At 42.8% G+C, this 72,089-nt stretch overlaps 1 protein-coding gene across 1 annotated transcript; it reads left to right on the plus strand.

The window, feature by feature from the left end:
- Positions 1–20,778: 20,778 nt before the first annotated feature.
- LOC143975927 (vomeronasal type-2 receptor 26-like) lies at positions 20,779–47,390 on the plus strand. The gene is made up of 6 exons (XM_077478460.1): positions 20,779–20,876; positions 26,714–27,005; positions 34,483–35,313; positions 39,274–39,489; positions 42,739–42,862; positions 46,407–47,390. The coding sequence occupies exons 1-6, from the start codon at positions 20,779–20,781 to the stop codon at positions 47,306–47,308; spliced, it is 2,463 nt and encodes an 820-aa protein (XP_077334586.1). The 3' UTR covers positions 47,309–47,390.
- Positions 47,391–72,089: the final 24,699 nt, after the last annotated feature.

Consider the following 72,089-nt stretch of genomic DNA (forward strand, 5'->3'; position numbering starts at 1 on the left):
GTGAAGGGGCGCATGTTTCTGGTGCTTAGAACTGTCCCTGCACAAAGTGTCATTTGTGCAGGAAAAAAAGTCTTTTAAAATCACTTGCGGCTAAATTGTCGGCTCCCTGTAATACAGAGAACACTCAATGAGTGTTCTCTGTATTAGCCGACAATTCATTCATTCATTGATTAAAAAAAAAAAGTGTGGGGGTTCCCCTAAATTCAATTACCAGGCCCTTCAGGTCTGACATGGATATTAAGGGGAACCCCGTGTCAAATTAAAAAAAAAAATTGACGTGGGGGTCCCCCTAAATATCCATACCAGACCCTTCAGGTCTGATATGGATATTAAGGGGAACCCCGCATCAAATTAAAAAAAAAATTGGCGTGGGGTCCCCCTAAAAATCCATACCAGACCCTTTATCCGAGCACGCAACCTGGCAGGCCTCAGGAAAAGAGGGGGGGGATGAGAGAACTAAAAGAACCAAATTCCTTTCTGAATTTCATAAACACAAAGCCAACATAGTATGTATTCAAGAGACTCACTTCAAATCCAACAATGTTCCTAAATTCTCGGATAGACGATTCCCCACAGTCTTTCACTCCACCAACCCTGAGGGGAAGACGAAAGGGGTTTCCATCCTCATCTCGAAACACACTCCACTGCAGATACAAGACACAATGGTTGACCCGGAGGGAAGATTCGTCTTCCTCAAGGGAGTAGTGTCATCCCACCCGGTCACGATTGCCAACATTTACGCCCCCAACATGAAACAGGTAGCCTTTTTTCGCAAGATCAAGGACCTTTTAACAAATTTCGCTTCTGGCATTCTAATACTAGGAGGTGACTTCAACATCCCCCTTAACCCTATTGCCGACACCTCGAATGGCTCTTCGAGCATTCCTTTCAGGGCTCTGAAACAAATAAAATTACAGCTGCAGTCCCTAACGTTACACGACACGTGGAGAATTCTCATTCCAGAGATTATACTTACTTCTCAACAATCCATCAAAAATATTCCAGAATTGACTACTTTTACATCACGCAATCAGACCTACCACTCCTGACGAACACAACTATAGAGCCAATGACTTTATCTGACCATCACCCAATTACACTAACTTTGACTTTCCCGGAAAAAACTACTACAACTAAAGCCGCGTGCACACGGGTGGACTGTAAGGCCTACTGTAAGGCCTACTTAGTCCGTCATACAATCCGACAGACAGTCCGTCCTACTTTCGAATGAACGGACTTGACCACACACGGATGCACAAACAGTCCGTCGAAAGCTTGCGCGATGACGTGTACAGCACGTACGACGGGACTAGAAATAGGAAGTCCAATATACAGCAATGCAACCTTTCGCCGTGTAAATCCTTTCTGAGCATGCGCCATTCTTAGTCCGTTGAACTAGCCTACTGACGAGCGGATTGTCCGCTGAAACCAAAGTATGACGGACAGTATTTCGAAAAATCCAAAATACTTAGTACGCCAGACTGCACGCTGAAAAAGTCAGCTGAAGCCCACACACGAGCGGACTGTCCGCTGAAATGTGTTTCAACGGACTAAGTAGGCCATACAGTCCGCCCGTGTGTACGCGGCTTAAGACTTGGAGAATGAACACCACTGTACTGAAAGACCCTATAGATATTCTCCTCTTTAGGGACATACTCATCGATTATTTTACTCGTAATGACACTGATGATACCTCCAATATCATTCAATGGGAAGCCCACAAAAGTCTCATTAGAGGCGAATTTATAAGGAAGCTAACTCTACTCAAAAAGGAAAAACAAGCTAGAATCAAATCCCTAATAGAACATATACACAAACTCGAACTTCAGCATAAAAAAAAGTGGCTGTCTCCACATTTGAGGAGTTGACTAAAGCTAGAGATTCACTTACCGATGAATTGAATCTAAAAGCTAAAAGACAATATATACTACGACATAAAATATACTACGAACAAGGTAATAAAAGTGGAAGACTTCTTGCGAGAGCAGTCCAGAGTAAGAAAGCCGCTTCCACCATACATCAAATAAAAGATAACAAAGGAGCGCCATATTCCTCGAACGAGGAGATAGCCACCCAGTTTGAACAGTACTACCAATCACTATATAATATCCCTCCCAATCCCAAGTTTCCCCCTAACTCAGAGGCCAGAACAAAAATCATCCAAGAATATCTGGACAAACATAGCCCCCCAAAAATAGCACAAAATATTGCCCAGGAACTCGAATCTCCTATTAATGGAGAAGAATTTGACAGGGCCTTAAAGGATATGAAAATAGGCAAAGCCCCAGGTCCAGATGGTCTCCCATTACAATATTATAAAACTTTTCTTGACATTCTTAAACCCAAATTCTTGAAAACCTTCCAATCACTCCATTCCGAACGAAACCCCCCCAAACAGGTCCTGGAAGCGCACATAGCAGTCATTCCCAAAGAAGGAAAAGACCCAACCCCAACGAACTATCGCCCAATTTCTTTAATAAACGTAGACATTAAAATGTACGCCAAAATCCTTGCCAACAGATTATTACCCCTACTTCCATCTTTAATTTCCCTTGACCAAGTGGGATTCATCCCAGGCAGAGAGGGCCGGGACAATACCATTAAGGCTCTGAACATAAACAATTGGCTAACTTCCAAAAAGAAACAGGGATTTTTCCTCTCTCTCGATGCAGAAAAGGCATTCGACAGAGTGGCCTGGGACTTCATTGATGCAGTCCTTAAAAATATCGGCATATTACCTCGGATGAGAGCCTACATCGCCGCACTATACTCAAATCCAACTGCTCGCGTACGCACCAATGGCCACCTGTCGAATGCCTTCAACCTTAAAAATGGGACGCGACAAGGCTGTCCCTTGTCCCCGTTACTATTTGTCCTCACCTTGGAACCGCTTCTTAATAAAATCAGGTCCAATCCAGATATAAAAGGCATTGAAATAAATGATCATTCCTATAAAATTGCTGCTTTCGCAGATGATATGCTACTCTTTCTATCGCAACCCCTTGTCTCACTGCCTGATATAATTCAGGAACTTGAAACGTTCCAATTAATATCCAATTTAAAAATTAATCACTCCAAATCGGTAGCACTAAACATATCGTTGCCCTCCAAAGACGTTGAATTATGTAAGCAAAATTTCCCATTCACGTGGTCTCCTAAACAAATTACCTACCTGGGGATAGAAATACCCTCAAACCTAAACGACCTCTTCAAAATTAATTTTCTACCCTTATTAAAAGACTCACAGGAAGACCTTAAAAGATGGAACTCTTTCAATATTTCGTGGTTTGGTAGGGCTTCATTGATAAAAATGACTATTCTGCCCAGATTCCTTTACGCTATGCAAACAATTCCCATCAGATTACCATCTTCCTTCTTTGCCGCCTTCCGCAAAGCATGTACCACCTTTATATGGAGGAGTAAACCTCCCAGAATCAAATACACAAGACTAATTCTCCCAAAAAATAAAGGTGGAATAGCTCTCCCTGACCTGAAAAAATACCACCAAGCAACTATACTCACACGTATAGTGGACTGGAATTTACACCAACCTATCAAGGACTGGGTATCACTAGAAAAAGCCCAATTTCCCTACCCAATCAACCATCTTCCATGGATAAACCCCAAATACCACTCAAAAGAGATCAAGTCTCATCCTCTTATTGGTCCCACGCTAGCAATATTTTATGACACATACAAGAAAAGTGACCCCACCCCTTGGATCAGCCCCCTAACGCCTCTCAGAGACAATCCCGACTTCCTCCCAGGAAACAAACAAAAATCTTTCTTAGCAAGCTGGCCCCACAAAGCAGTACTGATTAAACATTTCCTCCGCAATGGGAAACCTTTACCCCTCGAGGAAATCAATAAGGACAATGACCCTAGACTAATCTCACACTGGACTTACTTCCAAATCAGACATTATCTCTCCACAGTAGTATTGGCAATTCTTAGTTCCAAATCTCCCAAGACCTTCGAGATCCTATGTTCAGGAACGCATCCTCAAAGACACAATATTTCAACTCTCTATAACTCATTATTCGAAGAGGGTTTAGAGTTCTCCTCCCCATCCTGTCTAGCTTGGGAAAACGACCTCAATCTATCATTCACCAATGAAAACTGGGAAACTATTTTCATGTACGCTCATAAAGGCTCACTCAACGTTGCTACTCAGGAGTGTGGGTTCAAGATTTTAACTAGATGGTATAGAACACCCAGCACCCTACAGAAATTTTACCCCCAGATCTCCAACAAATGTTGGAGGTGCAGTGGTGAAGTGGGATCATTATTTCACATATGGTGGTCATGCCCGCATATTCAACCATTTTGGAAAATGGTCCATGAAACCATCACATCCATAACCTCAGAAGCGTTAAACTTTGATCCAGCCCACTTTCTACTGCATCACAACACAATCCCCCCCAAAAAATATCTGAAATCCCTAACTATGATAATGACAAACGCTGCGAGACACTGCATCCCCTCCCATTGGAGGTCATCCTTAATCCCAACGAAAAAGGAATGGTTCAGAAGGATCAACTCTATTTAAAACCATTGAAGAGCTTATTAGTATTTCACAAGAAAGAATCTTACACTTTACCTCAACCTGGTCGAAATGGCTAGCATTCAAAGATACTCAGGAATACAAATCGTCCATATAGTATTGATTGTTGTCGAATCTCTGTCAGTGATTAATGTTGTCTTACTTAAGATGTTCAAACAGCGCAGGACCGCTGTTCATCCAACCTCATAGCCTACTCTTCCCTCCTCCTACTATATCTAACTAAAAAAAATGTTTTTTTTCTTTTTCCTTTCTTCTCCCCTCCCTCCCCCCTCCTTCACAACAACATTCTTATTTTATATCTACAGTGGTGTGAAAAAGTGTTTGCCCCCTTCCTCATTTCCTGTTCCTTTGCATGTTTGTCACACTTAAGTGTTTCGGAACATCAAACCAATTTAAACAATAGTCAAGGACAACATAAGTAAACACAAAATGCAATTTGTAAATGAAGGTGTTTATTATTAAAGGTGAAAAAAAATCCAAACCATCATGGCCCTGTGTGAAAAAGTGATTGCCCCCTAAACCTAATAACTGGTTGGGCCACCCTTAGCAGCAACAACTGCAACCAAGCGTTTGCGATAACGTGCAATGAGGCTTTTACAGCATCCTGGAGGAATTTTGGCCCACTCATCTTTGCAGAATTGTCCTAATTCAGTTACATTAGAGGGTTTTCGAGCATGAACGGCCTTTTTAAGGTCATACCACAACATCTCAATAGGATTCAGGTCAGGACTTTGGCTAGGCCACTCCAAAGTCTTCATTTTGTTTTTCTTCAGCCATTCGGTGGTGGACTTGCTGGTGTGTTTAGGATCATTGTCCTGCTGCAGAACCCAAGTTCGTTTCAGCTTGAGTACACGAACAGATGGTCGGACATTCTCCTTCAGGATCTCTTGGTAGACAGCAGAATTCATAGTTCCTTTTATCACGGCAAGTCTTCCAGGTCCTGAAGCAGCAAAACAGCCCCAGACCATCACACTACCACCACCATATTTTACTGTTGGTATAATGTTCTTTTTATGAAATGCAGTGTTCCTTCTACGCCAGATATACTTGGACACACACCTTCCAAAGAGTTCCACTTTTGTCTCATCGGTCCACAGAATGTTGTCCCAAAAGTCTTGGGGATCATCAAGATGTGTTGTGGAGAAATTGAGACGAGCTTTGATGTTCTTTTTGCTCAGCAGTGGTTTTCTCCTTGGAACTCTGCCATGCAGGCCATTTTTGCCCAGTCTTTTCCTGATGGTGGAGGCATGAACGCTGACCTTAACTGAGGCAAGTGAGGCCTGCAGTTCCTTGGACGTTGTTGTGGGGTCTTTTGTGACCTCTTGGATGAGTCGTCGCTGCGCTCTTGGGGTAATTTTGGGCGGCCGGCCACTCCTGGGAAGGTTCACCACTGTTCCATGTCTTCGCCATTTGTGGATAATGGCTCTCACTGTGGTTCGCTGGATTCCCAAAGCTTTGGAAATGGCTTTATAACCCTTTCCAGACTGATAGATCTCAATTACTTTCTTTCTCAATTGTTCCTGAATTTCTTTGGGTCTCGGCATTATGTGTAGCTTTTAAGGATCTTCTGGTGGACCTTACTGTGTCAAGCAGCTCCTATTTAAGTGATGCCTTGATTGTGAACAGGTGTGGCAATAATCAGGCCTGGGTGTGGCTAGAGAAATTGAACTCAGGTGTGGACAACCACAGTTATAGTATGTTTTAACAAGGGGGGCAATCACTTTTTCACACAGGGCCATGATGGTTTGGATTTTTTTTCACCTTTAATAATAAACACCTTCATTTACAAATTGCATTTTGTGTTTACTTGTGTTGTCCTTGACTATTGTTTAAATTGGTTTGATGTTCCGAAACACTTAAGTGTGACAAACATGCAAAGGAACAGGAAATGAGGAAGGGGGCAAACACTTTTTCACACCACTGTATATATCTGCTTTGATTCTCATTTTGCCTTAACTGATAAGTACAACTCTACATTTTGATTAAGACATTACAGGTCGTAGTTATCCATACCCTGTGAATTTTAGTATCATCTTCTGTATCCCTGCTTACATTTATGATAACATGTAAAAATGTAAACGTCACTGTGCGATCTATTTTTGATTGTAATGCTCTGTTATTTTTTCAATAAAAATTTGTGTAACAAAAAAAAAAAAGTATAATCCCCCTTTCCAACTCCCTCCCCCAACTCTTCACCTCCCTCACCCTCCCACCTTGACCCCCTTCCTATCCCTTTCTCCCCCCACCCATTCCCTTCTCACACAAACCCACACTTAATGTCTCATTTAATCATTCCCTACTTTCTACCATCCCTCCCCCTCCTCACACCTCTCCATTTTAATTACAATTGGCGTTATTCCACCTCTAACCATCATTTCCACACATTCTCATATTTCATAATGTTAACCCTCTTGCTATAGGTGAATTTTTCTTTCCAAATAGTGTCTTTCATTACCATTATTCATTCTTCTACTGCCAGAGGGGCCTTTGTCTGCCACTTCTGTGCAATCAACTTCCTTGCTTGAAACAGACATCTAATAATTGTGATCCGTGTATCTCCCAGCCAGCCATTCCCTTCCACCAATCCCAAGATGCATGTCTTAGCTTCCAAGACTAGAGATGTCCCAGATACAGAATTATTTTTTTCCACTATTTTACTCCAATATTTATGCAACTTGGGACATCTCCAGACCATATGCCCCAAGTGACCCATCCCGTCACCACACCTTGGGCACTTCACGTGTGGCCTTCTTCCAAACTTAAACATTTTCAAAAGGGTATGGTATGATCTATGTAACAAAAATAGGTGGGATACAATCTGTGAGGAGGGCAGTGAAACTTCCAGCCCTGATGCCAATATTCTGCTCCATTGTTCCTCAGTTATTCCCCCGATATCCTGCTCCAATTTGGGTCTAATATAGAGTACTATATCACCCTCGAGTTCAGCCCTGCTTATACAGCCGTACATATCGGAAACCAGTCACTTAGATGTCCCTGAATTAACCACCCTTTGGAGAGAGGGAATTTAACTCCACTCCACTGCCTACCCCCAAAACTGTGCTTCCAGGGAATGTCTTACCTGCAGGTACCTATAAAAAGACCAATTTGGGACTGCGTATTCCTCCCTTATCACCTTGAATGTTTTCAGCCTACTAGCACTATACATTTGGGCCAGGCAGTGAATGCCGCTTCTTTCCCATTCCTCGATTTTCCCCATTGCCATCAGCTCCTTTAAGTTCTTATTTTCCCACGGGGGGGGGGGGGAATTCAGAGAAACCACCAAAGCCCAATATGAACCTGACGGCTTCCCAGCTTTTTACCATTTGTACTCGGAGTCAATCCGTGGATAGTAAGGAAAGGAAAAAAGAGCAACAAAGAACATAGACCTGAAGTGTGCTGGGGTCACGTGGTCAGTATGCCTAAAAGGGGTCATACTCAAGTATGAAATGTAATGAATGAAATGAAAAGAAAAAGGGAATGGGTGGGTGGGACACGAAGCCAGCGTCCACTAGAGGAGGAGGCAGAGGAGGGCAGGCTTTATGCAGCCCGACTCCTGACTCCTCCTACAAACACAGACTGACATGCGGTCAGCCTTACACTTGTACTCAGAGCCAATCCGTGGATAGTAAGGAAAGGAACAAAGAGCAACAAAGAACATAGACCTGAAGTGTGCCGGGGTCACGTGGTCAGTATGTCTAAAAGGGGGAAAAAATAACACAGTAGGATGAAAACTTAACAACCAGATTACACAATGAATTAACGTCTAACCTGGGGTGGCGGCAATGAGGTATGTCTTTGCTGTAGAAAAGAAAGCGCTAGGAAAGGCAGTAGAGGACCATCCAAGGTTTGACAAATGTAACACTAACAAGCTGGTATAAAACCAACACCAAGCACCACACCAAGCCAGGCTCCAAGAACCTGATAACCGTGCCGCCCCCGAATGCTGCGCCCTGCGAACATGCAGATGTAACAGAATGAGACCCTGGGCCAGAAGCACCCCCCACCTGGCTTTAGAAACCACAAAGCCAGCTATGGCACCGCCTTGAGCCCCGAGCTGGTAACCAACGCAAAAGGAGACCTAAGAGTATGTCAAACGTCATGAAAAACAAGACCCACAATGGAAAATTAACTGAGCACAGCAGGGAGTCTACTCCACTGGAACCCTGGACGGCTTTAACGAAAGTGCAGAAAATAAAACAACCTGACAGGTCATTCAACATGAAATGCTGAGACTTAACTCGATACGTCCTGAAAGTGTTGAGGGCCGATACAAGCTGGAAGAGGCAAAAAAAAACAGAAAAGCCAAAATAGGAACTGGATGTTAACCAACAGGACTGGAAACCTAGACCGGAAAGCCTAGAAACCATGCCAAGCAGTGTCATGAGCCTCCCTGGTACTTAAAACAAAACCTAATGATCAAGGTTGCTACGACAGCCAAAAGGCAAAACAATCTACCACAAACTGGAACTGAAGAGAAAGTGCGACGCTGGTACCTGCTTCCGAGACCCGAGCCTACTGATACTGGCCCGGGCCCCGAGAGGGCCTTAGGATCCACCAAAGCCCCTGAGCCAGTAGAAGCTGCAGAGCAGCAATAGGCTGACTAACCAATCGCTCCATCGCAACTCCTGGCCGGACGCAGCTAGGAAATTAAAGATAGTGTGGACTGACCCCCAACTGGACAGGAACACAACTAGTGAGAGAACCATGAGCAGACAAAGAAAACCTGTGACAAGAAAGTAACCTGCGAGAAGGAAACAAGACTGGACGGGAAACATGAGTAGCGTGAGCTGATAACCGTTGAGCAGCATAAGAACCAAGGCTGCAAGAAAACACAACCTGTCTAGGAAACGCAGGTTGCATAAGAACGTGAAACGATAAACCACAACAGAAAACCCTGGGGGGGACACGAGAGAAGACCACGGGGGGGGGGCACGAGAGAAAACCCCGGGGGGAACACGAGAGAAACCTGGAAAAGGAGAGAAACCTGGAAAACGAGAGAAACCTGGAAAACAAGAGAAATGTAACATTGCATGAGAAACGTAACATTGCATGAGAAACATGACATTGCATGAGAAACGTGACATTGTATGAGAAAACGTAACATTGCATGAGAAACGTAAATTGCATGAGAAACGAAAATTGCCTGAGAAACGTAAATTGCCTACGAACAACCGTATGAGAAACGAACTGCATGAGAAACGAAGAGTTTATTTTTATTTTTTTTATTCTTTATTTAAATTTTTCATTTAAGTTGCGTACAAAACATAATCAAGTATTAAAAGAAAACCATAGGACCAAAATACATTCATGCCCTTCAATTTTTCACATTATCCTGGTTTTCTTTCTTTACTTCTCGAGTTCTTCTAAAATATCTCCCTCCCACCCCTACCGACCCATTACCTCGTTAAAAATCATAGATTGTATAAAGATTTTCCAGTATTTCCATTTCACATGGAATCTCTCTTTCTTTCTCTTTCTTCCTCCATTCCCAGCCCTTCAATACTATACATTTCCTCAACTTTTCCTAACCATTCCTTTACTTTGGGTGCTTCTATTTCTTTCCATTTTTTCGGAATCAGACTTTTTGCCACGTTTATTAATGAGCTTGTAAGGGAATTCCTATACTCCTTAATTGGGGTATCTACTGCATGGAATAGGCATAACCATGGGTTCTCAGGTAACTGTATTTTAGCTATTACTTCTATATATCTTATTATTTCTCTCCAATATTCTTTAATCTTGGGACAGTCCCACCATATATGGGCCAAACTTCCCGTTTGTCCACAATTCCTCCAACGTTTCCCAGATTGTCCCTCCTGGTACTTTGCCATTATATCTGGGGTCCTATACCATCTTACTAAAATTTTATAATTTGTTTTTATCATCTTACTATTTTCTGTGGATCTGTGCACCATCTTCAATATTTTTTCTATATTTTGGTTTTCACCCCGTGCTCCTATCTCTTCTTACCATTTTTTAATGAAAGTTGGTACCTCCGCTTCATATTCCCGTCTCAAGACCTTATAAAACTGGGCAATACCTGCCCTTGGGGATTTCCCCTCACATATCCGCTCCAAGGCAGTCAAATTTTCTCCATCTCTAAGCGGTTGTGGCAGTCTTGAGACAAAATGTCTAAGCTGCAGGTATCGCCACTCATTCAAATCCATCCAATCATTTTCTTTCTGTAATATTGCTAGTGTTTTCAATTTCCCCTCTTTAATTATGTGTCGTAATTGCATATTATCTTGTTTTATCCATTTCCCTCCTATTGTACTTTTACCAGGTGCAAAAAAATCATTATCTTTTAAATAAATTAAAGGGGAATTATATTTCCACTTGTTATGTTTGTGTATTCCCTCCCATACTCTAAACACATTTTTTGTGACCAAAGGTGTTGTCTTCCCTAGTGATCTATATTTTAAAGGAGTCCAGATTTCTCTACCTAGATTTGTGCCTGATAAACTGTGTTCTATTTTTCCCCATCTTTTTTTACTTTCTAATTTTGCCCATTCCACCACCCGTGTTAACACTGCTGCTTCGTAATATTTTCTAAAGTCTGGGACATTCAGACCCCCTTCATCTTTTCCCTTTTGCAAAGTCTTCAGTGGGGTTCTAGGTTTCTTGTTGTTCCAGATAAATTTAGAAATTAAAGAATTTATCATTTTAAAATATAGGGGGGGGGGGGATATATATTGGTAATAGCTGGAATTTATAAAGGATTTTAGGTTGAATAATCATTTTTAAGGCATTAATTCTTCCTAACCATGACAGGGGCTTTGTTCTCATTCTCCTTATTTCTTCTCTCAATTCTTCTAGAAGGGGGATATAGTTTATTTGGTATATTTTTTCTATTGATGCAGTCAGTTTAATCCCTAAATATTTAATTTCTTTTTGCCATAGAAATGGGAATTCTCTCTTAGGCCGCGTACACACGTGGCGGACTGTCTGGCCAACTAAGTCCGTCAGACAATCCGACAGACAGTCCGTCATACTTTCGAATGAACGGACTTGCCCACACACGGCACTTTTTGAGCGGACTAATAGGGCGGACTAAGTCTGCCATACAATCCGCCCTACTTTTGAAATGAACGGACTCGCCCACACACGCGGAGGAAAGTCCGCTCATTTCGAGCGCGTCTCCAGGTAGGCGGGGCCCGCGAAGCAGACGTCGCTGACCCCGCCGCCTGGAATGGACTTAAAGGGGAACCCAACGCCGGAAAAAATCGGCGTGGGGGTCCCCCCCAAGTCCACAACAGACCCTTGTCCGAGCACGCTACCCGGCCGGCCAGGAAAGGGGGGCGAGCGAGCGCCCCCCCTGCTGAGCCGTACCAGGCCGCGTGCCCTCAACATGGGGGGTGCCTTGGGGAAGGGGGGGCCGCGCGCCCCCCCCACCCTAAAGCACCTTGTCCCCATGTTGATGAGGACAAGGGCCTCTTCCGACAACCCTGGCCGTTGGTTGTCAGGGTCTGTGGGCGGGGGGCTTATCGGAATCCGGGAGCCCCCTTTAATAAGGGGGCCCCCGGATACCGGCCCCCCACCCTATGTGAATGAGTATGGGGTACAATGTACCCCTACCCATTCACCTGTAAAATAAAAGTGCCAAAAAAAAACACAACACACGAGATAAAATATTTTATTGCACAGCTCCGGGGTCTTCCGTCTTCGGGGGTCTTCTCGCCGGACTCCTCCGCTATCTTCTTGTAGCTCTTTTGCTAGCGGAGGAGTCCGGCTTTCTTCCTCCCCGCCGCCGGCCTCTTCTCCCGACTTCGGGGGTCTTGTCCCCCTCTTCAGTTCTTCTGCCGGGCCACCGCGCCTTCTTATAGCTCTTTTACAGGCGGTGGCCCGGTCTTCTGTCGCCGCCGTCGCCTTTCGTTCTTCTTCTTCTTCTTCTTCTTCTTCTTCTTCTCCAGGAGATGTTGCCTCGACGATCTCTCCGGCCGGAATGCCAGAGCCGCGCTGCGCGGCCACTTATATAGGGACAATGGGGCTGTGTCACATGGTATATGTCACATGGGCTTGTCACATGGGTTGATGTCACATGGGGACTATGACATCGTAAGGGGGCGGGGTCACCATGTGACACCAACCCATGTGACATAAAGCCATGTGACACTGCCCCATTGTCACTATATAAGTGGCCGCGCGGCTCTGGCATTCCGGCCGGAGAGATCGTCGAGGCAACATCTCCTGGAGAAGAAGAAGAAGAAGAAGAACGGAAGGCGGCGGCGACGGCGGCGACAGATGACCGGGCCACCGCCTGTAAAAGAGCTATAAGAAGGCGCGGTGGCCCGGCAGAAGAACCGAAGAGGGGGACAAGACCCCCGAAGTCGGGAGAAGAGGCCGGCGGCGGGGAAGAAAGCCGGGCTCCTCCGCTAGCAAAAGAGCTACAAGAAGATAGCGGAGGAGTCCGGCGAGAAGACCCCCGAAGACGGAAGACCCCCGGAGCTGTGCAATAAAATATTTTATCTCGTGTGTTGTGTTTTTTTTGGTACTTTTATTTTACAGGTGAATGGGTAGGGGTACATTGTACCCCATACTCAATCACATAGGGTGGGGGGCCGGATTCCGATAAGCCCCCCGCCCGCAGACCCCGACAACCAACGGCCAGGGTTGTCTGGAAGAGGCCCTTGTCCTCATCAACATGGGGACAAGGTGCTTTGGGGTGGGGGGGCCGCGCGGCCCCCCCTTCCCCAAGGCACCCCCCATGTTGAGGGCACGCGGCCTGGTACGGCTCAGGAGGGGGGGCGCTCGCTCGCCCCCCTTTCCTGGCCGGCCGGGTAGCGTGCTCGGACAAGGGTCTGTTGTGGACTTGGGGGGGACCCCCACGCCGATTTTTTTTGGCGTTGGGGTTCCCCTTTAAGTCCATACCAGGCGGCGGGGCCAGCGACGTCTCCGTCGCGGGCCCCGCCTACCTGGATACCCGCTCGAAATGAGCGGACTTTTCTCCGGGCGGGAAAAGTCCGCTCATTTCAAAAGTACGGCGGACTGGCACACACACGGGCGGACTGTCCGCTGAAATGCGAGTCCGACGGACAGTCTTTCCAACATTCCGAAAGACTTAGTCCGCCAGACTGTCCGCTGAAAAAGTCCGCTGAAGCCCACACACGAGCGGACTGTCCGCTGAAATGTGTTTTGGCGGACTAAGTTGGGCAGACAGTCCGCCCGTGTGTACGCGGCCTTAATGTCAAGTTCTTCTCTCGAATTTATATTTACGTTTAAGATTTCTGACTTGCTTGGGTTAATTTTAAAGTTAGATAATTCCCCGTATTCCTGTAAAGCCTTTAACAAGTTTGGCATGGAGATTCGTGGGCTAGATACATAAAACAGAATATCATCCGCGAATGCGGCTGTCTTATGTATTTCCCCCTCTATCTCAACCCCCTTTATATCTGGGTTTCTCCTTATCGTCTCCAGGAGTGGCTCCAATGCCAGAACGAACAATAGGGGGGACAGCGGACACCCCTGTCTAGTCCCTTTGTTCATTCTGAAGGCTGTTGATAGTACCCCATTAACTCTTACCACTGCCTTGGGGCTGTTATATAGTGCCTTTATCCACTTCAAAATTTTGGGTCCAAACCCCATTCTCCTTAGGGTACCCATCATGAATCCCCAGTCTACTCGATCAAAAGCTTTCTCAGCATCTATTGATAGGAGTAGACTGGGGATTCTACTCTCCTTCATCCTCTGAAGCAGTAATATTGACCTTACTCCATTATCTTTTCCTTCTCGCCCCTCAATGAATCCCACCTGATCTGCATGGACTAAGCTAGGCATTAACTTCTTTATTCTAGCGGCCAATATTTTTGCGAACAATTTAACGTCCGTATTGAGTAGTGAGATCGGTCTATAGTTTGAGCATATTGTATTCTCTTTTCCGTCTTTCAATATCGTGGAGATTGTCGCAGTGGAGGCCTCCTCGCTCAGTCCATATTTTGTACCTAGTTCATTATAATATGCACATAAAATTGGGGCTAGTATGTCTCCAAACTTTTTTAGATATTCTATTATATAGCCATCAGGCCCTGGACTCTTTCCTCCTTTGGTCTCTTTTATTGCCTGTATTACTTCTTGGACTGAGATTGGATTCTCCAATTCCTGTGCCAATTCCCCCGGTATTTTAGGGATATTTGCTTGAAATATATAGTCTTTGATTTTTCCCCTTCTCTTCATCTCTTGTTTTTCTGTCTCTTTTTTTCTCACGGAATATAACTGCCCATAATATTCTCTAAAAACGTCTGCTATTTCCTTAGTTTTATAGACCGACTCTCCCTCTTTATTTAATATTTTCTCTATATAATTCTTCGATCTTTTTTTCCTCAATATCTTTGCTAAGATCTTACTATTTTTAATGCCGCTATAATATCTCTCTTTAGTAATCCTATTATATATCGTCCTCATTTCCTGTTCCATTAATTCCCAGAGTTCCTCTCTTTTCATAGCCAGTTTATGTAATAGGTCCACTACCTGTCCACTTTCCCTGCCATTTGCTTTTTTATGTTCTTGCTCTAATCCATGGATTTCCTCCCTCAACTCCCTATTCTTTTTAATACCTTCTCTCTTCCTATTTGTACCTAGTGAAATATATATCCCTCTTATATAAGCTTTATGTGTCTCCCAAATAATATTTTCCATATTCTCTTCATTTAAATTAGTGGTAAAAAAAAACTCCAATTCCTTTCTAATTATTTCCTCTCCCTTCTCGTCCAACAGTTCCCTATTCAATTTCCAGGAAAAAGGAGATTTCTGAAATCCTGGGATTTTGATCTTCAGGCATATTGGAGAATGATCAGACAATGTTCTAATTCCTATATCTGTGGATATCACCTCGTCCAGAACCCTATGTTCCACTAACCAGTAGTCGATCCTTGTGTACGTCCCGTGTACAGGGGAATAGAACGAGTAGTCTCGTAACCTTGGGTGCATAGTTCTCCAAGCATCCATAAGCTGATACTGATATAGCCTGTGTTTTATTATTCTCCTCTGCTCCTTTCCAATCCCCTGCACACGGGACGAACTATCCATTTGCGGATTCATACAAAAGTTCATATCTCCAGCTATAATTACTCTTCCTCTTTTAAAATCCCATAATTTCTCCAATATTCCTTTTAGAAAAACCGTTGGACTTCTATTTGGGCAGTATATGTTAGCGAGGGTATAGTCTACTCCCCATAGTTTCCCCTTCAGAAAGAGGAATCTACCCTCCGGGTCGACTAATCTTTCTTCTATTTTATAGTATACCTCCCGTCCTATACCGATAGCTACCCCTTTTGAGTTCCTTGAGTAAGAATCTCCATAAAACCACACCGGGAACCTAGGGGAATATATTCTAATCTTGCTTTCGTATGATAGATGGGTTTCCTGTAAGAACACTATACCCGCTTCAAACGAAGAGTTTAGAACAAAATGTGAGTGGTGCAAAAACAGATGAGAAGACTTGCTACCGACCAAGCCAATTAAAAACGATCACCTCAATCTGTTAAACCCATAGGCGTGATGGGTAACCCGCGGTGGAAGAACATGGACAACCCAGCTGTGTGAGACGACCAGAAAACCTAATATCAACCCGCCCGTGACACAACAAACCCCCTGGTACCTGAAGTAAAGGACGTAGGACCTAAAGTGTAAGGTGGGTGCCGAAATGACAGGACCAACAGCGCATGAATGTGAACCTAATGATATCACCCTAATAAATGCTGAAGTGAGCCCGAGCAACCTGCAGTGCCAAGACAGGAAATTAAAAATGAACACTCAGGGCTAAGGTACCCACAGACCGTGGTGGGTAGTAGTAAAGGTGTAACGGTGAACGTGTACGTATGATGTGTGGGCTACAGGCGAGAAGATTGTAGGACGACAATCAATTAACAACGAAACCTCAGCCCGTATGGACCTGTAGACGTGACAGATCCTGGATGTAAAGTACCAGCTAACAAAAATTCCGCAAACGAAGGGAAACATGAAACATGTGACACATGGGAAAAACTTAAACATACGGAAAAAATGTAAACATAAGGGAAAAACGTAAACATACGGGAAAAAAACTTAAGAAACATGGGAAAAACGTAAGAAAACATAAAAGTCGACCTGAGACATGTAAAACACAACAGACACGTAGAATTGCATCAGACACGTAAAATTGCATCAAACACGCAAATTGCATCAGACACGCAAATTGCATGGGAAAATGTAAAACCTGAGAACCATAAATTCCTTGAAAACCCTATAAGAACCGTAAAACGTAAACCGCCTGAGAAACGCAAAAAGAATGAGCAACGCAAATTGCAAAAAACCCGTAAATTGCAGAAAACTGTAAATTGCATGAAACCATAAATCGCACAAAAAAAACGTAAATCGCATGACATGTCAACTGCATCAGACACAGAAATTGCATGATAAATTGTGTAAACCGTAAGTGCATAAAGCAGTAAATTAGCAAAAACTTAAAATTGCGTAAAAGACTCGTAAATTGCATGAGACAGCAAATTAGCAGGAGACCACAAATTAGCACAAGAAACCGTAAATTTGCAAGAGAAGACCATAACTGCATGAGAAGACCATAAACTGCATGAGAAGACCACAAACTGCATGAGAAGACCACAAACTGCATGAGAGACCGTAAACTGCATGAGAGACCGTAAACCGCATGCATGAGGTCCACCACCAGGCAGACGGACCCCCCCGGCAAACCAGGCGACCAAATCCTCCCCCCCAGCAGAACCACCAGGAGAAGGATGCGGGCAGGAGAAGCGGCTCCCCGGAGCCACCAGGTGGACGAACCCCCCCTCCCCCGGCAGAAGCAGGCGACCTGAACCTCCCCCCATAGCAACACTGGGAGAAGGAGGCGGAAGGGAGAAGCATCTCCCCCGCAACCACCAGGCGGACTAACCCCTCCCTACCCTCGGACAAGCCAGCGTCCACGAGAGGAGGAGGCAGAGGAGGGCAGGCTTTATGCAGCCCGACTCCTGACTCCTCCTACAAACACAGGCTGACCTGCGGACAGCCTTACACCAATTGAGCAGTAGGGCACCTAGAGCCGAAGGAATCCGCTTCAACTGCCTCTACCATCGTACAGCGTGTCGAGCAGACAGACGGCGGCCATTCTAACTTTCAAAAGCCGCGCCTCCGCCTCCGCCTCCGCCTGTGATAGGCGGAACACTCAATTTCCCAGCAGTCAGTGTTCCGCCTATCACGGACATCCGCTCATCCTCGTACTACGGACGAGGATGAGAGGATGTCCGTGATAGGCGGAACACAGACTGCTGGGAAATTGAGTGTTCCGCCTATCACAGGCGGAGGTGGAGGCGCGGCTTTTGAAAGGTGGAATGGCTGGAAGGACGGAGGCTCGGCTCGGCACGGGACGGAGGAGGCACGGGACGGAGGAGGCACGGGACGACGGAGGCACGGGACGACGGAGGCACGGGACGGAGGAGGCACGGGACGACGGAGGCACGGGACGACGGAGGCACGGGACGGAGGCTCGGGACACAGGTAGGCTGGACACACAAGGCTGCACGGACACACACACAGGGATAGATGGACACACACACAGGGATGGATGGATGGACACACACACAGGGATGGACAGGACACAGGGATGTCTCACCCTCGGCTTATACACGAGTCAATAAGTTTTCCAGTTTTTTTGGGGTAAATTGGGGGCCTCGGCTTATATTCGGGTCGGCCTATACTCGAGTATATACGGTACTCATTCCACCTAAAATAATAAATAATAAATATAAATAACAACTAGGGTTTACACCCGAAAAACCCTAAGACTTTCCTGCTCCTATTGCTATTGAGCCCAGGAAGAAATACAAAAAACACAGCTCCGCCCAGAAGATATTAAATCACACAGTTTGTATAGTATGTCTCCAAACCAACGCAAATTCTGTAAGAGAAGCTAAACATCAAGAAATAATAATGCTAACTGCGATTAATCGCAAAAACGCATCAGTGCTAAAGTTAGCCACCATACTCCCCACTAGAATATAATGTGACAACCTTAATTTCAAAAAGAAACCATCCAGTGAAAACCAGAGAGAATTATCATAAAGGTACCAAGTGTAACAAGCTTAGTATGTGACTCAATGCGATTATAACTTAAAATCGCATATATGCAAAAATATAATTGTGCCAGTAAATAATTTTACCTATTTACCTAAAATCACATAGGTGCAATATTATAATTGTGCCAGTAATTAAATATATATTTAGTGACAAAAATATAGCCCAGTAACTAAATGTGAAAAAAATGTGCAAATGCTATTATAACTAAAAAAAGCATAAACAATACCAGGTGAAAAAAATGTATATATATATGCGCAGAAGGTTGTATATAATAAGCAACCTGATCATATAGCACGACCCCTAGTGGTAAAAGTGCAAAAAATACTCTAAATGATAAAATTAATAACACTCGTGAGTATTTGAAAAAAAATAAAAAAAAAAAATAAAAATAAAATTAAAAATGAAATGATTTCCCTCCTCTTACCTTAGTGGCTGTCATTTACCTCTCCCCTCTTCATTGAACTAAAATAGTTATCCCAAAAACTTGTGTTCATGTGTCTTCTCTCACACTTGTTACTATGTGGTTCTCCACCTTCCTGCGTGAATTCTAATTGTGCATAAGTTCCTCTCATCCCTCCCCCCATCATACCCTCATTCATACATACATTCCATTAATTTCCCTTCCTATGCTTCTTCCACCATACACTCCATCCAATCCTTCCAATCTTCCCACCCAACCCCCCGTCCTTCCCTGCCCTTCTTTGGGCCTATCCCGTGGGCTTCTAAAGTGACCATGTTGAATTGCTAAGGTGATGTGTGCCACTTCTTTTGTGATCCATTTCTCTCATAAAAAAGAAAAACAAGTGTAACAATAAAGAAACTGAGTTCCCCCCAAAAATACACACTTGCCAATCCCTTTACCCTACTGCAACCCGCCCCCCCCGCTCGCTAATATAGCATTATATATAACGCTCAGAAGACATTACATTCTTGTAATGTTTCCTTTTTCGTTTATTGGTATCCAGCCACAGTGTCACATCTGCGGGTGTGTTAAAAAATGTAGTTTCCCCCAGGGCTGTTATCCGCAGCCATGCCGGGTATAGCATTACATATTTTATAGTAAGCTGTTGCAGTCTACGTTTGCCTTCTGTAAACCTGGCCCTTTGTTTCTGTAGCTCCAGGGAAAGGTCTGGGTATATGGAGATCCTTACACCGTTAAACAATATGTTTTCAATCTCTCTTGCTCTTTGGAGGATCGTAACTTTATCTGTGTAGGATAAGAGTTTAATAAGAAGGGGCCTCGGCTGACCTCCTGGAGGTGGTGATCTAAAAGGGACTCTGTGTGCTCGCTCGATTGAAAACATTTTTGACAGAGTTTCTTTACCAAAAATTCCTTTAAACCAGTCCTCTATATATTCTATGGGATTAATCCCCTCACTTTGCTCCGGGAGACCTAGGACCCTTAGATTTTTCCTGCGTAACCTATTTTCCATTTGTTCCATTTTATGTATACACAAATTCAATTGTTCCCTCATTAATTTTATCTCTTGTTTCATTGGATTCACATTATCTTCTAAGAGGCTAAGTTTCCCCTCTAAAACAGATGTACGTTCACATACCTCCTGCACATCATGTCTTAATAGTAAGAGCTCCTCTTTTATACCTTTAAGTTGGTCAGACATTTTAAACAAGGAGGACTTACAGTTGTTGATTACATAGAAAACATCTTTCGGGGGCGACTCTTCCACCCCTCCTGGGGTTTTCACCAAAGTTTCACCCTCTGCCATTTCACTTATTACTGGCGCGCTCTCCTGGGCTGTCCTGGGCTGTTGCTGCTGTTGCTGCTGGTGGTACTGGGCCCTGGCTCTTTCTTCCCATGGAAGAGCCGTTCTGGGAGCAAAGTTGTTGTGCCCCCCAGCCTGTCCACCTTTCGTCGGTGTCTGGCCAGGTATGTGGGTAAATCGCTCTGACTTTGTGGCAGACTGATTCCTCTTCTCCTTCGCTGTGCGATGTGCTTGTGCACCAGCACCATCATGTGTAGCCACCTCCTCCATCCCCTAGTCATAGCGGGGGGTGCGGTGGGTACTCCGATATTCTCCAATACCCTTTGCTGCTTTATCCCGGGCGTGCGCTGACTCCTCTCCTCTCACTGAGGAGCCACACCACTGGCATCACCACAGGAGAGCTCACCCCTGGTACTCGCCACAGAGATGGAACACCCTCCACCACCTGTCCAGCACACCAGCCAGCCGATTCAGCTCCCAAAGTCTCAGCGTTGCCTCAGCTCCCCCTCACGTTGCATCTCCAGGTATCCAGGGCAGGAGCGGGTATGAGGTCTAGGCTGCAACGACCTCTCACCTCAACATCTAGCCACGGCTCCTGTTGTTATATAATTTTGACAGTGTGACCCTTTTTTGCTATTTGATTCTGTTATTTATTGCTAGCACATACTTTGACTGTTAAATGCAGAAATTTCACTTTTGCTGCAGCATTCTCTATACATGCTACAGATGAAGCACTTTACTGGCAAACAAAGGGGACTCCCAGACACTATATTTAAAGGACTTTTTCTTTTGTATTGTTGCATTTTAAGGATCATTAAAATCACTGCTCCTGTAAAAATTATCTTTAAAAAAAAAATGTTTGCATTGATACATGTGCCCCAGGGCAATGGTTTATCCCTAATAACCCTCTAATGTTAGTAATAATTGGCTCTATAAATACCTATTATCAATATTATTATTATTATTATTATTATTATTATTATTATTATTATTATTGTTATTATTATATAATTGGTATATTGTATATATTATTTATATTTTATAGAGTTATTATATATATTATATATATTTCTATAAAAAAAATTGTATCAATTATGATTAATTAATCAATTCCTTATAATTGATCTTTTTTTCAAACAGCCCATTACATTTTAATAGCTCTCTTAGTAAATGTTTCTTAATAAGATTCTTAATAGATTTTTAACTTGTTTCACCAGGCTTCATTTAATGGTTTATATCTGCACTTGCATGTGTTTTTTATGTATGTTTATTGTCTTTCATTGCTTCTTTGTACGTTTCGGTTAGTGTTGTTCATCTTTTTTATAATTACTCCCCTCCAGAGTCCATTCCCTTTATAATGAGTTCATGTGGTTCCTCCTTCTAAGCCCTTGTACACACGGTCAGAGATTCTGTCAGGATGTGTCCGATCGGAGCGTTTTGTCGGATATTCCGACTGTGTGTGGTATGCATCGGACTTTTTCCGTCGGAATATCCGTCAGACCAAATATTCCAACTTTCCGGAAATATTTTCCGACAAACTGCTCCGATCGGACATACTCCGATCATGTGTAGAGAATTCCGATCGGACAAAGTGCCACGCATGCTCAGATCAAATTCCTACATCAAAGCTATTGGCTACTAGCCTGAACGTAGTCCCATCGTAACGAAATTACGTCATCACGTTCTGAAAGATCGGATTTTCCGACAACTTTGTCCGACCGTGTGTATGTAACAGTTTTGGACAAGATCCGTTGGACAAAATCCGACGGATTTGGTTGTCAGAATGTCCGACCGTGTGTACAAGGGCCAAGTCTGTTGAGAAAGGAGCACGGCTTGCCGTGCTATCGCAGTGCTCATGCTCACAAAACACATTAGTGGTGACATCATCCCCCTGCTGCCATCCCTGCTTTGCGTTCCACACCTCATTCTGACTTCCGAGTTCCTTCACAGCTGCTGGCATCCATCCGCAATGGAGTAACACTCTTAAGCCTCATACACATGATCGGACTTCCATCGGACTTTACCGTGGATTTGGGTCCGAAGGTACGTTGGCCGTGAACTTGATATGCAGACACACAGCAGAACATTTTCAGCCAACTTTCACCAAATCACGTGTTTTTTCAGCTCTTTACCGCCACCCTTTGGGCAACTTCTGCTATTGTTGTCTAATCTTTAGCATTGGTTCTGAGCATGGGTGTTTGTACTTTGGACTTTAGTCCTATGGGCTTGTGTACACATGATCGGATTATACTCCATCAGACATTTGTTGCTCGGAAAGTTTGAGATCATGCACAGCGAACATTTGTCCATTGAAAAACCGAAAACATTTGTTACGATGGAGCACACACAGGGTCAGATTATCTAATAAAACAGGTCTGTCGGACTGCTGTTGTCAAAAAGTTTGACCGTGTGTATGGGCCTTAACAGACAACTTTGGAGCGGTACAGATTGAGGGAGCAGCTAGTAGGAGTGGCACCTGGACTTATCCATGTTGGGACCAATATACATGTGATTCAACACCTAAATGTCAGTGCATAAACTGTATGCTCTAATAAAGTGTTACAAACGTCTACCCTTAGAGGCGCCTCTCTCCATGTGTTTTCTTCTGCAATTTTGGAACCGGGTTTCTGTTCACCTATGATGGTAGCCCTAAGTGTTTTGGACATTCTTTCATAATATCACTTTTCCACACGGATCATGGATGGATGTGTATTTTATTGACAGATCTTGTTGTTATCGGGGGATATATGAGCTTAAAATATTGCACCTTTACTTGTATCCTAGTTCTGTGTGCATTACTGCCAGTTTAACACCATATAGTTCTGTGCATCATTCTACTTTTGGCACATTATATTGCAGTATATTATAGTGTATCCGTGGAGTGTGTCTGTGTAGTGTGAGTACTCAAATTAAAGTGCACCAAAAACCTCTTTATATTGATTAAAGTGCATCTGTGTACAGATTTCAACTTCTTCTTTACATTTGCTTATAAGCACCCCCCTCCCTCCCAATAATCCAACCACATCATGAAGAGGAGGTGGTGGTGGACTGGCTTACTAAACCTTCCTCATCCTCCTCACCCTCTGTCACACAAGCAGAGACAAGTCTGCAGTCCCCTGCAATTGCCAGAGTGGATAAACCTGCCTCCTTGTCCACATCTATTCCTGCCATAGCCCCAACATAAGCCATTGAGGAGTCAGCTGAGTTATTCGTCCGCGTCAGCCACTTGCACCTTGATGATGCCCAGCCATTACTGGATTCAGATGTTGGTTCGGAGGTTGAGGATGACAGGAAGATGAGTCTAGAGAGAGGGAGGAACACTGGTAGACAAATTGGCATGCATGTTCCCCCAGCCACAGTTTATAGAGCAGAGGAGGAAACTGAAGGTGAGGCAGCACAACCCCAAGGAAGCTGGCATCAAGAAAAAGTAGAGTGTAGCCACCATATTCCATCACATTCTGCAGCTGTTATCTCCCAGCCAACTCCCCAAAGCTCCACTGTCTGGGCCTATTTTAGCACATCTGCAGCAGATCGCACTGTTGCTATCTGCAAACTGTGTCTCAGGCACATCAAACATGGCAAAAAGTACCAATCATTTGGGTACCACATGCTTAACAAGGAATTTAACATCCAACCTACTTCAGTCTGCCCCTGCTATATTGAGTCATTACCTCTCAGCAGCCTCCACTGACAGGGATTATTGTATAGCACAGGGTGTCCCAGGCCCTAGCAGCACATCGGCCAGCAGCACACCACCAGCTGTAGACTGTAGCTGGCAAATTTCTCTGCCCCCCCAAAAAAATACAGTCCCTGCCACCCACATGCCCAGCGTCTAAATGCAAGCTTGTCAAAGCTGTTGGCTCTCAAACTTCTGCCTTTCAGCTTGGTGGATTCTGCCCCCTTCCGTGAATTTGCACAATGTGCTGTACTACAATGGCAGGTTCCCAGTCACTACTACTTTTCACATACATAAGGTCGTTCCATCTCTCTACCATCATGTGGAAGGGAATGTTTTGGCATCGTTGGGCAAGGCATTCAGCCATAAAATCCACCTTACTGCTTACATGTGGTCCAGCAAGCATGGGCAGGGATGATATATTTTGTTCACAACACACTGGGTAACACTGCTTGCAACTCGAAAGGATGCAGGACAAGGCTCTGTGCTGCAGTTTGTTATGCACCCAATTCTGCATATAGCTGGTGGTGATGATGCCAGATCTGTGAGCTCTACCCCCTCCTCCTCCTCCACTACCTCCATGCCCTCCTCAGCAGAATTGTTCTATGAACATCAGCTATCAAAGGGCTATCCCATTAATCAGGCTAAAAGGTGCCATGCAGAGATTCTTGCAGCTCTGCAGGGACAGGCTCAGAGGTGGTTCACTCTATGCCGCCAGCTGGAGCCAGGAATGGTGATGTGCGATAATGGCTCAAACCCCCTGTCCGCCCTTAGACAGGGAAAGTTGACACATGTGCCAATTGGGTGATACAACGATTCCTAAATATGTACCCAGGGTTGCAAGATGTACTAAAGCTGGCCAGAAGAGTCTGTAGCCATTTCAGGCAGTCATAAACAGCCAGTGGTCGGTTGGCTGAAATTCAGCAGGAATTCCACCTGCAAGTAAACCACCTGATTTGTGACATGCCCACTAGGTGGAACTCGACGTTGGCCATGCTGCAGTGGCTATAATTGCAGCAGAGGGCCATCAACTAGTACCTCTGCAAGAACAGCACGATGACATGCTCAGGCTGCGTCATTTTGTTTTTACACACACCAATGGCTGATCATTAAGGATGCATGCACTATATTGTCACCATTTGAGTAGGCCACAAAGAAGGTAAGCTGTGACAGCGCATGCATCAGTGACACAATCCCTGTTGTGGAAGCAGAGCGGCAGGAGGAAGAGGATGACTTCCTTTCCTCTCAAGGCCCACTTTATCCAGCCAACATAATTTCTGTTGGTCAAGAGAGAAGCGTTGGAGAAGGTGTGCTGTCCAGGGTTGTCAGCTTCCATATCCCATTGGCAGCGTCTGCATCACATGTTGGACAATTACCTTGGGACCAAAACAGAGATGGAGAGCTTTTCAGCTGACGATCAACTGACTTAATGGGTCATGAGAATAGACCACTGGCCAGAACTTGCCCAGTATGCTATTGAGTTGTTGGGCTTCCCTGCATCCAGCATGCTTTCAGAACGGGCATTCAGTTTTGCAGGAGGTTTTGTTACTGATCATAGAGCCCGTCTGTTCACAGACTGCGTGGACCGTTTGACTTTTAGAAAAATGAATCAGTCCTGGATTGCTAGCTATGAAGCCCCTGATGCCGATGCCACTGATTAAGCCTTTTTGGGATTTGGAATCTCTGCAGGACTGCGAGGCTGCCTAGCTTTGAGGGTGTTCAATTCTTTCATCTGGAAGAATGTTTTTGGTATAGGTTTCATGGGCCCAATTAACACCCAAAGAAACAATTTTCAGCAGCTCTTTGACAGGTGCATATCATTGCAATTTTTTTGCCTTCATCGAGAGCGCCTCTATAGGGTTACGGTGGGAAGGTGCCACCGACACCCAAAGACCCATTTTTCTGCACCTGTTTGACAGGTGCATATTACTGAATTTTTTTACAGTAAGGCCAGTTCTTGCTTTCATCAAGAGTACCTTTATAGGGTTATGGTGAGAAGGCACCCCCGCCACCCAAAGACCAATTTTTACGCACCTGTTACTTCTATCCAAAGTTAAAGTGACACCAGAATGAATCCAAAAAATCTCTAATCTTGTTCCCAGTGTACTACATTGTATACCTCATCATACACACTGGCTTTCCAGCTGTTGCTGAGCCAAGTAAAGGCAGCTTACATGGAAAATCTTGGGCTTTATAAATGCAATTATTGCTGAAGCAGATTCTAGACATGGTACAGATTTTCTACTTTACAGGTAGACCAAGAGGTCCCCCCAGACACTATATTGGGGGAATGTTTCATTTTTATCATTTCACTTTAAAAATCAAAAAAATACTGCTCATTTAGTTTTCCACAAACTTTTTTTATTGATTTCTATCCCCATTGGGCAGGACTGCAATGGTTATAGGACCCCTATATCCATTGCATGCCCAATTACTTGTATATAAGCTTTCAAAATGCGCATTTTTGACATTCGGGTCCCATTGACTTTAATGTGGTTCGATATTCAGGTCCTAACTTTCATGGTGTTCGAAAGTTCTGTTTCGAACCGAACAAGGGTCCGTTCGGCCCATCCTTAACTACTATTACTACTATTACTACTACTACTACTACTACTACTAATATTAATAATAATAACAATAATATTGCTTGTCATATATAATTTCCTGTGTTATTTTATCTCTTAGACCTTTGCCCAATTACTATCGCTACATGTTGACTTTCATTTTTGCCATTGATGAAATAAACAAAAATTCTAATATTTTACCCAATGTGACTCTGGGTTACCATATGTATGATTCCTGTAATTGTGTGAGTAAGGCTGTAGAAAGTGTCCTACAAATCTTATCTGGGTCTGGTGAAACAGTTCCTAATTATTCCTGCCAAGATCATTACAAACTAGCTGGTGTTATAGGAGATCAGACTTCGGAAAGTTCTCTACATGTGTTTGATATACTAAATATATATGGATATACCCAGGTAATATTGTTTTTTTTTTTAAATATTCCTGTTCATCTAGCGAAATTGAATAGAAATAATTTCTGCACAAATTGGGCAAATCAAGTGTTCCCAGTCTCTGTACTCTGCAGATTCAATGTGCGAATAGAAAAATACCAAATTATAGACACTTTTCCCATTCACGCATATGATCTGCAGAAAATATAGCTCAAAAAGATTCAATTTGCCTCATGTGCTCAAAATAAATTTACACAAAGTTGTGATTAACAAACAGTTTTTTTTTTTTCTTAAATATACCCCAAATGTAATTTCATTTATAACTTGCTCACTAGATCTTGTAAAAAGTACTGATTACAAACATATCTGAAAAATTTGGTTTTGGTGCTTCTTTCCCGTTGTGTAGAGCAGTCTTTTTAAACCAGGGTTCTGTGGACCCTTAATAATCCTCCTGAGGTTGCTAGGGATTGATTTAGTAATGGGAGCCACATGTTAAAAAAAGGTAATTTTTAGGCTAAAAGGCACTAAAACGATTTTGAAACAAATGGCATAGGGGGCTGTTTACTGTCCTGAAAAAATATGTACTAAACCACCAAAAATTAAAAAAATGTATTAAAGTGAAACATTAAGAATGCAAAGCGTTATAACATAACACATCTGAGGATGCCGTGACCCTGCCTGTGAAGTGGCACACCTGTATAACTTGTTACAGCAAAACTAACATTTATAAAGAAAAAAATGTGTTTAAATTGTAAAAATTACAGCTCCCATTCATTATGGTATAGGGTCCTCCATATTCTATACCAGACCTGAAAGGTGTATTTTAAGGGGGAGATACAAAAATTGAGAAAAAATGGGAGGTTCTCCCCCCCCACAGATAAAACCAATCTCAGACCCTTAGCATTCATTCTAGCAGGCAAGGAAAGGGAAATGAGTTTGCACTCCACCATTTTGAACCATACCAACACACATACCCTGAACATGGGGCTCCCTTGCCAAATCCCCTTGTCCTTAATTTGATGATGACAAGGGCCTCTTCACCACAACCCTGGCAGTGGTTGTGGGGGTCTGTACATGGGGGGATATTGATATCTGGGTGATTCTAGAGTCTGATAAGCCCCCTACCCTCAAAAGCCCACAACTAATGAGCCATTGTTCTGCGGAAAAAGGTGATTATGTCATCAACATAGGGATAAGGTACATTTGGAGGGACCTCACACAATTTTTTGTTGTTGTTGTTCTCTGTGGACCTTTTAGAAACCATAAATCAGACTGAGACAAAAGTACAGTTAAATCACACTTGTTTAATAATAATAAAAAAGGTAAACAGAGTAAACGTAGTCAAAACATAGCCAGAGTTCAGGAAATTGAATGGATAGCCAAACAAGCCAAAATGTCAGGGATCCAGAAAACAGCAAGCAGGATCTGGAGCCAAGCAAGTCTTTAACAGGAACACAGGAGAGTGTCTCTAGAGATGTGACCAAGGCAAAGGCAGAGATCATTTGGAATGGATGGCTTAAGCAGGCAGGACTGACGAGCAGGATATCATCAACAATTGAGTCACTGTGGAGACATAGGAGCTGCAATTAGCCGACAGCTGATCAACCAGCTCAGAGAAGGAAGGGCTGAGCCCAGCCCTAACAGCACCCCCTCCTCAATGACCCCTCCCCCTCAGAGGATCACCATGCTTGAGGGGAAAATGTCTATGGAAATCACAGAGGACGTCTGAGGATGAGATCCAAGAAAATTCCTCTGGACCATACTCTTTCCAATGCAACAGATACTGTAAGTTCCCACTGAAACCTATGGGAATCAACAATGGACTATACTTCATACTCCTCATGGTTCTCAACCTGTACAGGGAGAGGACGAGGCACCGAGGTGGTAAAGAAGTTGCAGACCAAAGGTTTTAATAAGGAGATATGATATACATTTGAGATACGCATATTAGAAGGAAAGTCTAATGCATAAGCCACTGAGTTAATCCTGCAAAGAATGTGGAAAGGTGCGAACTTCAGAGAGGGAACACAAAGTTGGAAGTTGTGAGATAATAGCCCGACCCTGTCCCCAACCTGGTAGGAAGGCACAGACAGGTGTCTGCGGTCAGCAAGGAGTCTGTACCTATCATTAGCATATCGCGAAGCCTCCTGGACTTGTGCCCAAGTGAAACAAAGACCATGGAGATGCTCCTCTAATGCAGCAATACTCTTCAGATAAAATTAGTCAGGCAACATGGAAGGTTGGAAACCATAGTTCGTCATAAATGGGGATAATTGGGAAGCAGAATTCAAGGCACTATTGTGAGCGAACTCTGCCCACAGTAAGAGGTCTGACCAGTTGTTATGATGGTCAGAAATATAGCAAGGTAGGAATTGCTCCAATGACTGATTGGCTCGTTCTGCAGCCCCATTAGACTGTGGGTGATACGCAGAGGAGAAAGCAAGCTGAATTTCCAACTGTGCACAAAAGTCTCGCCAGAATCAGGACACAAACTGACTACCCTAACTAGCCTGTCTGAGACAATCTCTTTGGGTAACCCATGTAAGTGAAAGATCTCCTGAGCAAAAATGGAAGTGAGTTCCTTAGGAATGGGCAACTTCTTAAGTGGAAAACAATGAGACATTTTCAAGAACTGGTCAACCACCATAAGGATAACTGTATTGCCCTGGGAGTTGGGTAACTCCACAATGAAATCCATAGACAGGTGGGTCCAGGGCCTCTCTCCATTGGGTATGGGTTGTAGGAGGCCCACTGGAAGGTGTTGTGGAGTCTTACTCTGAGCACACACGGAACAGAAAGCTACGAAGGGGGTTACATCAGCACATAGACTAGGCCACCAGAATTGTTGGGAAATGGTCCAAAAGAGTTGATTGTTCTCAGGGTGCCTTGGGAGAATGGTAAGTCTGGAGCACAGAGACTCTCTGGGACAAAGCAGTGGTCACAAGGTTTCTCAAGAGGATCATGGACCTGAGCAGCAAGAATTTTGTCACCCAAAGGAGAAGTGAGACTGGTGCGAACCGTAGCCAGAATATGATCAGGAAGAATCACAGGAACCGGAACTGATTCCATCTTGGACGTGGAGGAAAATTGTCATGAAGCAAAGCTTCAGCCCTTACTTTCTTAGTACCGGGTAAGAATGAGACAATGTAATTGACAAAAAAAGAACCCATCGCTCCCTTCTGGGAGAGAGGTGTTTAGTCTCAGACAAGAATGTGAGATTCTTATGGTCAGTAAGAATGAGAACTGACACAGTGGTACCTTTGAGGAGATGTCTCCATTCTTTCAGGGCTAAAATGATCACTAACAACTCTCTGTCACCAACTCTCTGTCACCAATCTTGTAATTGCACTCCACAGGTGTCAGAAACCATGAATCAGACTAAGACAGAAATACAATTAAATCCCACTTGTTTATTAATAAAAAATAAAAAGGTAAATAGAGTAAACGTAGTCAAAGCATAGCCAGAGTCCAGTAACCGGATCGAGTAGTCAGCCAGTCCAGAGTTCAATAACCAGATTGGGTAATCATCAAGGCCAGAAGTCAGGGATCCAAGTGGAGCAACAGCAAGCAGGATAAGGAGCCAGAAGGGATGTCAACAAACCATTTTTTAAACAGAACCGCAGGACATGGTTTCTTGTGATATGACCAAGGCGAAGGCAGAGATGAAGTGAGCTGGATAGCTTTAAGTAGGCAGGTCAGGCGAGTAGGATCAGGAACAACTGGGTGGCTGTGGAGAGATATGAGAGCTGACAATTAGCCGACAGCTGAGCAGCCAGCCCAGAGAAGGAAGGGCTAAGCCAGCCCTGACAACAGGTTACAATTTCTTGGAAAAGTAGCCACAAGGATGCATAGCACTCTTAGAGGTAGGATGTTGAGACAGAAGGGTGCCAACTCCAGTCTCAGAAGCATCAACCTCAAGGATAAAAGGTAATGTAGAATCAGGAGCAGAAACTTTCACAAAGCATTAATGGACTCTGGAGACCAACTATGTGGGTTACAGCCCTTTCTGGTCATATCAGTCAGGGGCTTGACCAGAGACGAGATGTTATGAATAAACTTCTGATAATAGTTGGCAAAGCCAAGAAAATGCTGCAGAGGACATAAACCCACAGGACGAGGCCACTGTAGGACTGCTGAAAATTTCTCTGGGTCCATCAAAAAAACAGCAGTGTAAATGACATAATGCAGAAATTTAACCTGTTCAAGGTGGAATTCGCACTTCTCAAATTTACTATAGAGATTGTTCTCTCTTAGTTTGTGAAGCACACGACAGACATCTGTGGGGTGGCTCTCCGGGGACTTGGAAAATACCGTATGAAGATATCATTGAGATAAACCACCACTACAACAAATCTCAGAGGACATAGTTAATAAATTCCTGGAAAACTGCCGAGGTGTTACAAAGGCCAAAACGCATTACGAGGTACCCATAATGGCCTATTCTGGTATTAAATGCAGTTTTCCACTCGTCGCCCTCCTTAATCCTCACAAGATTATATTCCCCTCTCAAATCAAGCTTTGGAAAAACCGTTGCTCCTTTGAGGCAGTCAAATAACTCTGTAATCAATGGAATCAGATAGGCATTCTTAATTGTGAAATGATTGAGACCCCTATAATCAATACATGGTCTCAGTTTTGCCACTCTTCTTCTTCACAAAGAAGAAATCAACATCAGCAGGAGACGAGGATTTGCAAATGAAATCTTGAGAAAGGGCATCTGCAACATACTCCTCCATTGCCTTATCCTCCAAGACCGACAAAGGGTAAATCCAACTATGAGGTGCTATAGCACCAGGTTGAAGGTCAATTGTGCAATCATACGACCGGCTTCCCCTTTGTCAAAGACATTGCTAAAATCACACTACTCCTCGGCAGGGAGGAGATTGAAGAATGTCTTACTGCATTGTGGCGACCAGGAGAGAACCACAGCATGGAGCCAATCAAATGAGGGGTTGTGCCTCTGTAACCAAGGATAACCAATAACCAGCAGACATTTAGGTTAGGAAATAACTTGGAATTGGATTATCTCATGGTGAAGAGCCCCTATGGCCATGGACAATGGAACAGTTTCATGAGTCACATGTGCAGGCTGTAGAGGTCTCCCATCAAGAGCCTCAATGGCAAGTGGAGTGTCATGCAGCTGCAGCGGAATCAAGTGCTTTGATACAAATGCAGCATCAATGAACAGGCCTGCAGCCCCAGAGTAGTTTAAATCCTGTATCGCGATTGACTACTCAAGAAAGGGTATCCAAAACCAGAGGCTTAACCTTCAGGATAACTGGGGACGAAACAATGCCACCTAAGGTCTGCCTGTGACAGGACCTCAAGGTTTTGGCATTCCCTGGATGGGTAGGACAAGACTTCAAAAAGTGACCTGTCTAGCCACAATAAAGGCACAAGGGTTATCTCATCCACAGAAAGACACCTGAAGCCCAAGTGCATGGTTTCATATTCACTGACTGACTCGGTACCAGGAGGCATGGGAGGTGAGGGAGGCAAGGGTGGGACTGCAAAGCTCGGAAACAAATGTACAGGCGGCTTCCACAAGTGTTTCTTAAAAGAGAGTATTTCTCTGAGTCGGGAGTCAATGAGGATGGCAAACGTTATCACATTTCTTGCTCAGTAAGGATATCTCGGGCTGCTATCTCATCCTTGATAGTATCTGAGAGACCATGAGAAAAAGCAGCCACGAGGGCCTTATTGTTCCATGCAACCTCTGCTGCCAGAATACAGAATTCAGTGGCGTAATCGGCAAAAGTGCTCATACTCTGTTTTATGTGCATGAGGCACTTGGCAGCAGAAGCGGAGCATGCGAGGATGTCAAATATACTTTTAAAAGAAGCCACAAACTCAGAGAAACTCGAGACAACAGGTTTTTGCATCTCCCATAGAGGGTTTGCCCAGGCCAAGGCTCTCTCAGAAAGCAAAGATATCATGAAACCTACTTTGCTTCTATCTGTGATAAACACCTGGGGCAGCATCTCAAAGTATATTTCAACCTGGTTTGCATTGGACTGGATTGCCACCAAATTATTGGGGAAGTAGAGCGGACGCAGACATACCTCTTATAGAGGTAATACTTGAGGCGACTGCCTGCACATAGACTGGAGCAGCAGCAGGGATGGCCTGCAACACAGGTTGCACCGGAGCAGCCAGAGTGGGAGATTCCAGGTGAGCCGTGCGACCCAGGAGCATTTGTAATGCCATGGCAAACTGATCCAATGCGGTGATCCTGCTCATCCAATCTGGAAAAAATATTTCCAACAAGTGAATTGACTGCATCTTTTGAATTCATGGACTTCGCCTACTGTCACAAACCATGAATCAGACTGAGACAGAAGGAAATATAGTCAAAACATAGCCAGAGTTCAGGGAACGGATAGTCAGACAAGCCAAAATGTCAGGGAGCCAGAGAACAGCAAGCAGGATCTGGAGCCAGAAGGAATGTCAGCCAAGCAAGTCTTTAACAAGAACACAGGAGAGCGTCTCTAGAGACCAAGGCGAAGGCAGAGATCATCTTTATCACTGTGAAGAGATAGGAGCTGGCAATTAGCTGACAGCTGAGCGGCCAGCACAGAGAAGGAAGGGCTGAGCCCAGCCCTGACAGGACCCCCTTAAAATTCATACCAGACCTGAAGGGGCTGGTATAAATGATGGGTAACCCCTCCACACTGCCCCTGGCTCCCTAGCTGGGGATTCCATAGATCAGGTTATAAGAAAAATCTCCCCAAAGATTCACTTCTGCAAATGGAATAATTCAGATGCATAATCTATATGCACTTTTTTTAGGCTCTCGAATACCGAATCTCATTGCTTTAGGTGCTTCAGAGGGCACTGTAGCCATGCTTCTGCTAAATTTGTTTAAAGTTTATCCACAAGTATCCTCTGGGCAGGGGATTTTTTCCTATGCACATCAAGTGGCATCCCATTCAACAGTAGTAGATGGAGCACCAGTAGGGAAAGTGATACTGGCCCCAGGGCAACCTTGTGCATTGACACAGGTCATCCCAAATTCACATACATTTTGGGAATATGTCCCAGCATACCCTAATGAGAAGGGTCATTTTTTCAAGGAGAATGAGGTAGTTGTTTTGGAAAGAGAGGGCAGCTGATTGTGGGGGCCTTAAACATTATCTGTCATCCACATGAAAGCCTGTTTTTAACATTTTTACCCTTTCAATAAAACAATTCACACCTTTAGCCATGTACAGCAAAATATCACAAATATTTACTTCTATCATTATGTCTTTGGACATTTAAAATTTACTTTGGCCCATTTCATGGCGCCCTAGTGATTGAACCATGGTGATTGGGTGTGGTTATAAATGTCAGGGTATGTTCTTGACAACCATTTGAACCCAAGGAAGTCACTTGGATGAGCAGTCAAAGATCATTAACATTTCGGAGTCCAGTTGAATGTGAGTAACAACCACTGGCAATCATGAGTGTTACCTGCTTGCTGCAATAATAATTATGCTCTCTTTATTGTTTTAATGTTTAGATCAGTTATGGTGCAACAGATCCTCTCCTAACCAATAAGCACCTCTACCCATCCTTCTTGCAAACACTCCCCAGTGACCAGACTCAGTATCTAGTCATTGCTAAGTTGTTGAAACACTTTGGTTGGACATGGATTGGTGTTATAACATCCCGCAATGATCGTGGTGAAAAAAGTAGTCAAGAGTTAAAAAAAGCAGCTGCTGTTTATGATATATGTGTTGAGTACATTATTCGTATAGTTCCTGAGATAATTGAAGAAAGACCAGACAAAACACTTAAAGCAATAGATATCTTCAAGAAATCAACCTCGAAAGTTGTTGTACTTTGTTCTATTTCATTGATCATCATTAAGTTTATTGGACTGGCATGTGATGGTCATCACGATAAAACATTAATTGTGCCAGCAGGTCCAATACTTCATTTTTTTTTTGCTTCAAGATTCAGGTCATCATTCCATGGAAGTTTGGTGTTTTCACCTTCAGCGAAGAAAATCCCAAATCTGAAAATATTTCTAGATAACATCAGCACCTCAAATCATCCAAATGACCTCCTTCAAGAACATATCCTTGCTATTTATTTCAAATGTCGTACCTCAAATATGTTATTCAATTTTGAAATTGAGAATGAATACAAAATAAAATTGCAACCTTGCAACAGGAGTGTTAAGTTAAACCAGTTAGGTAACAATCTGTTTAACACTGAAAAGTTTGGAACAGCTTACCAAGTTTATAAAGCTGTCTATGCTATGGCACATGCTCTTCATGAAATGCAATTATATTTGTCCAAGTATCCTAGAAATAGTTACCCAAGAGGTCATACAAGCATTCAAAAGGTAACAGAACCTCTGTGTTTGCAACTTAATATTTAATGGGAACACATCAAATTGGGAGCCACCTTTGATGGTTTTCAAAGGAGTATTTTCTGGCCTATCATCGTTGGGTGTATGTGTATATTTTATGGTGTGGTGGGAACAATAGTAGAGGTTCTGGTGGATAGGCAGTGGAAATGTTGTAAAAATTAATTTGCTTGGTACAGCATCTTATTGAAGTGTCTGGAATGTAGCATGGCCTAACGCAGTTTAGATTTAAGTTGAATACAGCAATGTATACACTAAGAGCCTATATAACTCTTTTATATACCCCATATAAACATTAAACTAAAATCTCCTCAACTGTCCAAAAAAAGTAATGTGCCCATTCACTAACACAATACCTGTAATACACAACTTTAATAAAATGTGAGATCTTCTTTTTTAACTGGGAGCACCTCAATGTGTACACCTCCAATTAATCACACAATCAACAAGTGCTATCCTCCACCTCGCAATTAGACATACACTCACCAATCCAAATTGTTACACTTTGGGGATCAGCAGCCGGGATGGCCAAATCTGCATAGCTACACTAGGAAACTAAAGCAAGACTATATATAGTAAAGTAAATTTATTAACAGTAAAGCAAAAGACACTCAATCACCAGCAAAAAGGAAAAAAAAAGCAAACACAAAGATATAAGTGAATCAAAAACCAATAACAAAATACCTAACTAACAATCTAACTAAGTGAGAGAAAGCCTAACTAGCAAACTATATACAATATATGCAAAAAAGGGAGCACGGATCAACAGGGTGAACTGGAGATGCAGGGAACAGGTAGGAAGGGGGAACCAGGACTGGGACCAGAAACAAGGTGAGCAGATAAGAGGCAACAGAGTACAGGATGCAGGGTGGAGAAAGATCAGGATCTAGGCTCGGGATAAGTCAGCAAGCAAAATCAGGCTATCAGTCAAAACCCTAAAGCAAGAGGTAATAGTAGAGGAGGTACTAAATACCCTCCCAGTAGCCAGCATTACGTGGAGACTAATGGGATCTGCTGGCTTCTTGGAGACACCTGCTGGTGGACACCACAGCTCCAATCTTCCACTTTGAGAACCACAGTGCCACCAGCAGGTGATCAAGGTCCTGACACATTTTCTCAAGAATGGCCATCTTGCTTGAGACACATAAAGCTATGCATCCACCTCTCTGGCTAGTGATCTGGCTAGTGATCTTCTATCTGATGTTAAGGACTCTACTCTCCAACATTTTATAAAAATTAAACATCCAAAAGAATCAATGCAGTCTCCAGCTCTGAAACACAGAGTTCCACACACTGGCTGTGCTGTGAATGAGGGACACTTCCCAAATAGCTTTTGTGCCCCTTCCAACACACACATTGTATGTGTATTTATGAATATAAGCTAGGGACCTTAGCCCCTGTACACACGGTCGGACATTCTGCCAACCAAATCCATCGGATTTTGTCCGTCGGATTTTGCCTGTCGGAACTTGTCCGAAACTGTTGCATACACACAATCGGACTAAGTTGTCGAAAAATCCGATCATTCAGAACGTGATGACGTAATTTCGTTACGATGGGACTAGTAGCCAATAGCTTTGATGTAGGAATTTTATCTGAGCATGCGTGGCACTTGGTCCGATCAAAATTCTCTACACATGATCGGAGTATGTCCGATCAAACCAGTTGGTCGGAAAATATTTCTAACATGTTGCAAAATTGGGTCCGACGGATATTCCGACGGAATCAGTCCGATGCATACCACACACAGTCGGATTATCCGACAACACGGATAGGACACATTCCGACGGATTCTCCGACCGCGTGTACAAGGGCTTAGACTGTAAGCTCCTGGAGGGCAGGGACTGATGTTACTATACCATATATATTTATGTATATGAAAAGAGCTGTGTATATTTTTGGCACTATATAAGTACCTAAAATAAATAATAAATATTACTATGTTACTATGGAAACACTGTATTTCTTTAGTCACAGTGTGTTAAAAAAAAATCATAATAAAAGGAAGAAAATGCAATAAAAAATGTTTTTGTTTTATTTTTTACATACTGTCACCAGTCAGTGTCCTTGATCACCACCACACCAGTAATATGATGATGCTGTACTGCACTGGGGACAGAATGAAAAAAATTTGTGAAAACTAATTACATCTTCAAAAAACTCAATATGCCTCTTATTAAATACCTTGGACTGTCTACACAAAAAAATGTAGTTTGGGGCATATTTGTGCTGTCCTGGTTTTTTCGGGCCTCAAGAAATGAAATAGGTTATCAGTACATCAGGACTGATCATTTTGCAGATATACTGTATACTGCATAGTTTGTGGGCCTGAAACTTTCCTACAGAACTCAATAATATTCATTGATTCAGGTTATTTTCACCAAAAAAATGTAGCAAAAAACAGTTTGGCCTAAATTTATGAAAAAAGACTATTTGCTAAATTTTATAACAGAAGAAAAGAAAAACGTGTTTTTTTTTGTAAATATAAGGTGACAAGTGATGGCGTAAAAAAATTGTGAATAGCAATGAGTGAAGCTGCCCCTTTTAGAGTGGATAAACCACTCAGAATATGTGGACACAAATTTAAAAAAGGTGTGGCGTTAACTCATGTGATAATTATAAAACAACTTGATCATTTAACATATATGACTAGTTAATATGACATTCTGTGAAAATAAAAGTTCATTATCAATCAATAAATTCTTTATATAATAGTCCAACAAAAATTCCTCAATATTTCTTCACAGAAAAGTTCATACACCATGATCCAAAGAAAAGTGCAGGGACAAATTTATCCTTCAGATAGTGCTGCACCACAAATCGTGCGTGAGAAATACAAACTCATTAGAACTTTGAAATAAATATGCCTTGTAACAATGTTAGGTTCTTTCAACCAACAGCATATATGGAAGCGATAACTCTAAGCATATTGGGAATCATAGCTCAATATTTTTTATTACATTGAAAAGTGCTATAAGTCAGCACCAACATTTACAGCTTAGGGTGGATGTACTCGCTGTCTCACCAAGACGGGGCGTGCGTTCCAAGGCACAGGAGATGGGAACCAGGTAACCAGATATGACATCAGTAAAGGGCGGACATGCAGCCTCTATGCATTTCATGTTCAACACGTCATCAGGAAGATTTTTTTGCTTTGGATCACTGTGAATGGACTTTTCTGTGAAGATATAGTGAGACATTTTTGTTGGACTATTATATATATCATTTATTAATATATAATGAACTTTTATTATCATGGGTTGTCATATTAATTTGTCATATATGTTAAATTATCAAGTTGTTTTACAATTAGCACAGTTAGCGCCACACTTTTTTTTTGTGTTCATTTAGCAAAAAATAGAAAAAAATGTGATGATTAAATAACTGTATTAATAAAAAGCTCTATTTGTGTGAAAAAAATTAAAATATCATATTGGTACAGTGTTGCATGACCGTACAATTGTTATTCAAAGTATGGCAGCACCAAAAGCTGAAAATTGGCCTGGGCAGGAAGGGGGTGAAAGTGTTCGGTATTGAAGTGGTTGATTAACATTATTCACAGGGTTTTTTTTTTTTATGGCTGCTCGCTAACATATTTATTGATTTGTTTATTTACTTTTCTGGAGTTATATGCACATTTGTTTTGTACATTAATAATAATTCCATAAGAATTTATTGGATTAGTTGGTTGTACACAGAAGTGTGTCTTGTCTATTATTACAACACGCAGATAGTTGACATTTGTGCAATGTGGTGCACTAAAATGCATGCTCGTAGAAGTTTACTGGCAGGAGAAATTGTGAAGGCACCTCAAAAGACCACACTGTGGACTCTTTACATAATTAGCAGAGCCCTCAGGACATAAGAAGATCTACATTATTTTGTAACATTACCCAAAAGTCCAAAGATTAGTTTTAACATTGTTATTTTTCTTAGTACTTTGTATCAAGAATTCGCTTTCAAGATCCATTGGGGGAAGAGGTCTATTTTAATGATAAAGGAGAAATGGCTAACTTTTACAACATACATAGCTATGCAGTTGTAAGTTATAACAGCTTCCTATTCAAGAAAATAGCAGTTTTCAATGGCTCATTAGAAGAAGGAGAGGCACTTGTGGTCAACAAAGCTGGGCTCTACTGGAAACATGGTATGGTAAGTGTGGTGCAATGCTGAATTATATACTGTATTTGCTGGCGTATAAGACTACCTTTTACACTTAAAAAAAATGCCCAAAAATTGGGGGTCGTCTTATACGCCGGGTATACAGGTATACAATGCTGCCCGATGGATGTCAGCCCCCAAATGTCTGCTAATACTGTATGTGGCTTCAGCAACAAACAGTATACGCCGTTGAGCCAATCCCGGCGAGCGATGTATTCTATTAATGAATACAGAGCCTGCTTGGATTGGAGTAACAACCACTGCCAATCCAAGCAGGCTACATAGAGTAGCCTGCTCGGATTGGCTTTGAGAGAGAGAGAGAGAGAGAGGCAAGGGCTGATGATGCTACAGCCTCTGCCAATCCAAGCAGGCGTTGTATTCATTAAAATAATACACCGCTCACCATACTTCCCTGGGTAAATCCATTCACTGATCTCCTACTACTGTACATCCTGCTGTTTGCCTTTGAGGTCCCAGGCACCCAAGAGGGACAGGTAAATCTGGGACATATGACAGGGGGGTTATTAAATGCATTTTGGTGGACAATTCCCATAGAATGTAACCCAAAAGTGGTATAGGTTTGGTTAGTGAAAAATTCTACTTTCCAGAGTTGTGGCATTCAATAGATCTCTGTTTGTGTTATTATTGTTTGATTTACTTTATGACATAACACAGCATGGCGGATGAGTAGTTGGCATTCTTGCTTTGTATTTTTTAATCGTTCTAATGTTTTTTTTAAATGGTGTTGCCTCAGAAGGGAGTAGTAGTCTTATACCGCGAGTATTGCCCAAAACCTATGTTTTCACTTGAAAAATAGGGGGTCGTCTTATACGCCCAGTCGTCTTATACGCCGGCAAATACGGTACTATATATAACATGGAGAGGGGTAAATGCAGGATAGGTAAGTGTGCTTTGACTAAAAGTATTCTTATCTTTAAAAAAAAAAACTTGTGTGGTGAAGGAAATATATAGGATGCTATCACTAACTTGGTTCAAAATCATATAGGATCTAGGGTTGTTATTGAGGATGAGGTTTTGGTTTGCCAGTATCATGGGTTTGAGAATCACAAACTTTTAGCTGACAAATGATTTGCAACAAAAAACAATTCTAGCCAGGTGATTGGATAGAGCCAGTGAGTGATTTAAGACACTGTGCTGCAGTGATCTCTGTTCTCCCAATGGACTTGACACTGTCTCACCTCCATCTACCAGGGGGGCTGACAGGCAGAAGAAGTTCTAGAAACTTGATATTTGGCAGCATTGAATCATGGGAGATGATGTTCTTGAAATAATATGAATGAATACTATGGCAATTAATTAACTATTGGACTAAAATTCCCAATGCGAGCTGTGTATAAAGAGAGAGGAAGCACCATTTTCACAGGCTGAGGGATTTCCTCTTTGTTATTAAGAGACCGATATCACTGCTCCTGTGCGCACATCGACCTGTTACCAGCCTGTGGCTGTGTGCTGAGGGCCAGTCACTCCAGGCAGATCTAGAAGTGTGCTAACAATAGGAAATTATTTTGGTGGTATTTGGTATTTGACCACCTCTGCGGTTTTTATTTTTTGCGCTATAAACAATTTAGAAAAAAACACAATATTTATGAAAGGCAAATCCACTTTGCACTGCAAGTGCACTTGAAAGTGCACTGAAAGTGCAATTGGAAGTGCAGTCGCTCTAAATCTAAGGGGTAGATGTGAAATGAGTGGAAGCTCTGCTAATTTTATCATCCAATCATGTGCAAGCTAAAATGCTGTTTTTTTATTTTCCTTGTAAGTGCCCCTCGGATCTACAGCGACTGTACTTTCAAGTGCACTTGCAGTGCAAAGTGGATTTTCCTTTATTAAATAATCCCCATTATCTTTTACGTTTTGCTATAAATATACCACATTTAAAAAAAAAAAAAAAAAACATTTTTTTCCTCATTTTAGGCCGACATGTATTCTCTGATAAAAAAAAATCTCAATCAGCGTATATTGATTGATTTGCGCAAAAGTTATAGCGTCTACAAAATAGATGTAAGCCATTTTATTATTATTATTATTATTATTTTACTAGTAATGGCAGCGATTTTTATCAGGACTGTGATAATTGCGGCGGACAAATTGAACACTTTTGACAAATTTTTGGGACCATTGACAATTATACAGCGATCTGTGCTTTAAAAATTAATTGATTACTGTATAAATGCCCCTGGTAGGGAAGGGGTTAATACTAGGGGGAAATCAAGGGGTTAACTGTGTTTTCTCATTGTGTTCTAACTGTAAGGGGATGGGACTATCTAGGAGGAGAGACAGATCAATGTTCCTACTTAGTATGAACACACGATCTGTCTCTACTCCCTTGAAAGGACCGGGATTTACACACACAGATCCCGGTTCTCGCTCTATTACGAGTGATTGCGGGTGCCCGGTGGTCAACACGGGCACTTGCATTGGCTCTGGCGGCGTGTTTCCCTAGTGGTCAAAAGGAAAAAAGATGTAAGGTAACATTGATTTGCCCAGCCGAGCCAATTTGCCACAGTAAAACTGCAGCAGCTGTTCCGAAAGTGGTTAAAGGATAAGTGCACCTTTTCAGAAAAAATAATAAATGCACTTTTTTTTTGCAGGTAAAAAAAGTGTATTTATTATTTTTGTTGCAGGAGCCTGTAATGCATTGTACCAGCGATCAGCAGATCGCTGATGCCATGCAGGTCTCCTGCAGACCTGTCAGTGTATCTGATTCCTCATACCTTGTAATGATTTAATGAACTACCACAGCGCTCACAGTGCCATGGTAGTTCATTGAAAACTACAAGCCGACAGCCACAAAAGCTGCTGGACCTTGTAGTTTTCCAAGTGACATGGCCGAGTGGGCAGAGCCTTGCACAGCCACATATTTATTTTCATTTTGACAACTAGTGGGTGGAGAAGAACCCCTGCTATCTGGCAAAATGGGGATCATGGAGGTGCATGTTACACCCTGAATACATTTTTTGTTGCTTGCAATTTTTTTATTCAGCTGTAAATCTTTGCCCAATGTGGGCTTAGAATACACTGTGTAGTGCGTAGCATTGCAGAGCTTTCAGTGGGGCAGACACCCGCCAAACGTCCTGATAATGTGGGTGTTCGCCGAACGGGCGAACAGGTGATGTTCTGGTCAAACTTTTGTTCAGCCCAAACCATTCGCCAGTTTTTGACCAGTAACTAAAATTCAACTAAATTCAGCTGCCTAAAGTATTTTTTTTTCTGGTCTAGGTTCCCATTTCTCAGTGCTCTGAAGAATGTCCCAATGGTTACAGAAGAATTATGATAAAAGGAATCCATCGCTGCTGCTTTAATTGTGTCCAGTGTTCAGATGGAGAGATATCTAATGAGACAGGTGAAACTCCTCCAAACTGCATATGTGTGTCTATTTCTTTAGATGAAAACTCAACTTTAACCTAATTTTTAGTTCAACTTTCTAAGTCACTAGATCCTGCAAGTGTATAAGGGTCGAGAGGATGGTGCAGATTTTTTTCTTTTCAGTCTAGAGTCCTGTTGAGCAGAGTTCTATGGGTAGGAGCCAAAATTATATATATATATGTAGCGCCGGTACTCCTAATGAGTATGCGCTATGTGTTTAAATTTAGTTTTTGCTCAAAACTGTAGTGAGTTTTGGGGTTAATTGTGTTAAATTGTACTTTGGCATCAGTTTGGCTGGGCTGTATAGAAGTTCTGTCTGGTCATAGGTGGGGTTGCACACCTGTGGGAGGCTATAGAATGCAGTCTGGTTGGATGTATTGGGTACCAATCTTTATCTCAGAGCCAATCAGTGGGCGCGTTTGTCTCACTGCATAATCCAGGAAAGGGTACTTAAGGTGCTGAAGTCATTTGGTTCTGGGTTCCAGTCCAGAAGTTGTTGCTGACTCCATGGTCCTGGTCCTCCTGACCAGCCCCTGGGGGCCCTCATGGCCTGGGGTGAAGATCCATCCGTTTCCGAGCCTCAGAACTGGCTAGTTCGAGGCGCAGTAACTGGAAGGAGGATTCTGAGGTGTTCCGGTGCCGTCTCAGATTTTGGAGAGGCCCAGCAACTCTACACGTGACCAGGGGAGGACTCTTAAGTAAGAGAGCCACGTACAAGGCTAGCTGCTTGGTAAGAGCCTGTAAGCTGAGCTGCCATGGACATTACAGTATCGCCGGACCGGCTGAAAGATTCTGGTACAGTAAGAAAAGTTCCTACTTCTACCCTTCTAGTTGCAACTAAGTTTCCAAGTTTCCAACCAAATCTATGTGAGAGACTTTGAAAGCTAGAATTTTTGATTACAAAGCTAGAATTACCTGTTGGCTGCTAAATCTAAAACTAAAACCTAAACCCAAAACGTAATGATTTATCCAACAGTTAAAGAATCCAGTTGCGAGCGGCTGTTCTCTGGATTGTGTACATAGAGAGAGACTTTTATCGAAGTCAGCAGTTCCAAGCACCTGAGCTAAACTTTGCCCTGATACCCACTATTCCCAACTTAGAGAATGAATTTGTTCAACTGTTTTATGCAAAATAAAAACAAGGAATTCAAGTGTCGGTCTCTGCAGTTACTGGGTTATCAACCCTGGGAACCCTTAGACAACGACAACGAGTACGAGCTGGAGGAGGTAATCGGTAAGCCCAAGAAAAATTTAGCATGTCCCAGCAAATTCAAACATGCTGGGACTGTGATGTCATAAGAGGTGGGATCACCGGGTGACATCACCCAGTGACCCTGCCCCGTATGCCTATTTAAGTCGCCACGCACCGTGTCCAGTGGTATTACAGTGGGAGAGAGCGTTGTGTCAACATCGGAAGAACAGAATAAGGAAGAAGAAAAAGAAGAAGACGGCGAAGGAGAAAGCCTCCGTTAGCAAAAGAGCTGCAAAAGAGCAGAAGTTAGGAGAGGAGCCCGGCAAGAAGAACCGGAATGCGTGGAGAAGTCGGGAGAAGACCACCGAAGTCAAAAGGAGAGCCCTGAAGTCAGAAGAAGACCCCCGGAGCTGCCTAATAAACTACTTTAAAAACCTGTGTAGTAATTTGTCAGCTCAACTCAGCCAATGCTTTTGGCTGAAGTTAGCTGGTCAGCTGTGTCTAATCCCAAACAGTGTTTACAAATCTCTGTGTACAGGGAACATCAATCTGGCTGTTTTTTCTCCCAGCATAGCAAGAAGGGAAAACAGCCATATAGTAAAGTAAAAGCAGCACATATTATACACAATACACATTTTTATGCATACAATTAACCCCTCGATTGTCCCTAGATGTTAACCCCTTCCCAGCCAGTGCCTTTAGTACAGTGACAGTGTACAGTATTAGCAGTGATTACTGTATTAGTGCCACTACTAAGATCAGTGTCTGTTAGCCAGTTAGTGTACCCCCTAGCCAGAATCAGCTAGCACCAGATTGCCTGCCATACGATCACAGTCCCACTGTAAGTCTCGGATTACTGCCATTACTGGTATAGTGTCATAGCTTCATAAATTCCTGTATATATACTATAGTTTATAGAGGCTATAATGTTATAACTTTCAAATAAACCAATTAATATACACTTATTGGGATTTTTTTTTTTTACCAAAGACACATAGCAGAATACATTTTGGACTAAATGCATAAAGAACTTTAATTATTTTTTTTTTTTTAATTTCTAGTGAAACTAGTGGTGATCCAATACCACCAAAACAAACTCTATGTGTGTGAAAAAAACATGTAATTGAATTTGCGTACAGTGCTGAATAGCAAAAAATGCCCTGGCTTTTCGCGGTTAAAAATGGGAACTAAAAAAATCAGATATTTAAAAGATATTTTTTACCCACATGTTGATTTTCCTTACTGACACAGTAGAGTTGATTTGCCAAAGTACTAGAGGTTTAAAAGGTATTGGTAGTTAATATTAGACATGTGCATTCGTTTTTGTCCCAATGCATTTTCATCCGAATTTCAGGTATTTTGGTTATCGTTTTAACAAACAATAACGAACGTGCAGAATCCAAAAACCCAAAGATCCGACATAAGCAAATGCTTTATTTTCATTGTGACAACATTTCGAGATAGATAGGAGATTTGACATGACACTGACAATAGCAATCTGTGTCCATCGAACCTGTGGTCAAATGTGCCTAACTTTAGCTCTATTAGTCCAAGATTATTCTACATAGAGAGAAAAGATTTGACATAGAGAGAAAAGATTTGACATTATAGAGACAATAGCAAAAAAGTGTGCCTAACCTAACTCTATTAGTCCAAGATTATTTGACATAGAGAGAAAAGATTTGACATGAAGATTCAACGAAGCAGTCGCCGTCAGTGGACATTTATGGTCAAATTCTCTGCCCATAGGCTATAGAAGAATTCTATTGTTGGTTGACTAGTAATAATAATGAATAAATATAATTATTACTAGTCATACAATATTAGAATTCTACTATAGCTTGTAGGTGGGACATTCGACTGGAAATGTACGATTGCGGCGTGGTACAGTTTAGCTGCTCCGTCAAATCTTCTTAGAACATTCAACAGACACCATGAGCCTTCAATGACAGATTTGACCTTAATTATTTCAGATTTTCAGACAAATTAATTTTTTAACAAAACAAAATAAATAAAAACAAATTTCGGGAGTAATTAAATACATTTATTTTTCGGACGAAAATGAAACTCTGAAACAAAATATTTCACTCTGCACATGTCTAGTAAATAATCACTTTGAAAAGTATATTTTTACTTTGCAAAGTAAATGTTAATAAAAAAAGTGAAGGTCTATTCACATTGATTACATAATTATGTTTAAAAAACTGATTTTTTTATGAACATTCACAAGGTGAACAGCCTCTACTTTCGTAATCATCCCCATTATTATTTCATTGCTGATAATATTTGGAAGAGCAATTAACAGATATATTATTTATCTTTTTTCTAGACAAAGTATCTTGTATAAAGTGCCCAGAGGACCAGTGGCCGAATGATAAGAACCAGTGTGTTCCAAAGCCAACTGATTTTCTCTCCTACAGCAATGATCCAATAGCAATTGTGACCTCAATCATTTCCTTCATATATTTTGTTAAAACATTCATTATCTTGGTTATCTTCTTTGTATACAGGGACACTCCAGTCATCAAAGCTAATAATCAAAGTCTGAGTTTCCTTATATTGGTCTCCATTATGTTGAACTTCCTCTGTGTATTTTTGTTCATCGGCCGGCCAACACATGCCAGCTGCTTGCTTCGTCACACCTCATATGGTATTATCAGCTCCGTGGCTATGTCCTGTATTTTGGCCAAGACTATCATGGTTTATCTAGCATTCAAAGCCACCAAGCCTGGAAGTTGTTGGAGGAAATGTATTCAAGCAAAATGTACCTATTGTGTTGTCTTTGTTTTTTCATCTAGTCAGGCCTTAATTTGCTTGATTTGGTTATCCATTTCCCCTCCTTTCCCAGAAATGAACACTCACTCATGTCTAGACAAAATTATCATTCAGTGTAATGAAGGTTCTATGGTGGCATTTTCCTTACTTCTGGGCTACATGGGACTTCTAGCAGCTGTTGCCTTCATTATGGCTTTCCTGGCCAGAAATTTACCAGACAGTTACAATGAGGCCAAATACATCACCTTCAGCATGTTGGTTTTCTGCAGTGTCTGGATTGCTTTTATTCCAGCTTATATGAGTGTTACAGGGAAGAATACTGTGCTTGTAGAGATATTTGCGATAATTTCTTCAAATGTAGGAATCCTTGCTTGTATATTTTTTACAAAATGCTATATTATTCTGATGAGACCAGATTTAAATACAAAAAACATTTTAATAAGACATACTAATTAACAAGCAAAGTGATTTATATTACATTTCTCACCATCTACAAAGCGATCCCTTTAGATATATGTAGCCATTGTTAATTAAGATTAAAGCCTAACTCCAAATTTTTTGTTATCTAAAATAGTTTGTTTGGACCAAGCCAAAATCTGCTGTCAATATTCATTCCTGAGGCATAGATGCAAAAATATTATAATAAATAATGTTGAAAAAGATTAATTATTGAAAATCAATACTATTAGCACTTAATGTATATATAGCTGAAAAAAACAATCCTACATAAGTTAAAGAAATTAAGGAGCATTTTGATGACAGTGGGCTCAATTCACAAAGTGTTTTTTTCCTCTTTAAAATTTGTGGTAAAATAGCTCATAGAGTTTTTCAAACATCTTTTTCTAATTCACAAAAAAAAGCTGTGGTATTTATCTCACAAAATCATGCAGTATTTTATCTCATACAATATCCAGTGGGATAGATACAGTGGAGAAGAATTAGAACCCCTGTCAGTTTTTATTGCCAATAAAGTGGTAAAGTGGTTTAAACCGTAGAAATACTGTTTGCCAACTCACTGAGTAAGTACGGTCCCTGCAGCATACTGTATTAATACAAAGGAAAAAAGATGACTAGAACACCAGTCAAAGGGAAACTGCTTTCACTGGACAAATGTGGTGTATCAAAAACAACTAAGTTCAATTAAGTAAATACAAAATATCTTTAAAAATGTCAAATATTCTCTATCTAAAATAGTTTGTTTGGGCCAAGCCAAAATTTGGTGTCAATATTCGTTCTTGAGGTATAGATGTAAAAATATTATAATAAATAATGCAGAAAAGGATTAATTATTGAAAATCAATACTATTAGCACTTAATGTTTATATAGCTGAAAAAACAATCCTACATAAATAAAAGAAATAAAGGAGCATTTTCATTGCAATGGGCTCAATTCACAAAGTGGTATTTTCCTCTTTAACATTTGTAGTAAAATAGCTCATAGAGGTTTTTCAAAAATGTTTTTCTAATCCACAAAAAAAGCTACTAACATGCCACATGCTATATTTCATTGAAATATGTGGTATTTATCTGACAAAACCATGCAATATTTTTATCTCATGCAATATCCAGTGGGATAGATACAGTGGACAAGAATTATAACCCCTGTCAGTTTTTATTGCTATTAAAGTCATAAAATGGTTTAAACCGTAGACATACTGTATGCCAACTCACTGAGTATATGCGGTTCCTGCAGCATACTGTATTAACCACTTCATGCCCGCGCTATAGCCAAAAGATGGCTGCAGCGTGGACGCTATCTCCCGGGAGGGCGTCCCTGGACGTCCTCCCTTTAACTTCCCCTCTGTGTGCTGCTGCGGGCGCGCATCGGGGAAGTTCTGTGCTGGCCGTGTCCCCCGGACACAGCCAGTCACAGATCGCTGTAAACGGCCAATCACAGCGGCCGTTTACAGCGTGATTGGCGTGCCCAATGAGAGATGATCTCATTCCCCCCCATTCTCTCTCTTCCCCGTAAACATATGAGATCATCTCTCATCGCTGGCTCTCCCTCCTCACACAGACAGCGTGTGAGGAGGGAGAGATGAACCACTGCAGAGATGCTGCGGTTAGTGTAAAAAAATAAATAAATAAAACAAAAATAAAGTAAATAAATAAATATCTGTTCCCCACTGCCACCTGTCCCCACTGCCCCCACTGCCACCTGTCAGTGCCATCTGCACCCACTGCCACCTGTCATCAGTGCCATCTGTCCCCAGTGCCACTTGTCCTCAGTGCCATCTATCCCCAGTGCCACGTATACGTGCCATCTGTCATTAGTGCCACCTGTCATCAGTGCCACATCAGTGCCACGTGTCATCAGTGCCACATAGTGCCATCTGTCATCAGTGCCACATCAGTGCCACATCAGTGCCATGTGTCATCAGTGCCACATATTAGTGCCATCTGTCATCAGTGCCACGTATCAGTACCATCTGTCATCAGTGACACCTGTCAGTGTCACATGCCATCTGTTATCAGTGTCATGTGTCATCAATGCCAGGTATCAGTGCCATCTGTCATCAGTGTCACGTGTCATCAGTGACACATATTAGTGCCATCTGTCATCAGTGCCACGTATTAGTGCCATGTGTCATCAGTGCCACGTGTCATCAGTGCTACGTTTAAGTGCAATCTGTCATCAGTGCCACATATTAGTGCCATCTGTCAGTGTCACATGTCATGAGTGCTACATATCAGTGGCACATATCAGTGCCATGTCAATGTCATGTGTCATTGTCCTGGTGCTCTAGGGCCTTCAAAAGTGTAATAGGTAGTCAAGAAGTTAGATGTGTAATTTATGCTCCTAGAACATGTGACGGTGCTCCCTGCATGTTGGGCCTCTCTATGTGGCCAGACTGTGGAAAAGTCCCACATATGTGGTATCGTAATACTCAGGAGGAGTAGCAGAATTTATTTTGGGGCATTATTTGTGGTATACACATGCCACGTGAGAAAAATAACCTATTACATTGACAATTTTGTGGGGAAAATGTAAATAAAATAAAAAATCTTCATTTTGCAAAGAATTGTGGGAAAAAATGACAACATCAAAAAGCTCCCCATTCCTTGGAATGTCTACTTTCAAAAAAGGGGTCATTTGGGGGGTATTTGTACTTTCCTGGCTTGTTCGGGTCGCAAGAAATGAGATAGGCTACCAGTACATCGATGTAATCAATTTTGTGTGATTTGCACCACAGCTTGTAGACTCTCTAACTTTCACAAATACCAAATAATATCCACTAATTTGGGTTATTTTTTACCAAAGATATGTAGCAGTATAAATTTTGGCCAAAATTTATGAAGAAAAATTAATAATTTGCAAAATGTTATCACAGAAACAAAGAAAATGCTTTTTTTTCCTAAATTTTCGGTCTTTTTTCATTTATAGCGCAAAAAATAAAAAACCCAGAGGTGATCAAATACCGCCAAAAGAAAACTCTATTTGTGGGAAAAAAAGGACAGAAAATTCATTTGGGTACAGTGTTGCATGACTGAGTAATTGTCATTCAAAGTGTGAGAGCACCGAAAGCTGAAAATTGGTCTGGACAGGAGGGGTGTTTAAGTGCCCAGTAGGCAAGTGTATACAATACAATACAAAAGATACAATACAATACAATACAAAATACAAAAGAAAAAAGGTGACTAGATTGCCAGTCAAAGGGAAGCTTTCACAGGTCAAATGTGATGTATCAAAAACAACTAAGTTCAATTAAGTAAATACAAAATATCTTTAAAAATGTCAAATATTCTATGGTCCCCATGGGTAACACACTTTCTCCCACCCACTTTTGATGAACCTCTTCTTCTTCCATGAATAGTTCCCTTAATGGGAAGTTCCCAGATGTGCTCCACTTAGCACATTCTAGAGACACATGGGGCTTCCTTGCTGCCTCTCCTCCACTCCTTATTTCTTCCCTTTCTCGCCACTTTGCCCTTCCCCCCTCCTCCCCAAACTTCCTCTCTAGATCTCTCTTTTTATCTCTCCTTGTAAAACCATATTTCTTTATTAGGTGGCCAAATATTGGCTTTACTTGGGAGCATTGGTAGTTTATTGTTTCACTATTACAATGCTTGGAAAGACATGGTTATTCACAATCTACTCACATGTGGGCCAGCAACGGCTTCCCAGGAATGAGCCTACTAAACCTTTAGATATGGCTCCTCATGTCAAATATCTGCTTTCCACACCCACATCGGCATAGCTATTCATATGTTAATTGATTATGGCTACACTTGTTTGTAGTTCATTCTTGGACCAAACCCTACTTTTATTGTATCATGCATTGCTAATAAAATATTTTAAGAAGAAAAACGTCAAATGTTGAATAAAAATAGTATAGAAAATTACACACATACAGTATCTCACAAAAGTGAGTACACCCCTCACATTTTTGTAAATATTTTATTATATATTTTCATGTGACAACACTGAAGAAATTACACTTTGCTACAATGTAAAGTAGTGAGTGTACAGGTTGTATAACAGTGTAAATTAGCTGTCCCCTCAAAATAACGCAACACAATGTCTAAACCACTGGCAACAAAAGTGAGTACACCCCTAAGTTAAAATGTCCAAATTGGGACCAATTAACCATTTTCCCTCCCCAGCGTCATGTGACTCATTCATGTTACAAGCTCTCAGGTGTGAATGGAGAGCCGGTGTGTTAAATTTGGTATTATAGCTCTTACTCTCTCATACTGGTCACTGGAGGTTCAACATGGCACCTCATGGCAAAGAACTCTCTGAGGATCTGAAAAAAAAAGAATTGTTGCTCTACATGAAGATGGCCTGGGCATTAAGAAGATTGCCAAGACTCTGACACAGAGCTTCAGCGTGGTGGCCAAGACCATGTAGCGGTTTACCAGGACAGATTTCACTTAGAACAGGTCTCACCATGGTCGACCAAAGAAATTGAGTGCACATGCTCAGCATCATATACAGAGGTTGTCTTTTGGGAAATAGATGTATGAGTTCTGCAAGCATTTCTACAGAGGTTGAAGTGGTGGGGGGTCAGCCTGTCAGTGCTCAGACCATATACTGCACACTGCATCAAATTGATCTGCATGGCTGTCATCCCAGAAGGAAGCCTCTTCTAAAGATGATTCACAAGAAGGCCTGCAAACAATTTGCTGAAGACAAGCAGACTAAGGCCATGGGTTACTGGAACCATGTCCTGTGGTCTGATCAGACCAAGATAAACATATTTGGTTCAGATGGTGTCAATTGTGAACCAATTGAGGAGTGTAAGGTCTCTAACATCCACCAGTTCCATTATGTCATCATGGAGGAGTGGAAGAGGACTCCAGTAGCAACCTGTGGAGCTCTGGTGAACTCCATACCCAAAAGTATTAAGGCAGTGCTGGAAAATAATGGTGGCCACACAAAATATTGACCCTTTTTTATGCCAATTTGGACATTTTCACTTTAGGGGTGTACTCACTTTTGTTGCCAGCGGTTTAGACATTAATGACTGTGTGCAGAGTTATTTTGAGGGGTTAGCGAATGTACACTGTTATACAAGCTATACACTCACTAATTTACAATGCAGCAAAGTGTCATTTCTTTAGTGTTGTCACATAAAAAGATATAATAAAATATTTACAAAAATGTGAGGGGTGTACTCACTTTTGTGAGATACTGTATATAAATACCCTTCTTCCACCAATAAAAAATACAATGGTGTCTTTTGGTGGAAGAAGGGTATTTAAATGCAGTACATGTGTAATATTTATACTATTTTCCCCTGGTAACCTCTGGAGGAAACCTAGTTGACAAACCCTGCTTTAACATCATTTTTGTTGTGATATTTGGCAAATCCATTGCTATATCTGTGGACAGGTTTGTTTTTTCTTGTAAGAGAATAGCCAGTGTCATTCTCTGAAGTTCGTAAAAGTGTCTGGTATCCATCTGTCAAACCTTCAAATTGATGACACCCCTCACCTAACAGCTCAAGTTCCACACCTTTGTAAGAATACATGTCTATTCATAATATTACACAAAATCTTGTGAGCAGTTACTAAATAATGATCAAAGAATTAAGCCTGCAACTGGCAACAAATTCCCAATTTCAATGTGGCAAACCGTAAATAAAATAAAATAAAACAGCTGCGCTAAATTATGTTAACCTGTGCGAATCATCAAAAACAAAGTATGATGTTCTCAGATATTTGACATAAATGTATATAACTTAACAAATATAGTTCTTAACAGTGCAATATAATGTAAAACCCTTAATATGTGAATAAAAGTCCAAATTCTTAAATAATATCGAATAATGTATGAAGTACTTCAGTGCAAAAATCTTCTTGTTCATACATGTGCCAAAATTTGCATCCCAGTACTCCCCCCATCAGGTGTATGCTCACCTAAGACAAGGTTTTTAAGTCTCCCTGGACTAATCAGATGTATTGCCCTCTTCCAATCTGTCTTTGTATGTCTCTAAATTGCATTGTGAAACCGCTATATGAAAAAGAGAAGGAGCTCCACATAGCGCTTAAACTGTTTAAAACTTGACTTTACTAAAAAGATATGTAAGTTGCACCCGCATGTGATGGGGGCTCCAGTGCACCAACTATATATAGCGTGTTTAAAAACACAAGGCACTGCAACAACAGTTCTGTGCTGTTCTAAAGGATAGCTAAGGCATCTCATTATGTCATGCACCCCTCACTTCATGTTACATCACAGGGTCACGTGACTTTCTCACAGGTCAAGTCATGTAACCCTGTGACGTAACGCGTAGGAGAGGAAAAATAAAAATAAATTAAATTCTGCTTGTTTTTTTTACACTACATATTTTTGTTGGGTTGAATCAGTAGGGGTAGGGCAGCTGCAGGCATCATCTCGGTATAACAACCAAAAGCCGAGTACACACATCTGCATACGTTTGGCAGGAATGGGTTCATTCTATTTTTATTAGTAATGGTTGCGTTTCACAATTTTTATCGGGACTGCAACATTCTGGCGGACACATCAGACACTTTTGACCCTATTTTTGGACCATTGTCATTTATACAGCGATCAGAGCTACAAATAGCCACTGATTACTGTATAAATGACAGTGGCAGGGAAGGGGTTAAACACTAGGGGGCGATCAAGGGGTTAAGTGTGTCCTAGGGAGTTATTCTAACTGTGGGGGGTGGGCTCACTATAACATGACAGTGATCACTGCTCCCAAAGACAGGGAGCAGTAGATCCCTGTCATGTTGCTAGGCGGAACAGTAAAATGCCTTGTTTATATAGACAGCTCCCCATTCTGCCTCTCCTCCCCGCAATCGCGTGCTGCTGGCTAATATGGAGTTCACGGGACCCACAGGCACGCTCATGCAGTGTTCGCGAGATAAGTGGCAAATTTAAAGGGATGTACAGGTACGCCCATTTGCCTGCCTGTGCTATTCTGCCGACATATATGTATGTGTGGTGGTCGGCAAGTGGTTAACAACAATGTTATTTAGTTGTTGTTAGGGACACAGGTGGCTAACTGCTCCTTAACAACGTCTATTAAATAATGTTAATAAATACACCGGCTAGTGTCAAACATTACATTGCCACGTTTTGACTACTAAAATACAGCAAGGTTTCATAAAGTAACTTATGCAGTATTTTATAAGTATTTTAAAAAAACCTTTTGAAAAACGCTGAGCAATGTTTTACAGCATTTTTTAAGGGGAACAAAACCATTTTGTGAACAGAGCCCAAATGTTTCCTGATACCTACGGTATATACTGCATGCAATCTGGTTTTGTGAATGGAGCCCAATAAGCCTCATTTAGAAAAACATGGTAAGCATTAAAATGGTTAAAGCTTAATATGTATTTTTTGTTTCAGATAAAGCAGCATATAACTAAAATGATTTTTAGGTTTTAATTGCTGCCTTGGTCCTATCTGGTCCAACCCAGCACACCTCCTCATAGAAGGTTGATAGTTTGGTTTGGCAAGAATGATTCTTCATGAATCCATGCTGATTACTGCTAATGATACCATTTTCATTCCTAAAATCTTGTATATACTCCCTTATCACCCCCTCCAAGAGCTTGCATAGCATTGCTATTAGGCTAACTGGTCTGTAATTCCCAGGGACGTATCTTGGCCCTTTTTTTAAATATTGAAGCTACATTGGCTTTGGGTGCAAGCCATCTGCTCCCGGTGACTTATTAATGTTGTTTTTCATAATTTTTTTTTTATGGGACAAATGTTTATGGGACCTTTCTTACTATTTATATACGTAAATAATTTCTTGGGATTTTTTTTACTCTCCTATGCTATGTCCTCCTAAGTATCTCCTCCGCCACTCGGTGATGTAAACGGACGACCCCTCTTTCCTCTGACGTCATGTGGTGTCAGAGGGGACGGGATCTCCCATCAGCTATATAACAGCTGTCACCGAGAAGAAGCATCACTCGGCAGGAGCCTCCCATGGAGGCGGAGCTGTTACAGCTTTTTTTTCTTTTTTTCTTTTTTCAGTCTGTCGGGCGGGGTGAGATGGATCTACATCGCGGGAAATTTTTATTTTTTAATTTTTTAATAAAGGACTTGTCCCAAAATGTCTTCTGTCTTTTTTACTATTTTTGATACTTTTTTGTGAAAAGGTAGGGACACAATGTACCCGTTACCAATTCACATGGTGGGGTGGCCAGGATCTGGGGCTCCCCTTGTCAAAGGGGGCTTCCAGATTCTGATAAGCCCTCTGCCCACAGACCCCCACATCCACCGGCCAAGGGTTGTGGGGATGAGGCCCTTGTCCACATCAAAATGGGGGCAAGATGCTTTGGTGGCTACTCCAAAACACCCTCCCCATGTTGAGGGCATGTGGTCTGGTACGGTTCAGGAGGGGGGTGCTCTCTCGCCCCCCCTCTTTTCCAGCAGCCTGCCAGGTTGGGTCGGGCATGGATATTGGAGGACCCTACACCTTTTTTTCATTTTGGCATGGGGTTCCCCTTAAAATCCATACCAGACCTGAATTGGTGCAGGGTTCCCCTTAATATCTATACCAGACCTGAAGGGCCTGGTATGGATTGTGGGGGTACCCCCATGCAATTTTTCTTTTTGGTTCAGGGTTCCCCTTAAAATTCATAGCAGACCCAAAGGGCCTGGTAATGGACCGGGGGGGGGGGGGGGGGGGGGCATGCCGTTTTTTCAATGAGTTTAATCTATATTGCCAAGACCCGACACTTCATTACAGCTGCAATCAGTTTTAAATAACTTTTTTTTTCCTTTAGAAATATCATTTTGCTGTGGTATTGTTCTAAACACGGGAAAACGGTGCCACTTTACAGGCATACTATAGACACCCCCCAGACACAATATTTAAAGGAATATTTCATTTTTATTGTTTCACTTTAAAGTGGTTGTAAACCCTTACAAATGCACCGTAGACAGTGGCACGTAGGCGCACTGAGCGCGGCATTCTCAGCGATGGAGCTGCCGCGCGTGTCGGCTCCCGTGCGCATGCGCGGGAGTGATGTCATCGCGGCTTCGCCGAATGACAGCGGCGGAGCTGCGAGATCCCACCAACAAGATGGATGCGGCGGACTACAGGGGACAGTGGCGACTTTGCTGGCTCCTGTGTCAGGTAAGTGACACATAATGGGCTACTATGCGATGCATAGTAGTCCATTATGCTTTGCCTTTGCAGGGAATGAAAGAGGAAGTAAACTCATCAGGGTTTACTTCCTCTTTAAGCATGATTAAAATCACTGCTCCTAAAAAAACTGCAGTATTAAAAACTTTTTTTTTGCATTGATACATGTCCCCTGGGGCAGGACTTGGGTCCCCAAACACTTTTTATGGCAAAAACTTGGATATAAGCCTTTAAAATGAGCAGTTTTGATTTTTCATGTTCATGTCCCATAGACTTTAACTGTGTGTGTTTGTCTCAATGTTTTGCCTGTTCGTAAGTTCTGGTGCGAACCGAACCGAGGGGGGGTGTTCAGCTCATCCTTATTTATTTCCCATTGGGATCCACTGGCTAATATCATTATTTATTATTCTCTTAAAGCATAATAATTTTTCTGCTATGTTCTTTGTTCCTAAGATTTTATCCCATTTAGTATCTTCTACCAAGGATCGTAGTTTAGGGAAGTTGGCTCTTTTTAAATTCAGTGTCTTTGTATCCCCCTTATGTTCTCTATTTGTGTTATTTATACTGAAACTAATTGACCTGTGATCACTGTTTCCTAAATTGCCCCCTATTTCCCCATCCATGATCAGGTCTGTATTGTTGGTGATCAGTAGGTATAGTAATGCTTTGTTTCTTGTTGGTGCATTTACCATCTGACCCATGAAATTGTCCTGCAAGACATTTAGGAAATGGCGAGCTTTATGGGCCATAGAAGAAAAAATATTACAGGGCACACATGAAAAACTAACATTTACCTCCAGCAAGGCTTTTTAAAAACACTTAGGCCGCGTACACACGCGCGGACTGTTTGCCCAACCTTGTTCGTCAAACAGTTTCGGCAAACAGTCCGCTCAAAATTTGCATGAGCGGACTTGCCCACACACGAGCGGACTGTTTCAACGAACTGTTTGCCAAACAGTCCGCTCAACTTTTGAAATGAACGGACTCGCCCACGTAAGGCGGAGGCAAATCCGCCCATTTCGAGCGCGTGTACAGGTAGGCGGGGCCCGCGAAGGAGACGTCGCGGGCTCCGCCGCCTGGAATGGGCTTAAAGGGGAACCCCAACGCCGAAAAAAATCGGCGTGGGGGTTCCCCCAAAGTCCACACCAGACCCTTGTCCAAGCACGCTACCCGGCCGGCCAGGAAAGGGGGGCGAGCGAGCGCGCCCCCCCTCCTGAGCCTTACCAGGCCGCGTGCCCTCAACATGGGGGGGTGCCTTGGGGAAGGGGGGGCCGCGCGGCCCCCCCACCCCAAAGCACCTTGTCCCCATGTTGATGAGGACAAGGGCCTCTTCCCGACAACCCTGGCCGTTGGTTGTCGGGGTCTGCGGGCGGGGGGCTTATCGGAATCCGGGAGCCCCCTTTAAGAAGGGGGCCCCCGGATACCGGCCCCCCACCCTATGTGAATGAGTATGGGGTACAATGTACCCCTACCCATTCACCTGTGAAATAAAGTACAAAAAAAAACACAAAACAGGGGAAAAAATATTTTATTGCACAGCTCCGGGGGTCTTCCGTCTTCGGGGGTCTTCTCGCCGGACTCCTCCGCTATGTGTGTGTAGCTCTTTTACTAGCGGAGGAGTCCGGCTTTCTTCCTCCCCGCCGCCGGCCTCTTCTCCCGACTTCGGGGGTCTTGTCCCCCTCTTCGGTTCTTCTGCCGGGCCACCGCGCCTTCTTCTAGCTCTTTTACAGGCGGTGGCCCGGTCTTCTGTCGCCGCTGCCTTCCGTTCTTCTGTCGCCGCCTTCGGTTCTTCTGCCGGGCCACCGCGCCTTCTTGTAGCTCTTTTACAGGCGGTGGCCCGGTCTTCTGTCGCCGCTGTCGCTGTCGCCGCCTTCCGTTCTTGTTCTTCTTCTTGTTCTTCTTCTTCTTCTCCAGGCGATGTTGACACGTCGCTCCCTCCGGCCGGAATGCCAGGGACACGCTCCGCTGCCACTTATATAGTGACAATGGGGCGGTGTCACATGGTATATGTCACATGGGTTGGTCACATGGTGACCCCGCCCCCTTACGATGTCATAGTCCCCATGTGACATCAACCCATGTGACCAACCCATGTGACATATACCATGTGACCCCGCCCCATTGTCACTATATAAGTGACCGCACAGCGCGGCTCTGGCATTCCGGCCGGAGGGAGCGACGTGTCAACATTGCCTGGAGAAGAAGAAGAACAAGAAGAAGAACAAGAACGGAAGGCGGCGACAGCGACAGCGGCGACAGAAGACCGGGCCACCGCCTGTAAAAGAGCTACAAGAAGGCGCGGTGGCCCGGCAGAAGAACCGAAGGCAGCGGCGACAGAAGACCGGGCCACCGCCTGTAAAAGAGCTAGAAGAAGGCGCGGTGGCCCGGCAGAAGAACCGAAGAGGGGGACAAGACCCCCGAAGTCGGGAGAAGAGGCCGGCGGCGGGGAGGAAGAAAGCCGGACTCCTCCACTAGTAAAAGAGCTACACACACATAGCGGAGGAGTCCGGCGAGAAGACCCCCGAAGACGGAAGACCCCCGGAGCTGTGCAATAAAATATTTTTTCCCCTGTGTTGTGTTTTTTTTTGTACTTTATTTCACAGGTGAATGGGTAGGGGTACATTGTACCCCATACTCATTCACATAGGGTGGGGGGCCGGTATCCGGGGGCCCCCTTCTTAAAGGGGGCTCCCGGATTCCGATAAGCCCCCCGACCGCAGACCCCGACAACCAACGGCCAGGGTTGTTGGGAAGAGGCCATTGTCCTCATCAACATGGGGACAAGGTGCTTTGGGGTGGGGGGGCCACGCGGCCCCCCCTTCCCCAAGGCACCCCCCCATGTTGAGGGCACGCGGCCTGGTACGGCTCAGGAGGGGGGGCGCGCTCGCTCGCCCCCCTTTCCTGGCCGGCCGGGTAGCGTGCTCGGACAAGGGTCTGGTGTGGACTTTGGGGGAACCCCCACGCCGATTTTTTTCGGCGTTGGGGTTCCCCTTTAAGCCCATTCCAGGCGGCGGAGCCCGCGACGTCTCCTTCGCGGGCCCCGCCTACCTGTACACGCGCTCGAAATGGGCGGACTTTCCGAGCGGGAACAGTCCACTCATTTCGAAAGTACAGCGGACAGGCCCACACACGAGCGGACTGTTCGCTCAAACACAGTTTCAGCGGACAGTTTTTCGGAATTTCCGAAAGACTTTGTCCGTCCAACTGTCCGCTGAAACTGTCCGCTGAAAGCCCACACACGAGCGGACTGTCCGCCCAAACACTGTTCAGCGGACAAGGTTGGGCGAACAGTCCGCCCGTGTGTACGCGGCCTTAGACATTTTCAAAAAACATTATCAAAAAATATGGGGATTTGGTCACACCATATTGCTATATGGTGCTTAAGCCCACTTACGTTCGACAAAGTACCCCATGATTAGTGGGTCCTACACTACCCATAGATTGGGAGATCCTGCTTCTCTGAACCATGGGAGCTATACTCCTCTATATGGGAGAACATGAGGTCTCCACCATGACACAGGTGGTCACTAATGAGAGGTACTTAATGAGGGAGTGGGGTGCTCCACCCAAAAGGATTTGGTCAGAATCCATACAATAGACAAGCAAGATATTGGGGGGCACATCCTAAAAAATGCATAAAGATGGTGCTGCCATAAGACCATACAACAGAAGAAAAAATATTACAGCGCACACATGCAAAACTAACATTTACCTCCAGCAAGGCTTTTTAAAAACACCTAGACATTTTCAAAAAACATTATCAAAAAATATGGGGATTTGGTCACACCATATTGCTATATGGTGCTTAAGCCCACTTACTGTGACAAAGTACCCCATGTACCACCATGACCACCTGTGTCATGGTGGAGACCTCATGTTCTCCCACATAGAGGAGTATAGCTCAAATGGTTCAGAGAAGCAGGATCTCCCAATCTATGGATAGTGTAGGACCCACTAATCATGGGTTACTTTGTCACAGTAAGTGGGCTTAAGCCCCATATAGCAATATGGTGTGACCAAATCCCCATATTTTTTGATAATGTTTTTTGAAAATGTCTAGGTGTTTTTAAAAAGCCTTGCTGGAGGTAAATGTTAGTTTTGCATGTATTCGCTGTAATATTTTTTCATCTGTTGTATGGTCTTATGGCAGCACCATCTTTATGCATTTTTTAGGGTGTGCCCCCCAATATCTTGTTTTTCTTTATGGGCTGTACACATGATAGGATTTTCCGACAACAAATGTTCGATGTGAGCTTGTTATCAGAAAGTTCAACCGTGTGTATGCTCCATAGAACATTTGTTGTCAGAATTACTGCCAACAAATGTTTGAGAGCAGGTTCTCAAATTTTTTGTCAGAAATTCCAAGCGTGTGTACACAATTCCTACACACAAAAGTATACGCATGCCCGGAATCAAGCAGAAGAGCCACACTGGCTATTTAACTTAATTTTTCTCAGCTCATTGTACTTGTTGTACATCACCGTGTTCTTGACGTTCGGAACTTCCGACATGTGTGTGACCGTGTGTATGCAAGACAAGTCGTAGTGTCAACCACCTCGTGGCCTGCCCCTGAAGAGCTGACAAAATATCTGCCCCAGTGTACCTCCTGTCCCCCAAACAAACCAACGCAAGCATGGCATGGCATCGTTTTGCCTGCGTACTTGCGTAGCCCCTGGAACGCCTACGGAGCACTGCTGGTTCTGAGAACAGAGCACTGGAAGAGGCCATGGAGGAAGAAGAAGAGGAGGGGGTGGAGGAGAGAGATGTGTCACAACCAGTAGTAGCATTTTGGAGGCGTGGTGGTGGAACAACCTCCAACACTACTGCACCTTGTCCTGCATCCTTCCCAGCTGCCAGAAGAGTGACCCAATGGGCCGTGAAAGACAGGTAACGTCCCTGTCCATGCCTGCTGGACCATGAGTCAGCGGTAATATGCACCTTACAGCTGACCGCCCTGTCCAGCGAGGCAAGGAAATTGCCTTCCACATGCCGGTAGAGAGCCGGAATTGCCTTCCGTGAGAAAAAGGTGTTTGGGGACCTGCCACTGAGGAACCGCACATTGCACAAACTCATGGAAGGGGGCCGAGTCTACCAACTGAAAAGGCAGCAGTTGAAATGCTAGCAATTTAGCCAAGCTAGCATTCAACCGCTGGGCATGTGGATGGCTGGGAGTGAACTTCTTTCGACGGTCCAGCAGCTGGGGCAGGGAAATTTGCCTGCTATAATCGGACGTGGGTGTATTGCTAGCAGAGTGCCCGAAAGCACTTGGCTGTGACACACCTAATTCTACACCTTCATTCCTCTCAGCGCAGGTTTCAGAGAGGACTAAAGGTCTAGTGGGGTTGGAGATCCCAGCTGATGAGGAGCAAGGAGAGGTCCGCTTTTTTCTTTGGTGTGGGTCTTTGAGGTACACAGACAACATCCACAAACTCCTGCAGCTGGCTGAAAGCTCAATTACAGAAGAGCAATATACCTATATAGGTGGATAATGGTGTATACTGCGGTCAGGGCACACAGACAACACCCACAAACTCCTGCAGCTGGCTAAAAGCTCAATTACAGAAGAGCAAGAACGCTAAATCGGTGGATAATGGTGTATACTGCGCTCAGGGCACACAGACTAGACCCACAAACTCCTGCAGATGGCTGAAAGCTCAATTACAGAAGAGCAAGAATGCTAAATCGGTGGATAACGGACGGTGTATACTGCGTTGAAGGTACACAGAGAACACCCACTAACTCCTACAGACGCCAACACACTACACAAGGCCGCCGCGCTGGCAGCCTTATATAGTGTGGGGCGTGTACTACACAGCCTGAGCTATGATTGGCCACAGGCATCCTGCCTGTGGCCAATCATGACTTTCCTTGCTGCCGGCGCTGTGATTGGCCAAGCATGCGGGGTCACAGTGCATTCTTGGCCAATCATGAGCAGGCAATGCACTGCGATGGTGCAGTGCATTGTGGGGCGTGAGCGCCACATGAATTCGGCGCAAATGGCCCATAAGGTTCGGTATTCGCCGAACGTGCGAACAGCCGATGTTCGAGTCGAACGTACGTTCGACTCGAACACCAAGCTCATCCCTAATGGAGAGTGTAAGGGGAAAGACTTACTTTTCAGATGGATAAAAAATGCACAGGTCCCAGCCCAGAAGTCCGTAGGGCGCCATGACCTACGTCAGGTGCCCGACGTCTCCGGGTCTATCTCTCCACAGAGTGCATGTGTGGAATACACACCACGCATGCGCCAGGTCCTGAGGATTCTGATGCAGATAGCATCACAGAAGGACGGGAGGGGAAGGGAAAGCTAGGTAGGAAGGCGCCGCCCCTACTCGGAGAGATACGTGCCCATCAACAGGGGGAGAATTAACTCCTCACGCCGCTGATTGGGAGATAACAGCATTAAACTAAAACAATAACTAATTTAGAAAAAAAGATTCAAAATTATACAGGCCAGTCCAATGATACCCCCAGGGAGGGGGGGGGGGAATAAAAACAGAAAAAGGCAAACACTTACCCCCCGAAGTCATTAACAATTGTATAACAAAATTGAACATCATAACAGTAAAGGGGTGTCTCTACACATACAAAAAAACAACAATTATGTAAATGATTTAGAAACAACTGTGATGTACAGTAAATGAATAAGTATAACATTTCCTAAAAAAGAAAGCTGTTCTCATAAAATAAGGTCATAGAGGCAAAGGATCAAGACAGTACAATTAAGGAGCCAGAGTCAGAGCTATATTAGGAAACATCCTCAAGACATACTGAAGAAAAAAAAAGGTATATTTTTCTCCCTCCCTTCCCATTCCTTTCCCCCCTTCCCCCCCTCCCCCTCCTTCCCCTCTTTTTCTTTTCCTCCTCCTTTCTTTTTTTTTTTATTTTTTCTTGGCACAAAGTTTAAGATGTAATCCCCCATGATAGTTGTATTTTTCTTTATTTATAGAATTTTTCTTACCTGCACTCACACCCCCCGTGTCCACCCCCAGGGGGAACCCCCATATCTGGGTGTCTTGGTTATGCCATCTGTAGCCCTCTTTGGGCCTTGTTGGTGAGTCGTACAGATTTAACTAAATACTCTGAAGCTTTGTTATGATTAATAGTCCATTTTTGTTTGTCTTTTATTGTTCCCTATAACTTTGTAGTATATCACCTTTAGATGTTTGGGTTGACGGCTCCTGAGGAAGCGGCTCTTGCCACTAAACTAGTCGAGGGTTGCATCTATACCAACACCAATTGTACCCCTACATACTTGTGGGGGGCATTACCTAAGAATTTTATTGTATTAGTATTTGTAACAATTGTTCTGATACTGTTGCTGTAATTTATGAATCTCTTGTATACTTTTCAGTAAAATTATTTATATTTTTTTAATTGTTTTGTGCATTTGGGTCCGGGAATAGTCCAATGAATCTTGGGTGATTAAGGCTAATTATGTATTTTGGAGTAGCCCTTGTTATATTTACCCACCTTTCCTTATTGTTTAAAAGTTACAAGAAAAAATAAGTTAATATCACTTAAATCTATGGTCCCAGACAAGTTAATGTATGTATGTCAGGGCTGGGCTCCCTTCTTTGTGCTCAGGCTGCTCAGCTGCCGGATAATTATCAGCAAACCTCAGTGGCTCACCTGGGTATCATTATCTGCTCATGAGTCCCGCCTACATCCATACCCTTCTGGCTATTTAAACTGCCATGTTCATTCCTTTCCTATCTTTGCCTTGGTTAAACCTATCTGGAGATTCTCTACTGTGTTCCTGTGAAAGACGGTGGCTTGTTTGACTACCCGCTTTGGTTAATGACCCCTGGATTATGTTTTGACCACATTTATTTATTATGTACCTGTAGCGCTTACCCCGAAGGAGCGGCTGAATTTTATCTGGGCTTACCAGTTACCTCCTCCAGCTCGTACATGTTGTCCTTGTCTAGGGGTTCCTAGGGATGATAACCCAGTAACTGTAGAGACCGACACTTGAATTCCTTGTTAGGATTTTTATTTTGCATAAAATGGTTGAACAAACTCAGTCTCTAAGTTGGGAATAGAGGGTATCAGGGTAGAGCTTAGCTCAGGTGCTTGGAACTTCTGACTTCAATAAAAATCTCTCTCTATGTACACAGTCCAGGGAACAGCCGCTCGCAACTGGACTCTTTAACTGTTGAATAAATCCTTAGGTTTTGGGTTTAGCAGCCAACAGGTAATTCTAGCTTTTCAAAGTCTCTCACACAGACTTGGTTGGAAACTTGGAAACTTAGTTACAACTGGAAGGGTAGAAGTAGGGACTTTTCTTACTGTACCAGAATCTTTCAACCGGTCCAGCGATATCGTAAGAATTGTGGATTCAATCAATGTCCATGCAACTCTGCTTCCAGGCTCTTACTGAGCAGCCAGCCTTGTGCGCGGCTCTCCTACTGAAGAGTCCTCCCCTGGTCGGGTGTTGAGTTGCTGGGCCTCTCCAAAACCCGAGACGGCACTGGAACACCTTAGAATCCTCCTTCCAGTTACTGCGCCTCGAACTAGCCAGTTCTAAGGCTCATAAATGGATGGATCCGTACCCTAGGCCATGAGGTCCCCTGGGGGCTGGTCAGGAGGACCAGGACCACTGAGTCAGCAATAACTTCAGGACCGGAACACCTTAACCATGTGACTTCAGCACCTTAAGTACCCCTTCCCGGATTACGCAGTGAGGCAAACTCCCACTGATTGGTTCCGAGACAGAGATTGGTACCCAATGCGTCCAACCAGACTGTGTTCTATAGCCTCTGACAGGTCTACAACCCCACCTATGACCAGGCAGAACTTCTATACAGCCCAGCCAAACTGATGCCAAAGTACAATTTAGTACAATAAGTCCCAAAACTCATTACAGTCTAAAACTAAATTTAACATATATTGTGTACTCGTTAGGAGTACCGGCGCTACATACCATTTTTACCATTATATTAAAAGGTGTGCTTTTTACTGCATTTCTGTCTCAGTCTGATTCATGGCTCTGACAATGTATTTCTAACTTAAACCTATGATCTATAAACTGAAAAAATTAAGTAGGCTTTACTTAAACCTATGGTCTATAAACTGAAAATATTGAGTGAGCTTTATGTGAACCTATGGTCTATAAACTGGAAAAAAATTTAGTTGGCATTACTTAAAACTATAGTTCCAGACAAGTTAACGTATGTATTCCTAATTTAATACACTATTGTCTATAAACTGAAAAAAATGAGTTGGCTTTACTTAAAACAACAATGATGAAAACATGAAATGTCTAATGAGTCAGACAAAAATAAGTTTAGTTGACAGTACTTAAAAAGCTAATGCAAATAGTTGCCTCAATTTTTTGGAGTAGACCCAGCACAATATTTTTTACAGTGTATGTCTGGGAGGCCTAAAGGGAGACGCAGAAGTGGTCAGTATGCAGCTTTCAGGGGTGTGCAGCATCCATATCCACACATTAAAGGGATGGTTGAGGTGCAGCATCAAGAAGCACTTTATTTCTTTTTAGGCAGTGTGTGGACTCTACAGCCAAAGCATGTAGATGTTATGGGGTAGCATGAAGTGATCTTTAGCTCGAAAAGTGCCCTGTTTTTCATTCTTATAAATGTGTGACTGCTGAATTATTTGAGCATAGCATCATACCCTTTCAGCAAGTGGATGAACAATTAATTGCAGCTATGGTTGAGAAGGGAACATAGAGGAAGGGGACAACAGTTAAGGAAAACCAACTGGCAATGATTTTTGTGCAGCTTACTAGCAAGTTGTTGGCTCCAGCAATAAGGACAAAGAAGATGAAGATGAGATCACTGATGGTACCTGGGTGGAAGATATAGTGGAGGTGGAAAGTGAGGGAGAGGTACAACATCAATGAGGCAGAATGTCATCCAGGGACAGTTCACAGAAGAGTGGATTCTTGAGCCACCTTTTTCTACCATATGGCAATGTTCCATGGGTGCTGGTAATGCAGCGTACACACGATCGAATTGTCCGGCGTACTTAGTCCTGCAAACAATCCGGCGGATAGTCCGGCGGACTTTCTACCGAACGGACTTGGCCACACACGGACGCACAGAAAGTCCGGTGTTTGCTACAGCACGTACGACGGAACTAGAAAAAGGAAGTTCAATAGCCAGTAGCCAATAGCTTCCTTCTCATACTTGCTTCTGCGCATGCGTCATTCTTAGTCCGCCGGACTAGCATGCTCACAAAAGTATTGTCCGCTGAAAACCCAAGTCCACGGGGAAAGACTTAGCCCTTGTACACATGGTCGGAGAATCTGTCGGAATGAGTCTTATCGGACCGTGTCGTCAGATAATCCGACTGTGTGTGGTATGCACCAGACTGATTCCGTCCGAATCTCCGTCCGACCCAATTTTCCAACATGTTGGAAATATTTCCCGACCAACTGGGCCAGACAGACCTAATCCGATCATGTGTAGAGCATTTTGATCAGACCAAGTGCCACGCATGCTCAGATCAAATTCCTACATCAAAGCTATTGGCTACTAGCCTGAATGTAGTCCCATCGTAACGAAATTACGTCATCACGTTCTGAAAGATCGGATTTTTCGCCAACTTGGCCCAACCGTGTGTATGCAACAGTTTCGGACACAATCCGTCGAACTAAATCCGACGGGCAAAATCCGACAGATTTGGTTGGCAAAATCTCCAACCGTGTGTACGTGAGCTAAGTACGCCGGACAATTCAATTGTGCGTACACGGCATTACTGTTCTTTCCTGGTCCCACTCAGCTATGTGGACCTTTTTTCAACACGTGCTGCAGATCACAAAATAGTGATTTTTAGTATCAGTCACTGTTTTAGCATGTGTGGTAATAAGATTAGTCATTTTGGTACCATGTACAGTATATGGAAAAAAATAAATAAATAAAAACATGAATATTCACCTCCCAGCTCAGTGGGAGCAGCATCTTTATGCTAATGATCCACAGGGGGATTTCTTCTCCTCCTTCCACCACCTCCTTTTTCATCTCAACCTTCACAACCCCCACAGTTTGCACAGTAGCTAGTTAAGGTTGTCATACACAGCCAGTCAGCCAGTGCTAAGTTGGGTGAAATTCATTGCAAGCTCAATCTACTTGCAAACTGCTTTTAAATGTGATATGCCTGCTTGGTGAACCTTTACCTTGGACATGCTGTAGCTGTTGCACATGCAACAGTGACACCAATCCTGTAGTATTTGAGCTGGAGAACAGATTGTGAGGGATAATAGCCTGGGTATTTAAGGCACAGACGAGGGAGGAAAAGTAGGACTTCCTGGTGTCTTGGGTCTCGCCTTATCCAGACTCTGTCACTATGAGGATATAGTAGATCCAGAAAGAGTAGAAAGAGTAAAAGCAAGAGGGGAGAATTATGGTAGCAATGACAGCATTGTGAAGGAGGAGGATTTGAGGCACCCTTCTGGGTGGGTTTTATCCCTCACAAGAGTTATACATGGGCGGAGGAATATAAAGGACAACATTGTCTTCAGTGAATCTGAGGATTTAGGTTTTTCAACCTCTTTAATTCTTAGTTTTTCTGCCTCTTTTAGTTAGTAGCTGATGGACTCCTTCATGCTCCATGGGCAGGGGAGCTTTAAGAGAGGTGTACACACCGCTTCTAAAGCGCCGCTGCCCATTGAAATCAATGGACAGCGCCACCAAACCGCTGGCAAAGTGCCACTGCAGTGGCGCTTTGCCGGAAGTTTTAATCCTTTTTCGGCCACTAGCGGGGGTTCAAAGTGCCCCACTAGTGGCTGAATAGTGACACTAAAATGACAGTAAAGCACCGCAAAAATAGTGGTGCTTTACCGCCGACACCGCCGACGCCTCGGTGTGAAAGCAAACTTATAGTTGTGGTGCATATGAGGGAAATTTTTAGGTTTCCAATTTTTAACTGAAACGCACACATTTTTCATTTCTTGAAGGAATAGGTGTGCTCAATTATTCTGATGTTGTGAAAATAAAGGATTTGCTGTTTGTATGGATGCTCTAAACCGCTGGCATTTTTATTGATAACAAATTTTCAAGGATTGCAAATGGACTCTAGCTTTTTTTATCAATCTTATACTTTGGAGGTGTGCAGAAAGCTGGCTGTTGACACCAACTTCCCTCGAGCGACATTTGGTACAGAGGCAGAGTCACTTTTCATTGATGTTTAGTATTTACTCTAAAATTGTGTCCTGGCCCAAAAGGCCTAATGGCTGTTTTGCCAATCTGTTTTTCCATCTTCAGACACAAATTTTTTAACTCCAAATTCAATCTGTTTTCACTCTCCTTCAAAAATTGTGACCTATGCAATAAAGGTTTAAAAAGTGTATTCATTGTTATAAAATAGACAATATAAATATGGAATTATTTATATATACAAAATCTGCCTGCTATCTTTCAAAAAGGCTTGATAAAATCTGCTACAAATTTGTATAATTTTTTGGTCTAAAGTTTTAGTACAAAAGAACATATTTGTTGGTCAAAATTAATTCTCTCACCCTTTCACATTGCATCTTAGCAAAAAAGAAGTACATAATGTCCAACAAAGCAGCTTTTCTGGCTCATAGCTCTGAAAAAATATGCTCTGATTTTTATTCTATAATAAAAACTGCCTAGTCCCTCCTTTTTTCTTTGGGAAAAATGCTTATATTGCGTATTGTGTTTGTGATTTTTTTCTCGCTCTTGATTGTTAAAAATCAAGAGACTGGAGGTTCTAGGGTAATCTGCTATATAACAGCCAACATCCCAATCTTAGATATAGTCATAAATGTCCCCCTCAAAAGGGAGGGACTTTATAGGCATGAAACGTGAGACATACAATTTTTATAAAAAGTATAAAGTATTTTTATTAAACAATGTATCAAAAAACAATACATATTGCACTCATGCAATCATAAACTTGAAAGGTATTTGTACAAATTGCTTTTTTGAGTGCGTAATGTACTCGAGAAATCGCAGCAACATACGCATTCAAAATATAAGTGAAAAGATAGATCATATGCATTCGATATAGCCTACGCATTACGGAGTCTTTATGTACTCCTTCTTCGGGGATAGTTTGATATGCACTGTTATTATAAATGGCAATGTAGAAAAGAGATACATAATTTTAAGCAGCAACATAAACAAAAACAAAAACACAAGCAAAACCTCAGCAGCTAAAATACAGCTAAGAAACAGCATTCTATAGCTAATAGATGCCAAAAGCTGGTTTAGGCGAGCATAGGAAACATGCATGTACTGCTCGTATACTTACATGTACAGCAAGAGCACCAGACCTGAAGAAGGTTGTAGGAAAATGGCCAATGGAGCACAGTGGTGAGACAGTACAACTAGAAACACAGGAAGATTAAACGAAAAGAGCTCTCTGATTGGTGGAATGAGCAGGCCAAAGGATCCCCTGGGTGCGAACCAGGACCGTCGCAGCAGGTGGCTGGGGATGGAGAGGAAAAATTATATTTATATAATAATCTATAGCTATGTTTTACTATATACATGTTTATTAAAACTTTAAAAAAAAATCCAAATTTATTGCCATATATCCTCACAAAAGGAAACAAGCCAATAGATAGATAGAGGCTCATATATTCATTGAGAAAAATTCTATACTATATGTAGCTACAAAGGTGTATACCTCAAAAGTGGTGCTGTGTGTATATGGATGAGGACATCACAGAATAAATCGATAGCAGTGGGTGAGATGCTTCATACCCCAGATACAGGCAATATTGAGTAGTAGATATATATATAGAACAGTGTTCCATACCAAAGGCACGCACATTTAGAAGGTTTGGAAAGCACAAAACAAGACCTGAAGCAATCAGTGTTTGCAGATATCCAAGTAGAGCACCATCTGTATGAAAAACCAGATCAAACAAAAAAAGAGGGTAAAACAGAGACCCAATATTCATTTAACCACAGACGGCTATCATGACCCCAAAAATGATCAAAAAAGGCTCACTATTTGTAAGGGCTCACAGAGAGCGAATTCCACCCACCCAGCAGGTATGAGTGATAATGATAACTCTAATACACACATTCCCTGCTGACACTGCGGTCCCTCGGGTGCGCGGTACACGGCGCCACCCCCTGCCCATCTCCAAAATGGCGATGAGGGAGGAGTGATGTCATGCATCATGCTCCCACCGACAGGCATGCGCTGTCACCCGGAGAACCAACAAATCATAGCAAAAGGGAGGAGAAAGAAGGAAACACACGTCTCCTCATGGCAAACAGCACCAGCACATGGATTGGCAGCTGTGCTAACATTGAATGTACTGTAAGTGGATGGTGTAACATAGATGAAGGGAAAATGGGGAAGTACCATCCAACCTATAAAAATAGGGTTGATGAATGCCCACCGAGAGCAAGGGACACTGCAAAAGGGTTGCCGAGCAGACAGAAAAAATAGAAAAGTGACCAAGCACCGTATCCATAAATACTCCGTCCAGAACGGCCCAAGTGTGCCGGGATCACACAGCAGATGGACCAATCAGCCCACTAACACCCCACCATCAGAAAGAAAAAAAACACAAAAGAAGAGAAGGGGGGATGAGAAGGGAAAATAGAAAAGAATAAATTGAGGAAATAATAAAATAGAAAGAAAACAAGGGAGAATTACAAAAATGTGAATGAGATGGGATGAGATGAAATTAAATGAATAGTAATGAAGAATGAATTAAATAGAGTAAAGGAAATACATTTAAATGAAATAAATTGTATGGAATAAAAAAATACAAATTAAAATAAAAATGAAATAAAAAAATAAATAAGAAATAATAAAATAGAAAAATAAATAAATGATGAAAATCAAAATAATAATGGAAATAGATAAACAGAAAAACAACCAAACAAATACAGGACAAAGAGAAAGACCGATTGAGAGTCTGGAGCTCCAACAGTGCATGAAGTACGTGCATGTAACCTAGAGCCCATGGATCAACATACAGTAACAAGGAGAGACCAGGGTGTAAATGTATGGAACATACACCCGGACACAATATACATACACATAAATATATTATGTAAAAGGCCAAAGAGTATGAAACCCATACCGAATAAGCAGTTATTACGCAAATGACCAGGATGGACAGACTTTTCCTACGAGGTAATCACCTCATTAGTGCCATGAAGAATGCAGGAGTATACAGATAAACCTGTCTACTTTTCCATTCCTCCCGACATAAATCCCTCATGAATGGGCCTATAATTAACTGCCTCATTGTAGTAGAAAAATCAATTTTAGTAGTTTTAGTTTTGTAGTATAAATTTATTCCAGTCCCCCCCTCTTGCACTGGGGTGTACTCTATCCAAAACCAAAAATGTGATCTTGGGAAAGATGATGCAGTGATAGAATGTGTCTTCCCAGGGGGAGATCTGGAATGGCTTTCTTCATACTCCAAATGTGTTTGGACATTCGAGAGAGTAGTTCAACCTTCGTCTTACCTATGTAAAACAAATTACAGTCACATAGTAATAAATATATCACCCTCTTAGTCTTGCAGTTTGCAAAGTGTCTTCCATTGGGAAGTGTGCATGTGGGTCCCACCTGTATGTATTGATAAAAAGTGCAGCCCCCACATTTAATATGTGCCTTTAATTGTACAGGGGTTGCCTCAATTCTTGCCCCTAAATTCACTTTGGACAATACAGTCTCTAATTGAGGAGTGGTTTCGT

The sequence above is a fragment of the Lithobates pipiens genome, unplaced genomic scaffold, assembly GCF_037356315.1.
Source record: "Lithobates pipiens isolate NorthernLeopardFrog02 unplaced genomic scaffold, aLitPip1_a1.2 Scaffold_13, whole genome shotgun sequence".
Lineage (NCBI taxonomy): Eukaryota > Metazoa > Chordata > Amphibia > Anura > Ranidae > Lithobates > Lithobates pipiens.

Bases quoted from the DNA above. Each gene is read 5' to 3' on its own strand.
- LOC143975927 (XM_077478460.1), top strand. From the start codon at position 20,779: ATGGAACACCCTCCACCACCTGTCCAGCACACCAGCCAGCCGATTCAG. The intron at 20,877-26,713 runs GTATCCAGGGCA...TTTATCTCTTAG, and splicing joins CCCTCACGTTGCATCTCCAG to ACCTTTGCCCAATTACTATC. The intron at 42,863-46,406 runs GTGAAACTCCTC...TCTTTTTTCTAG, and splicing joins AGAGATATCTAATGAGACAG to ACAAAGTATCTTGTATAAAG.